The 72,089-nt window shown below is 39.7% G+C and overlaps 4 protein-coding genes and 2 pseudogenes across 4 annotated transcripts in view; all 6 read left to right on the forward strand.

Moving 5' to 3' along the window:
• Positions 1 to 1,552, forward strand: part of LOC134640592 (extracellular calcium-sensing receptor-like) — a 3,661-nt pseudogene extending 2,109 nt beyond the window's left edge.
• A 9,420-nt stretch (positions 1,553 to 10,972) lies between these two features.
• On the forward strand, positions 10,973 to 22,001 carry LOC134640593 (extracellular calcium-sensing receptor-like). The gene is made up of 7 exons (XM_063492502.1): positions 10,973 to 10,992; positions 11,844 to 11,975; positions 12,116 to 12,413; positions 12,496 to 13,290; positions 13,442 to 13,669; positions 13,846 to 13,969; positions 21,088 to 22,001. Exons 2-7 carry the CDS (start codon positions 11,899 to 11,901, stop codon positions 21,999 to 22,001), a joined length of 2,436 nt encoding a protein of 811 aa, XP_063348572.1. The 5' UTR covers positions 10,973 to 10,992; positions 11,844 to 11,898.
• Positions 22,002 to 23,428: 1,427 nt separating this feature from the next.
• Positions 23,429 to 30,541, forward strand: LOC134640594 (extracellular calcium-sensing receptor-like; annotated as a pseudogene).
• Positions 30,542 to 31,066: 525 nt separating this feature from the next.
• LOC134641115 (extracellular calcium-sensing receptor-like) lies at positions 31,067 to 35,014 on the forward strand. Its single transcript, XM_063493340.1, has 6 exons — positions 31,067 to 31,245; positions 31,478 to 31,775; positions 32,020 to 32,814; positions 32,966 to 33,193; positions 33,367 to 33,490; positions 34,101 to 35,014. Exons 1-6 carry the CDS (start codon positions 31,169 to 31,171, stop codon positions 35,012 to 35,014), a joined length of 2,436 nt encoding a protein of 811 aa, XP_063349410.1. The 5' UTR covers positions 31,067 to 31,168.
• Positions 35,015 to 41,493: 6,479 nt separating this feature from the next.
• LOC134640595 (extracellular calcium-sensing receptor-like) lies at positions 41,494 to 45,229 on the forward strand. The gene is made up of 6 exons (XM_063492503.1): positions 41,494 to 41,726; positions 41,959 to 42,256; positions 42,501 to 43,295; positions 43,445 to 43,672; positions 43,795 to 43,918; positions 44,325 to 45,229. Exons 1-6 carry the CDS (start codon positions 41,494 to 41,496, stop codon positions 45,227 to 45,229), a joined length of 2,583 nt encoding a protein of 860 aa, XP_063348573.1.
• A 26,320-nt stretch (positions 45,230 to 71,549) lies between these two features.
• The window catches only part of LOC134640596 (extracellular calcium-sensing receptor-like), a 3,264-nt gene continuing 2,724 nt past the window's right edge, over positions 71,550 to 72,089 (forward strand). Inside the window, exon 1 of the mRNA XM_063492504.1 lies at positions 71,550 to 71,813. Coding sequence (XP_063348574.1) covers positions 71,550 to 71,813 — 264 coding nt within the window. The remainder of the gene's footprint in view (positions 71,814 to 72,089) is intronic.

The raw sequence follows: 72,089 nt of genomic DNA on the forward strand, positions 1-72,089 counted from the left end.
TCCAGAAAGGAAGGCCTGTTTGCTGCTATGACTGTATAAGATGTGCAGATGGAGAGATCAGCAACATTACAGGTTTTGTGCTCTAAACTTTAGAAGTTAGTGAGGCAGGCTTTGCATTTTTGTTTAATTCACATATCCCCCAAACCCAGTAAAAAACACCTTATACCAGGCTGTCATTAAGACAGGAAAAACAAAAAAGAAACAGACAAAAAGACCTATGCCAGATCTCTTTTCACAGTTCAAGAGTCAACTCCAGGTGTCACCAAATCTTCAAAGTTAATAGAAATAAAAAACAAAACAGTCAACTCAACAGATAACATGGGTTTGTAGGTTGAACTCTTTTCATTTTTGCATGCTCTATATTTAGCTAGGTGCAGAGTAGAAACTGGAGCAATGTAAGAAATGCATCATCTACTATGTTGATGAGAAAGTGAAGAAATGTCAGGAAACATGTTGCTTCTTCTCTTTATAACTGTGTGACATCAGTAGCTTACTAGAGTAATTGTAGAAATGATATAGGATAATAGATTCTTACACTACACTCAAAAAGATAATAAAGTAGATGTAAACACAGAAAATTATGCACATGGGGAAAAGTGAAAAATCTACTCATGAAGTGTAACATCTGGTTCATTATCAATTTGCAGATTCTGTCAGCTGTGTGAGATGCCTCCCTGAGTTTTGGCCAAATGAGAAAAAAGATGCCTGTATTAAGAAAGAGGCAGTGTTTCTGTCATATGAAGAAATTATGGGGGCACTCCTCACTGCTGCATCTTTATTTGGAACATGCATGACTACTGGTGTGGCATTAATATTCTTCAAATACAGGAAAACTCCTATTGTGAGAGCAAACAATTCTGAGCTGAGCTTCCTGCTGCTCTTCTCTTTGACATTGTGTTTCCTGTGTTCTCTGACGTTCATCAGCCAGCCCTCTGAATGGTCTTGCATGCTGCGACATGTAGCATTTGGCATCACCTTTGTCCTTTGTATCTCTTGTGTTCTGGGGAAAACAATGGTTGTTTTAGTGGCTTTCAGGGCTACACGTCCAGGGAGCAATGTAATGAAATGGTTTGGACCTGCACAGCAGAGACTCTGTGTTACAGGTTTCACTCTTATACAAGTATTCATATGTGTCATCTGGCTAACAATTTCTCCTCCTTTTCCATTTAAGAATTTTAAGGAATTTAAAGATAAGATCACCTTAGAGTGTGCTTTGGGCTCTGTTGTAGGTTATTGGGCTGTGCTTGGCTACATAGGAATTTTGTCTCTCTTATGTTTTATTTTTGCTTTTCTGGCTCGGAAACTGCCTGATAATTTTAATGAAGCCAAGTTTATCACCTTTAGCATGCTGATATTCTGTGCAGTGTGGATCACATTTATCCCAGCATATGTCAGCTCTCCAGGGAAGTTCAGTGTTGCTGTAGAAATATTTGCTATTCTTGCCTCCAGTTTTGGACTGCTGATTTGCATTTTTTTCCCCAAATGTTATATCATCTTACTGAAACCAGAAAGGAACACAAAAAAGAACATAATGGGAAAGGGAGCTCCATAATCATCTTTCTGAAAAAAATAAATAAAATAATATGTAAGCAATGGTTTGGATATTCAAACAACAGTTCACTTCATCCTTCGGTTACAAAGATTGTATTTTTAAAATGCATATGAATATCCCAGTTACATTAATATGGTCATATTGCGAAAAGTATTCACACTCACTCATCGAAATTATTGAATTTAGGTGTTTCAATCACAGGTGTATATAACCATGCATGTAGGCATGCAGACTGCTTCTACCATCTACTATCATTTGTTAAAGAAATGGTTGTTCATGGAAGAGCAGCTACAACCAGACTTACGTCACTAAGCACAATGCAAAGTGTCAGATGCTGTGGTGTAAAGAATGCTGCCATTGAACTCTAGAGCAGTGGAAACATTCTCTGGAGTCATGAATCATGCTTCTCCATCTGGCAATGAGATGGACAAGTCTGTGTTTGGCAGGTACTAGGAGAACTGTACATGTCTGACTGCATTGTGCCAAGTGTAAAGTTTGATGGAGGGAGGGGGGCTTATGGTGTGGGGTTGTTTTTCAAGAGTTGTGCTCAGCCCCATAGTTCCAGTGAAAGGAAGTTTTTTAAATGCTTCAGCATATCCAGAAATTTTGAATAATTTTATGCCCCCAACTTTGTGGGAACAGTTTGCGGATGACTACACACCAGTGCACAAAGCAAGGTCCATAAAGACATGGATGAAGGTGGAAGAACTTGACTGACCTGCATAGAGTTCTGATCTCAACCCGATCAACCACCTTTGGGATGCCCCAAAAAGTTGATTCTGTTCATTGGACATAGTGTTTTCAGTAGGAGAAATGTTTTGTCACTCATCCAAGTGACTTCTTCACTCTCAGCTGACTTCAGGTTTCCCCAACCTTATATAAGGTTTATAAGGATGGTTTAAAATGCTATGTCCAGATGAACAGAATCAACCTGTTGGCATTTACTTACCTGAATTACTGAGCATGGATCAAGACACCTTTGGGATGAATTAGAGTGAAGGGCAGCCCTTCTCATCCAACATCAGTGTCTTATCTCTGAAATGTATGTCTAGAAGAATGGTCAAAAATTCCCATAAATACACTCCTAAACCTTGTTTAAAGCCTTCCTAGAAGAGTTAAAGCTGTTATAGCTGCAATGGATGGGTCAACATCATATTAAACTCTGTTGATTAAGACTGGGATGTGACGTTAATGTGAACGTGAAAAGAGTTGAGGACATACTTTTGGCAGTACGTCAGTCATGTACAGTTATGGGAATTGATTAGAATTTAGCAATTCCGATTCTATTATTAATATTGCTTATCAATATTTGGTTCCTTATCAATTCCTTATCATTGGGTTCTCATTGGCTCTACTTTAAGAGTCACCACCATCTTAAAGCAGGATATCAAAGACATAGCACAAGTTTGTGCACGTGGAGGTATTTCTCCTCTTTATTGTGAGTGGTATTAGAGTCAATGCTCAAAAAAGTTGTCATGGTGTGCGCTCTGTGACAGGCAGGAGGAAGGACCCAAATGCAGACCCAAAAATTAAACTCAAAGTGACAGCTTTATTTGCTAGAAAAACTCAAACATGAAATACAAGATAACTCAAACTAGAAACTCAAAGCACAAAGCTCTAATTAGAAAGCTGGGAAAACTAGAAAAGAAAACCAGGAACAGAGAACCAGAATGTTGCCATAAGCACAAAGGAGAAAACGCAGCACAATGAAGGTACAACACAACAACTAACAGAAAGAAACACAGGACTTAAATACACAAGCAGGACAACAAGAGGATGGGGAACAGGTGGTAACACAGCTGGGACAAGTCAGACCTAACGAGACAAGGGAAGCAAAACCAGACACACTGCACACAGGACAGGGACTATCAAAAGAAAACAGGAAACATATGACAGGCACAGAGGCATGGACTTGACACTGAACAGAGGGAACATGGAGCACAGGGACAGGACTAACTGGGGAACAAGAAAATAAACATGAAGACAAAACTACGCCTACGCTAAACATGAGGGGCACAGGAACAAAACCCAAGAACTAGAAATCACAAACAAAGAAGAACTAGATAGCTAGAAATACAATACCATAAACCAAAAAGACTATTAATAATAAACTATGATGAAATCAAATATTAATAATAACACAAAATACTGGGTCACCAACCCATGACCGTGACAAAAGTAATGTATTACACAAATTACACAAAACACTTTTCTTAAAGGCAGTGCAGTACATTACTTAATTACTCCCAGGAGAAAGTAATTCATTATAATACGCATTGCATTACGTTCAATTTTCCCCCCAAAATTGCCTGAAACAAATTATCTCATAGTCAGAGATGAGCAGTAACGCATTACAAGTAACGCGTTATTGTAATCTCATTACTTTTTTCAAGTAATGACTTGTGTAAGGGATTACTATTGCAAAAAAGTAATTAGATTACTGTTACTTTCCCGTAAGCACGCTGCAATACTAAACCATCGTGATTTTGTTTGTGAGACTATCTCATGACAATGACATAAGCACGTGTGACGCCGTGTGTAGATCAACAATGGATAATATGCAGTGCGGGACACAGTACGACCATGCAGCGTTTAAAGCATGGACGTACTTTACATTACTACATTACATTAAGTTTTTGTCCATAAAAAGTGACAAAAAACATTAGCGTCCGCTGTACACTCTGCGTGGGAAGAAAAAATCTTTTTCTACAACAAAAAAATTAAACTTCAAATCTGAGTGCCTAGCAAGCCGCCACGGGAATTTGACATTCACAGAGAAACCCCCGGATCCCCCCCGCTGACACGACTGCTGCGGCACCGGGCAAACCTTCACCGGTCCCACTCCTACTAAACAGGTGAAAATAGATTAGTGTTGCTGAATCTTTGATTTTATTTATTTTCTGCTGTGTTTTACTTGCATCTATTTGAAAGAGTGAGTGTATACACAAAACATTATTTTATTTTATATGCTGGAATATACAGAAAATAGGTTTAAATGTTAAAGAATTTCTTCAAGTCAAAGACTGTTGCATATAATTTAATTTTTGCTTAATACAAAGTGCATAAAATCAGATTAAGGTTAAAACTCATAAAACATTTTTTTAAAAGAGGCTTTCCATTTGATTAAATTTTATATGATGGCTTATGCATAAAAAAAATAGAAGCTGACCAGCCAGCACAGAAACTTAGAAGGTTCGCACAGCTCTTTAGCTCTCCCAGCTAAGCAGGACTCTTATCTACTTTTACCTCAAAGTCCTTTTGGGCAAAATCTGTCACAAGGTCTTGGGTTTATCGGGTGGTGGGGAGGGAACTCTACATGAAAAGAGATGGAGGGGAGTTGACCTTTTGAGAATGATATCTATATCTATATATATTTTCCGTTTTATGAGCGTGTGTTTTAACTTGTAACGAAATAACGAAATATTTCATTGATGTCCTTAAGTAGAATTTTCAGGTAAAAGTTATTTTTTTGACCACCTTTTACTTTTACTCTCTACGTTTTCAAACAAATATGTGTAATTTCTTTTTTAAAACATTTTCATTACATTTGGTTTAAGGCATATGATTTTAGGTCAGTGCAAGCCTGCAAACATCTAAGCAATTTGAGCCTAAACAGTCAAAGACAAAAGAGAGTCTTATTTTTGTATTAATCACCAGGGCTTGTCGAACAAATATAGATGAAAGAGGTAAAATCGTGTGGAATAGTCAGAGGTTAAAGTGGATTAGTGTTTTTTTGTTTGTTTTGTGTTTTTTGGGTGCAACACTGGAACTTTTGCAGACGTCCATAGGGTGCAGTTGCATCCAACTAGTGATGGGTCGTTCGCGAACGAAATGGCTCTTAGAGCCGAATCTTTGAAGTGAACGACGCGAGCCGACTCCTTATCGCGAGCCGTGGGTTTTTTTTTCTTTCTCTCTCTCTCTCTCTCTCTCTCTCTCTCTCGCACTTTTTTTTCCGCTTCACTCCGCACTCGAGCCTTGAGCTTTGCGCTGGGCACAGGGGGGAGGGGCGGTAGTTACAGTCGCAGTAGCAGAGGAACAGAGCGGGAGGGAGAGACAGAGATAGAGAGCCAGGGACAACAACGTCACATTAAAAAGGTATAGTAATCATCCACAACTATTTTCAGTTGCAGATGATAAAGGACTCAGAAAGTTTATTCATGCAGGCCCATATGACAGAGAATATGCATCTTCTTTTTCATATCTTAATTTATATTTAATTGTGCTGTGGTTTGCAGTGTTTTGTGTTGTCTCATTTTAAATTTGTTTAAAAGGAAAAGCTGAAAATTTAAGTAGTTAAAAGTTGAACTGTGACTAGTTGTTTTTTGTATTATATGATTTATTTATTACATTTTATGTGGAGTGACTAAATAAAAGTATATTTACGGTGGCCCCTAGAGACAAAGCAGCAAGTACATACTCCAAAACACGTAAAAACTCAGAAGCACGTAAAAACTCTAAAACACATAAAAACTCAGGCTACATCCACAGGTACCCGGGTATTTTTGAAAACGGAGATTTCTAAAAATGTCTATTTTCGAAAACTCCGTTTTTGCATTTACGCGTGGATGAGGAAAACGGAGAAAACGCAGCATCAAAGATGTGTGCCTTTTTTGACGTCACACCGTTTTGTTTCGGTGAAATGAATTTCTACAATACTGTTACTGTTAATTGTACTCTCTGCAGTGTTTAAATGCTTACATATACACACACAGTTACTGTCCCTCCACACATACGACTCGGTTCTGCTTCTATGCCCCATCTTTGTTTACTATTTCCCACCGAGGCTTCTAGACTTCTGATTGGCCAACATTTCTACACGTTTAGGAATATATCGGCACCTGTTGCTTTGGCATGCTCCTAGCAGCGTTTTCCTTCATTTCTGCATTTACATGTGGACGGGATTATTTTTTAAAACGAAAACGGAAAATCTCTGTTTTCAAAAATACCCGTGTACGTGTGGACATAGCCTCAGAAGCACGTAAAAACTCCAAAACATGTACAAAAGACAACAGAAGTGCTCCAGAATGCTAGGCACAGTGTTGAGCTTTTGTTACCTAGAGGCTACACAAGCCAGCAAGTACCAACGACAGGTGTGTGGTAGTAAGAGGTAAATTAATTTTTTTTTAAATTATTTGAATATATATGAGTGCTTGTGTATAAATACACAAACAATACACATATGCTTTCAATTGTGTAATTTAAGTGATAGGTAGCTCTGTTTTGGAAGTTCAGTTAACACTAGAAATGTGTTTTAGAGTTTGTACGTGCTTTTTGGAGTTTGTACGTGTCTCTAGGGGCCACTGTATATATTTATATATAAACATATATAAATAAAACCACTTTTTTTACATTAGTAATTCCTTTTGTGCATAATTTTATATTATTGTAATAATAAATTAATTAAAGCAATAAAACAACCTGAAGAGCCAGTTCGGAGCCGAAAGAGCCGACTCTTTTTAGTGAGCCGAGCCGAAAGAGCCGGTTCTCTAAAAAGAGCCGAAAATCCCATCACTACTTTTCATGGTTCATGATTTGTACTGAAGTATATTTTTTCCATTGATATATTGTTATTAGCCAATAAGAACTGTATGGTATGGTGATATGTGAAGACAAAAGATAACACTAGAGAAGTCTGATTTTATTTATGTATTTATTTTTTTTTCATTTCTACAAATGATTCAGGAACGATTTGTTGCTAGAGATATGTGCTTTATTTTACAAGTGAAGTGATTGCTCTGCACATTTGTGTTCGGGCTGTTTTTTTTTCTGTTTGGTAGAAATCTCCTGCTAAGGACTGAGCGGTGCCATATAAGGATTGGATGTCCCTGAAATGTCTACAAAGGAGCTTCCTTGGAGGGTGGTAGGATACAATGATTTGCAATTTCTTTTAAAAAGGATTCACATTTTACTGAGATCTCAGGACACTTTATGTTGCTCATTTTTGGGGGGGCTCAGATCCAATGACTGTAGAAAATATGGACGACAAAAATGAAACCAAAATATCCCGCTTCTGGAGGCTGCCATCTTGCATTTTTGGAGCCAGAGTCAGAGCCAGAGTCTGACTGTGAAGACTGTGAGTGTAATGCATCTAAAACTGTTTAAATCTTCAGACCACTCTACAGCCTAACATGGAAACTTCAAAAACAGCAGCAGAAAGTTTCAGTACTGTAGTGTAATTTGTTATTTTCATTTAATAATAGAGTCCATATTATATCAACAGCTACATTCACCTTGGGGAGACCATGAGGACCAAGCTGGGTTTCCTGGGTCCAGAGGTTTGGAGAAACTTCTTCCTATTCTTTCATCACAGCTGTCCTGTGCCAGAAGTTCTGTTGACCTACTGAGAGAGGCATCATTTCAGAAACATCAGAAAGACTGAAGCACATGGCATTGATCAAGGAGGACCTGATGATCTTCACCAGCAGCTTACTCACAGGGAAATCTTCAGAGCTCCACTGTAGACCCGCCCCAGAAGATGGATACACCCAGCATTTCATGAACACTGTGATGGAGACCTTTGCTTTGTGTAATGTTATAAATACTTGGATAATCCTCAGAGGCTCTGGATTTTTACATAACGATATTAGATTCAGTCCTGTAGAAAGTTATATATTTAACAATATATTATCCTCTCTGGTTACTCTGGTTTTTTCATTTTTTCAGTTCTACAGTTTAATCCATAGCTACTGATTAATGAGGAGTTACTGAAGTACAAGCTTTTTTTTTTTTTTAAATTGGTGTTACTGCCTTTACAGATGTGGCAAGAGACTGAAAACATCCTGCTGTTTGTCCATATTTAATAATCAGCTCTGTACAGGAGCTGAAGCCTGTTGCTTTTGCAGTATAATACTTGTAATAAAAGTACAGTAACAGTAATTAGTTAGTGACTGAGCAGCCCAGGGCATTTCTCTTGATTTCGTCAGTCAGGGTAAATTCATTCAACTGCATGGATTAGCTAAACAAACTTTACAAAAACAAGTTTCCCCGACATCTGAGTGCTCATCTTAGCCTACCATGGAAACTTTAAAAAGAGCAGCAGAAGGTTTTCTGCTTTTTTTTCTAATCCATAACTAACGTCCTTAGCTGAGACCCAGCTAAGGACGTTAGTTATGGATGAGCTTACAAACACGTTTAACTTACTGAAAAAGTTCCGCAGGGCCTCGGGTCCTTCTGTCGGCTAGTCCAGTTTACTGAAGAACACCTCAGTCTGTCAGGTTAAAACAGTCTGTCGTTGTTTTGTAACGTAAACGCTGGCCCTCCTCTCAGAGCCTATGCTCTATCTGCTATTCCTGAACAGAGATACGCAAGTTTCTCCGTGACTGCAGCTTCCACTCAAAGCTGTTATGATGACATTACACCCCAATTTGGCTTCATTTTTGGGGAGCTGTTGCGTCGTCCATGTTTTCTACAGTAATTGGTCAGATTTGATACCGCTTAACGAAAACTTATACATCAGAAAGCAGAACTGTGACTAAAGACAATCCAAATAACTTTGAGCACTTACCAAATAGTGAATATTAAGTGCACTCACCTGAAATGGACAGCGTACCTGAAATACTTATGGACACTTAAAGTGATGGTATTGAGCATCTTGAAAGTCAAATCACTGAGGTGAACTACATGTTTGAAATGATTTAAATGTTTTGTTCATGTCTATGTTTTTTGGGCAATTTAAATGTTTTAATGCACTCAAATCACTTTTTTCCTTTAAGTCGTTGTCAGTGTCTCATTTTAAGTGGAGGTTTTCTTCTCTAAGTTGCATTACCACTGCCAGTCTCCTTACAATCCTAACTGAACCCAACAATAGTAGATTCCAGATATTAATTTTTTTTATTTGACTTCAGATGACAGATTACTGTGGATTTGATTATTCTGACTACTCCGTTAAAAAGGGTGAGGATAGCATAAGATTCAGTTAGCTTTGTACAAAAATAGCTGGTAGAAACGTCCTCCAAAGGGAAACTTTTTACTTTCTTACTTTAAGTAAATTTTAGAGTGTGTACTTTTTCACTTTTACTTGAGTAAAGAAGTTGAATCAGTACTTCTGCTTTTACTTAGGTATTTTTCAAACTATCTGTACTTCTACTGAATTACAGAATGCCTGTACTTTTGCCACCCTAGCGGAGTTATCTACTGTATAAAAATGAAGAGGTAGAAACTGCCTATCACTACTTTTGTTACCTGTTAAAGTTCCAGGTCTGGGAGCTGGGCTGGGATTTCCATTCACTCAGCTTTATCGTCACTTGGTTCTTGGCAAGCTTAGCATTATGATGCTCACTGTGCAGGTGCTAGCAAAGAGTCAAAATCGTGTTGTTTTTTTTCTGAAACTGTTTGCACATTACTGTTGTCCTCTCATCTTTTTGCATGATAAAAATAAAAGTAATGTACATATCCATACTGTAGACTGTGCCGCTATTTTCCTTCTCTGGAGCACAAACTCAAATTAGCTCACTGTAGCACAAGTACAAGTGGAATCAATAAACGGGATTGAGAGACAAGCAGACTTAACAGTTCCAAGGAACTGGACTTCTGGGAATCTGTTCTTAAGTCCCGTCCCTAGACACTAATAATAATGCACCAACCTACTCAAGAGCTTTCTCAATTTGGTTAGATGTTGTGTTGTCTTGAGTTTTTCATTACCATGGAAATAATTCTGTCTTTAGTTGTCTTATGCACACTTTCAAGTCCTTTGATGCTTTTTTTTCTTTTAGTTTTTTTTTTTTTAAATGTAGCAGATTGTTGCTTTATGATTTATTCACATTCAAAACAGTATGTGTTAAAATTTTCTTTAGTAATGTGACTATGTTAACAATTTTCATTGTGTAACCAGTTGAATTAGAAATACTATAAAACATTATATTGTATATTATTATAATGTATTATATTATGCTAGTTATGCTAGTAGGTAGGTAGGTAGGTAGGTAGGTAGGTAGGTAGGTAGGGTAGGGTAGGGTAGGTGTAGGACCACAATTTTCCAAATGACCAAAAGAGGGTGCTAGGCATTGTTGGAAAAGAAAGAAGAAAAGAGAAAACAGAAAAATGGATGCAGCAGAATTTGGTGCTTTAGAAAGTTAGCCTGGATTAAACACAAGAATTATATTTTTTCTTTCTGGTTAAATGTCATTAACAGTGTTGTTTTATCATTATGTGTGAAATACAACTAAGATCTGGAATAAGGTACTATGCTGTTTTGTAATGATATAAAATATTGCAGTTGCTGTTACACTTTATAAACACAAGTAGATTAGAAAAAAAAAAGCAATCGTTAAAATTACATTTTTGTAATTTTTATTTTTAAGTGTTTCATTGCAACTAAGAGTGTGAATCTTTATTGCTAAATTTATACTCTTTCTCTTCTCAGTTTCATTGTGATTTTACTTCCTCACACAGACAAAAGACAGGTGAAGTGAAGAAAATCAAATTGGTAGCTAGTTGTTGCAGTTGGAGAGGGAACCACTGTAAACACAAATTACTATAAAGAAAAAGTGAAATTGTTGATACTGACAGCCTGAAATACCTCCAAACTGTCGATTTTTTAGTATTAGCTTCTCTCCTTCTAGCAACTGGTAGACTGCTGGTAATCTTTATTGTAGAAAACACAGAAAAACATCAAACTGAATCGATCTGACCCATCAGTTGCCCAACTGTGAGAAATACAGTTGTTTTAAGATTGATATATAATATTGCATTAGTGCATCACTAATATGAATGTGGGTGTGTGAATGGGTGAATGTGACTTACACAAAGCTCTCAGAGCAGCCTGAAAATACAATATAAAGTGAAGTAAATAAAGTAGGCAGCTCAATTATTTTAATTGAATTAATAAATAAGTAGGTGTTTTCTAAGAAAGTAATAATAACAACTTTTTTGTCACTTACTGTAGGAAGAAGCCACTATAATTTCATAATTTTTCAGTGCATATTTATTTATAGTGAATCACTTTTTGTATTAAAACTAGATATTACATACCTACACACCTAAACTGCATTTCCTTCTTTTACAAAAAGTAACCTCCATAAAATTGTATAATTGGACATGTTCCTCCTCTTCCTCAACCTAGACTTACTGAGAATGCATCATCTCTCTTCTGTTATTACATCTTAGGTTGCACCAGAAGGTATAAATATCAGTGCAAGTCTTTCATTTACATGAAGGCATTTATAATGGCATTAAGTGGTTTAGCTCTAGACTTGGCATCCTCACACAGGTGGCCAGAGCAGGGGTGGGCACTTCTCCAATTATTATTGATGGCTTCTTTTTCTCAAGCTGAGGACCCAATGTGCACGCAGAGAGGTGATCCTGGGAACCCAGTCCTATCAAAAGATGGGGATTTTATATTAGGGGGGATGTTCTCTTTTCACAGCAGCTGGGAAGACAGAATGGACAACTACACACACAAACCAATGCCACTACAATGTACCAGGTAAATGATAAGAAATGAATTTAATACAGTCATTTTTGAGAAATTCATCAATTCTTGGCTTTAAACATCGTTTGAAATGTTTTTTTCTAAGTTTTAAGGGAAAATGTGATGCAATTCCAATTATTCATGAATGTCTCAAGTTTAAATTTCAGAGATTTCCAATTTGCACAGGCTATGCTTTTTGCAATTGAGGAGATTAATAACAGTACAGACCTACTGCCAGGATTCTCTCTGGGCTATAAAATCTATGATACTTGTGGATCTGTGGCCAGAAGTGTAGGCGTCACACTGGCTTTGGCTAATGGTAATGAAATTGTGTCTGTACCCTCGAAGGCACCATGTACCAGACCTGCACATGTGCAGGCGATAATAGGAGAGACCTCTTCTTCTCCAACCATTGCAGTAGCTACTGTTATTGGACCATTTGTTTTGCCAGTGGTGGGTAGGCTTCTTTCTTTATACATTTTTTATATATATAAAGATATATATAACATTTAAAAAAATATTTTTATTCTCTTAGATCAGTCACTTTGCCACATGTGCTTGTCTCAGTGACAAAACCAAGTACCCATCCTTCCTCAGAACAATACCCAGTGACTACTACCAGAGCAGAGCCCTGGCACATTTGGTCAAGCATTTTGGATGGACTTGGGTTGGAGCTATTCGAACCAATAATGATTATGGAAATAATGGCATGGCCACCTTCACAGAAACTGCACAGCAGCTGGGCATCTGTCTGGAGTATTCTGTATCTTTTTTTAGGACAGATCCCTATGTGAAAATACAAAAGATAATTGACATTATAAAGGCCTCAACCTCCAAGGTGATTGTTGCATTCCTTTCCCATGCGGATCTGGATGTGCTGCTACATGAGTTTTCATACCATAACTTGTCTGGGTACCAGTGGGTAGGCACTGAGTCGTGGATATTTGATTCACAAACAGCAAAAATGGATATACATCACATACTGAATGGTGCCATAGGTCTTTCCATTCCTAAAGCACATGTCACAGGCCTGAGAGAGTTCATACTGGATGTTAAGCCACTGAATTCATCTAATAATGAACTCTTTATTGAGTTCTGGGAGACACTATTTAGTTGTAAGTTCAAGGAGTTGAAATCATCAGCAGAGATTTTGAGAGAGTGTACTGGACATGAAGACATGACTGGAGTTCAAAACAGCTACACTGATATGTCTCTCATGCCTATCTTTAACAATGTATATAAAGCAGTGTATGCAGTAGCCCATGCACTTCACAATATCCTCAGCTGTAATAAAACATGTAACAAAAATGTGCAGCTAGACCCATTCACGGTGAGCTTTACACCAACTTAAAAGATTAAATCACATTAGCAAGAACATTGTTGTCATAATTAAAAAAATATTTTGTCTTTCATAATCTTTGACCATTAGGTGTGCAAGATATCTCTATTGCAAGTAACTGAGTTTTGGCATGTTATCTTAGGTTTTGCAACACATACAAAAGATTCACATCACAACAAAGGAAAGAGATGAGGTTTACTTTAATGAGAATGGAGATCCAGCAGCAAAGTATGAAATTATAAACTGGCAGCCAAGAGAAAACGGCACCGTGGAGTTTGTCACAGTTGGTCTTTATGATACATCATTAGCTCCAGAAAAACAGCTAAATTTGCAAAACAAGTCTTTAATTTGGGCAAGAAACACAAAACAGGTACACATTCATACAATTTTGGGGTTTTTTGTTTTATTTTTTTCAATTTGTAAATATGTATTTAATTTGTTTTACATTATTTTGGTTTTGATCTTTCAAAATTAAGAAATTGTTTGACAGAGAACTTCATTTTTTTCTTAAAGTCCATATGCAGTTTAATTTTCTTGATCATGCAGGTGCCTGTGTCAGTTTGCAGTGAGAAATGTCCCCCAGGAACACGCAAGGTACTCCAGAAAGGAAGGCCTGTTTGCTGCTATGACTGTATAAGATGTGCAGAGGGAGAAATCAGCAATGTTACAGGTGTGGTGACATTTCATTTTAACTTTGGTGCATTACAAAGCAAAGTTAACCATGTAGGACGGTCATACGAGAACTATTTAATAATCGTGATGTTTGTTTTTATGCAGACATAATATGCATTTAGATTTCCTTCTCAAACTAAGTAAAACTATTTAACTAATAGTCACAGAATCATAACATTTCAACAGTAAGGAGACAGATTTAGGTTGGGCATTGTTTCAGTTGATGGTTTTGGATTTTTACAGAGCTACATAGAACTATATGTGCATTTTTTCACATATATACTCATAATTTAAAATACATGAAACTAGTAACCAATATGGTGAAGAAGAAATCATCCTTTCATTTTTTGCTGCTTATCCATGTCTCGGTCATGAAGTAGAATTGATAAAAAGAATTAGATAAAAGTTTACATGGAAAAAAAGAACAGGTTTATTCAAGACCTTGTATTTAGTCTTGTTGTTGCTAATAATAATAATAGAAATAATAATTTCATTTTACACACAGAGACCCACAATAACATGCACAACTTACAAATTAAAAATAGAAATATAAAGATATAGTCTGTGCCAAATTTCATCAGGTCTTTTTATTTATATTGTAGCGTCTCTCCAACAGAAGACAGAGACAGTCGGTTATTCTGTTTATGAGTTTATTTGTAACAGTAACACATGTTGTTCTACAGACTCTCTGTCATAGGTAGCTGATATAAATCACAGGCTTAACCCTCTCAGGCTCAAATTAAGTTTGCAGTTTTGTCTTGTTATACAATATTTGAAATTTAAAACAAACGAACAAAATAGAACATTTTAGGAAATATTAGTGGGTGTTTTCTGGTTTGTTTGGGTTTTTTGTACTACTTGAAAGTGGCCCTCCAATGAGATGGTGGTGCCAGCAGTGGCCCGTGGCTCATTTGAGTTTGAAACTCCTGTTTTAGACTATTACACCTTCAAGGATACTCAGTAAATTACTTCTTTGCAGGTGTGGAGCATATCTGCCAAAACTGTGTGGCAATTCTGAAAACAATAACAGTAATAACACAACAATCGGATTAACTTGTGATCCAGTCCATTACAATATATTTTAATGCCTTACAAAACCATGATTATACATAGTCTGCTTTTTTTCTGTAAAGTAACTCTTATATTAGCCTCTCAGTTATAGTCAGTGTTTAATATTTACCACAATCCTTTGTTCTAAACTTAGAGTTAATACAATTAATGGTGATTAATACTCAATAAATGTTTTTCTCTATCTGATAACACCACTGAGGCTAAATATTAAACACTAAATAATATTTGGAATAATATCCGGAAAGTATAGAAAATCTATTATAACTCCTTGTAAAATTTAAATGAAAAGTATGCCACAATCACAAATACTGATGGATGCTCAATTTAATTTAATTCAATTTTAGTCATACAGCTCTAAATCGCAACAACTGTTGCCTTGAGGCTGTTGTTGTTGTTGGAAGCTGGTTCAAAAGTAGAAAAAGAAGCCTGAAAACCAAAGGCTCTGGCTCCCATTCTACTTTTAAATACTCCAGAAACCACAAGTAAGCTTGCAGTCCAAGAGTGAAGTGCTCTAATAGGGTGATATGGTACTATAAGGTTATTAAGATAAGATGCGACCTGAGTATTCAAGAACTTAAAAGTGAGAAGCAGGATTTTAAATTCAATTCTGGATTTAACAGGGAAGGGAAGCCAATATTGGAGAAATATGCACTCTCTTTCTAGTTCCTGTCCATAATCTTGCTGCAGTATTTTGGATTAAGTGGAGGCTTTTCAGGGAGTTTTTAGGACATCCTAATGACAAACCAATTAAAAATACTCCAGCCTAGATGTAATAAATGCATGCGCTAGTTTTTTAGTGTCACTCTGAGATAGGATATTTCTAATTTTAGAGATATTGAGCAAATGGTAAAAAGCAGACCTACATATTTGTTTAATATTTGCATTAAAGGACCTATCCTGCTCAAAAATGACTTCAAGTTTCCTCACAGTGTTACTGGAGGCCAAGGTAATGCCATCCAGAGCAAGAATCTGGTTAGATACCATATGTCTTTGATTTTCAGGGCAGTGCAATAACCTCAGTTTTATTTGAATTTAGAAGTAGAAAATTAGAGGTCATCCAGGTCTTTGTCTTTAAGACATTCCTTCCGGTTAAACTAATTGGTATCTGGCTTCATGGATAGATAAAGTTGGGTGTCATCTGCATAGCGGTGAAAATGTATGCTATGCCTTCTGATGATACCTCCTAAGGGAAGCATGTGTAATGTAAACACAATTGGAACCATGTGGAACTCCATAATTGACCTTACTGTGTGAAGAGGACTCTCCGTTTACTTGATAGACATGATACAAACCACTGCAATGCAGTACCTGTAATGTCTACAGCACACTCTAATCGTTGTAATAGAATATTATGGTCTACATTATCAAACATTGCACTGAGGTCTAACCGGACAAGCACAGAGATGAATGCATTGTCCGAGGCCATAAGAAGATAATTTGTAACCTTCACTAAAGCTTTCTGTTTCTGTACTGTGATGAGCTCTGAATCCTGACTGAAACTCTTCAAATAAGCCATTCCTCTGTAGATGATCAGTTAGCTGTTTGATAACTACTCTTTCAAGAATTTTTGAAAAGAAACGAAGGTAGGAGATTGGCCTATAATTAGCTAAGACAGCAGGGTCAAGAGATGTCTTTCCAAGTAATGGTTTAACTATTGGCAGATTGAAGGCCTGTGGCACATAGCTGATTACTAGAGATAGGTTGATCATATTTAAGACTGATGCATTATTAATGGTAGGGCTTCTATGTGCAAATGGGAAGTAATTACTGAAGTTAACTCAGAAAGATCAATTGGAGAAAAATACTCGAAATAAGTATCAGTGGTACTGAAAGTAGCTGTAGATAATGTTACATTCTTTGAGATGATTATGAGTAATTTTTATTTCCAATGGTTACAATTTTATTTGTCGTGGTGGAGGGTTTGTGTGTCCCAGGGACCCCAGGGGCTATGTTGTCCGGGGGCTTGAATCCCCTAGTAGGGTCTCCCATGGCAAATTGGTCCTGGGTGAGGGACCAAAGAGTGATTCAGAAAACCCCTATGAGTAGAACATCAAGGGAACAGTTAACCCTGCCCGGGATAGGGTTACCCAGGAGCCCTCACCAGGCCTTGCTGCCCAGGAGCAAGGCCTGGTGAGGGTGCCCAAGGGTGTCTGGTTAATGGGCCTTAGCCCATGGGGCCTGCCAGGCACAGCCCGAAAAGGGGACATGGGCCCACCGTCCTGCAGGCCACCACCTGCAGGAGATGGGGTAGGGGTTGGGTGCATTGTGTGCTGGGTGGCGGCCAGGAGCGGAGGCTCTGGCGGACCTGGAGAGGGGCTGGACTCTTTCTCAGTCTGGAGTTGCCCCTGGTGAGAGGCGGCAGGCTGGGGTGGGTATCCATAGTATCACCTTGGCTTGCTGCCTGTACATTGGGGTTTCTCCCGGTGGACAAGAGGGTTTACTCCTGCGCCTTTGGGTCATGGAACGGGTCCTGACCATCATCTATGCTTATGTGCCAAGTGGCAGTTCAAAGTACCCAGCCCTTTGGAGTCCCTCTTGGGGGGGAATTTCAATGCTCATGTGGGCAATGACAGTGAGACTCGGGGGACATGACTGGGAGGAAAAGCTTCCCTAGACCTAACCGCGGACTTCTGTGCAATCCACAGTTTGACCATAACAAACACTATGTTCGAACATAAGTGTTCATAAGTGCACGTGGCACCAGAATGCTCTAGGCTGGAAGTCGATGATTGATTTTATAATCGTATTACCAGACCTGCGGCCATATGTTCTGGACACTCGGGTAAAGAGACGGGCTGAGCTGTCAACTGATCACCACCTGGTAGTGAGTTGGATCAGGTGGAGTGGGAGGATGCTGGACAGACCTAAACATATAGTGAGTGTGCACTGGGAACGCCTGGCAGAGGCCCCAGTCCACGAGATCTTCAATGCACACCTCCGGCAGAGCTTCAACAGCATTCTGAGGGAATCTGTGGACATTGAGTCCAAATAAACCATATTCAGCACCTCCATTACCAAAGTCACTGCACTGAGCTGCGGCTGCAAGGTGGTTGGTGAATGTCATGCTGGTAACCCCTGAACCAAATCGTGGACACCAGAGGTGAAGGAGCCACCAGGCTGAAGAAGGAGTCCTATCGGGCTTGGTTAGCCTGTGGGACTTCAGAGGCAGCTGATAGGTACGGACAGGCCAAGCAGAACATGGCTCGGGACTCGTCACTGCATGGAAAAAGACTTTTGGACTGCCTTGAAGAGATTTTGGCAATCCGTCAGGCGACTCAGAAGGGGAAAGTGGTACTCTACCTGCACTGTGCATAGTGCGGGTGAAGCGCTGCTAACTTCGACTGAGAAAATTCCCCTGAGTTCCTGAATGCTCTGGATTTTGTAAGGCTGTCTTGGCTGACACACCTCTTCAATGTTGTGCGGTACCTCTGGATTGGCAGACCGGATGGTGGTTCCCATCTTTAAGAAGGGGGACCGGAGGGTGTGTTCCAATTACAGGGGGATCACACTCCTCAGCCTCCCTGGGAAAGTCTATGCCAGGGTGCTGGAAAGGAGAGTCCATCCGTTAGCTGGACCTCAGATACAGGAGGAACAGTGCGGTTTTCGTCTTGTCATGGAACACTGGACCAACTCTTTATCCTCTCGAGGATACTTGAGGGTGCATGGGAGTTTGCCCAACCAGTCCACTGTTGTTTTGTGTATTTGGAGTAGGCATTCGACCGTGTCCCTCGGAGTGTCCTGTGGGAGGTGCTTAGGGAGTATGGGGTGTCTCTCCTATTGCTACATGCCATTCAATCCTTATTCAACCGTTGCAAGAGATTGGTCCGCATAGCCGGCAAAAAGTTGGTCTCATTTCAGATGGGTGATGGGCTCCGCCAGGGCTGCTTTTGTCAAAGATTCTGTTTGTAATTTTTATAGACAGAATTTCTAGGCGTAGCCAAGTGGCGGAAGGCTTTCATCTGAGTGGTCTCAGAATCTCATCTTTGCTTTTTGTGGATAATGTGGTTCTGTTGGCTTCATCGGGTGATGGCCTTCAGCTCGCACTGGAATGGTTTGCAGCCGAGTGTGAAGCGGTAGGAATGAAAATCAGCACCTCCAAATCTGAGGCCATGGTCCTGGAAAAGGCTGAAAAAGAGTTCCTGCCCCAAGTGGAGGAATTTAAGTATCTCGGGGTCTTCTTCATGAGTCACGGGAGAAGGAAGCAGAGAGAGCTGAGCGTAAAAGGGAAGCTCAATTTACCGGTCGATCTACGTCCCTACCCTCACCCTATGGTCATGAGCTTTGGGTAGCGACTGAAAGAACGAGATTGCTCTCCCTTGCCTCTCCCTTAGAGATAGGGTGAGAAGTTCAGCCATCTGGGAGGGGCTCAGAGTAAAGCCGCTGCTCCTCCACATTGAAAGGAGCCAGTTGAGATGGTTCATGCAACTGAACCCAGGACTCGCTGGAGAGATTATATCTCTCGGCTGGCCTGGGAACACCTTGGTGTTTTCCCGGACAAGCTGAAGGAGGTGGCTGAGGAGAGGGAGGGTTTCTTTGCTTAGCCTGGTGCCCCCTGGTGATTCTGCCTCGGATAAGCAGAAGAAGAGTTCATGAAGTCTTACTAGTTAACCCCAAAAGGTTGATTCTGTTCATCTGGACGTAGCATTTTCAGTGGGAGAAATGTTTTGTCACTCATCCAAGTGACTTCTTCAGTCTTAGCTGACTGCAGGTTTCTCCAACTTTATAAACAGTACATTGCATAATGGCTGAAACTAGCACCACTGAACTAGCACCTTTGGGCTTTGTGGGCTGTGATCAGTAGTTGTTAACCTGGCATTCGAGGGTAATTAGGATAATTTACATCTGGCTCTGCATTTAGATTATGTAATTATTTTATATTTTATATCTGTAATTTATATTTCATATTGTGATTATTACCTGTATCATGGTTTTACTGGAAAGCACTTTGGTGTACTTCATTCTTTAAATGTGCTATATAAATAAATTTGATTGATTGATCAATGGTCATGAGAATTTGCATATTAATGATCAAGGAACGGACCTCCCAGCCCATTGTTCATTCAGTGGTGCTAGTTTCAGTCATGTTGTGTTGAGTCTGTCATTTTTAGCATTTACATGGATGTTAAAATCACCAGCAATAATTATTTTATTTGATCTGACCAGTAAATCAGATAAAAAGTCTGAGATATCAGACAGAAACTCTGTGTAAGGCCCAGGTGGAAGATAATAACAAATATGCCTGGTTTTTGAGTTTTGAACAAGGCTAAGCATCAGGCTTTCAAATGAATTAAAAGTCTGTCTTGGTCTTTGGTTGATTAATAAGCTGGTGTGGAAAACTGCTGCCACACCAACCCCTCAGCCCTGATAGTTACTATGACTCAGGGGTGTTGATTCGTTTAAACTAATGTAATCATTCTAGTGTAACCAGGTTTCTGTAAGGCAGAGTAAATCAATTTGTTAATCAATTATTAATTAATGTACGAACAGACTAAAAGACTTGGAAGAGAGAGACCTAATATTTAATAATCCACATTTTACTGTTTTACTCTTTGGTGCAGAAGCGCATGATTGTATTGTCCCTTTTTTGTGATTTTTTTATGTTTAAGTTGTTTTTTGCCGGTTTTTAGTTTGTTTTTTGTCTGTTTGGGAGCTGACACAGTCTCTGAGGAGATGGGGTTTTGGGGGATAATGGGAGGAGAGAAGCTGCAAAGAGGCGTGTAAGACTGCAACTCTGCTTCCTGGTCCCAACTCTGGATAGTCAGGTGTTGGGGGGATTAATACATTTGGCAAGACTTCTAGAAATGAGAGCTGCTCCATCCAAAGTGGGATGCATGCCGTCTCCTCTCTAGACGTCACATCTGTTAATCCTTACTTGATCACAAACCAGTATACCCGTGTGCTTAGCTTAATAAACATATTGTTTATCATCTTGTAATTGTACAGCATCAGTAGGATATTTCATGGATGTTTTAAATGCAAACACATATGAAATTGTGCTCATTGAATTTAACAACTTGTAACATCTGCATCAATATTAATTTCCAGATTCTGTCACCTGTGTGAGATGTCTACCTGAGTTTTGGTCAAATGAAAGAAGAGATTCCTGTATCAAGAAGGAAGCAGTGTTTCTGTCATATGAAGATATTATGGGAGCACTCCTCACTGCAGCATCTTTATTTGGGGCATGCATGACAATTGGTGTGATACTTATTTTCTTCAAGTATAGGAAATCTCCTATAGTCAGGGCAAACAACTCTGAATTGAGCTTCCTGCTGCTTGTCTCATTAATTCTGTGCTTCCTGTGTTCTCTGACCTTCATTGGTCAGCCCTCTGATTGGTCCTGTATGCTCCGACATGTAGCATTTGGCATCACCTTTGTCCTCTGTATCTCTTGTCTTCTGGGAAAAACAATGGTTGTTTTAATGGCTTTCAGAGCTACACGTCCAGGTAGTAATGTTAAAAAATGGTTTGGGCAGACACAGCAGAGACTCTGTGTTACAGCATTCACTCTTATACAAGTTATCATTTGTATCATCTGGTTAACAACTTTTCCTCCTTTTCCATCTAAGAATTTTAAGGAATTCAAAGATAAAATCATCTTGGAGTGTGCTCTAGGCTCGGCTGTAGGCTTTTGGGCTGTGCTTGGTTATATAGGACTTCTGGCTATTTTATGTTTTATTTTTGCATTTTTAGCACGAAAACTACCCGATAATTTCAACGAAGCCAAGTTTATCACTTTCAGCATGTTGATATTCTGTGCAGTATGGATTACATTTATCCCAGCATATGTTAGCTCCCCTGGGAAGTTCAGTGTTGCTGTAGAAATATTTGCTATACTTGCATCTAGTTTTGGACTGCTAATTTGCATCTTTATACCCAAATGTTATATAATCTTAATGAAGCCAGAGAAAAATACAAAAAGGAATATGATGGGGAAGAAGGCACCAAATTCACTTTGAATCTTGCATTTGGTAAAATGGTATTTTACTCTTATTATTTTTACCAAATTAGTTTGTCACCATCCTGTCAGAATATGAATAAGCTCCTTTTCCTTCCTGATGCATTTTCATTACTTAGTTTGCAACTAGGTAAAAAAAAGAGCATACCAAGTCACTGATAGCTAGAGGTTATTGAGTCATTCATATATTCATCATGGCATGCCTTTATTTTGTCTTTATTTTATGTCAAACGTTGGAAGTTTGAAATTTGAATTACATGCCACTGCAGATAAAATCAGTAAGAGTACCTGTTCTTCTATAACCTGTTCATTCTCATTTTCAAGAGGTTTCCATTGCCATTATCAAATTTTTGTGCGCCCCACAGTGCAACTTCATCAATTGTTTTGCTTTGTGCATGTATGCGTTTAATGCATGGTTCTCAAAGAGCAGCTACACACATATATATGGCAAGTGAAATAAGGAAAGTAAAAAAAAAAATTCTCTTACTATATGAGTAATAGCAATAACAGTAAAGCTCTTCCTTTGTATAGGATCAAAACAAAATATAATATGTGGTACTTTAAAAGATGAGTTTTTAGTGTAAACACAAATTACAGTAAATAAACAAATAAATCTTTTGGTGTCACATGTTTGAAATATGTCTAAACTGCTGATTATTTGCTGTTGCCTTTGTTCTCTGTTACCTCTTCATCTGCAGCTGGCGCAAAGACGCACTTATCCATACAACTGTCATTTGCAAAGTGGGTCTACGAACCCAAGCATTAGGGCCACAGGTGGATTGCCCTATTTCAGTATGCCAAGCAAAAACTGTAACACCAACCAACCCAACCCAGTCATATCAAGTTCTGTACTGATACAAGATGGCGCTACACATGCTGTAAAATCTTTAAACACTTATTTCTTAAACCACACTTCAAAGACATTGTTAAGTCCATGACATGTTTTTAGAGTAGGGTTCAATGGTGTAAATCTTCCTTAGCATTTCCTGTTAACTTCAGACTGAATTAGTATCAGACTGATGACAGATCTTAATATCACATCTAAGTGTAAGTGAATGGATGACTGTAACTTGTATAAAGTTCTAAGAGTATAAAAGTACTGCATAGGAAAAAGATTTTTTTAGTACATTATTTGTAGTGAATTGTTCTTTCCATTGTTAATTCATATTTAAATGGGCCTTTGTATATCCTTATTTTCTGTATATGAACCAATATTAAATTGCTAATTTGGGCGTGTCCCTCCTTTTGCTTAACGTGTACATCGAATGGGAATGATCTGTCTCTATTCTATTTTTTCTTTTGCTGCACCAAAAGGTATAAATACCTTCATCTACATTGCAGTACTTTAATGCTACTAAGGGTTTAGCTCAAGAAATGACATCATCACAGAGATTGCCAGAGAAGGGATGGGCATTTCTGCAACTGTTGTTGGTGGCATCTGTTTCTCATGCTGAGGAGCCAGTGTGCAGACAGAGAGGAGATCCTGAGAACCCACTGCTATCTAAGAATGGGGATATTATATTGGGGGGTATCTTCTCTTTTCACACAAGCTGGAAAGACAGAAAGGATTCCTACATGAACCAACCTCTGCTGCTACAATGTACCAGGTAAATGACACAATACAAATTATTTACATTTAAGGAATCTTTTGGCAATCAAAAGAGGAGTAAAATGTATTTTGATTTTCTCAGTTATTTCATTTCCTTCCATTGAATGCTTTAATTTGAAATGTTTTTTATATTTTGAGATTTATCCAGATTATTTGTGTCTGTTTTAAGGAACACATTACAATGCAAATTAATCACAATTGTCTCAATTAAGTTTAAATTTCAGAGATTTGCAGTTTGCCCAGGCTATGCTTTTTGCCATTGAGGAGATTAATAACAGTACAGACCTACTTCCACGAATCTCTCTGGGCTATAAAATCTATGATAATTGTGGATCTGTTGCCAGAAGTGTAGGAGTTACACTAGCTTTGGCTAATGGTAATGAAATTGTGTCTGTACCCTCCAAGACATGTACCAGACCTGCACATGTGCAGGCCATAATAGGAACAACATCTTCTTCTACAACCGTAGCAGTAGCTACTGTCATTGGACCTTTTTTTATTCCAGTGGTGGGTATTATATATATATATATATATACATATATATATATATATATATTAGGGGTGCAACGATACTCGTATCGATATTGAACCGTTCGATACAGTGCTTTCGGTTCGGTACGCATGTGTATCGAACAATACAAAATTTTTAATTTATTTTATCAACTTTTCTTCTGACGATGCTGTCTGTGTTGAGAGCTCAGTGGATCTGCGTTCGACTACTCCGCCTAGGCTGCACTGTCGAGCGCAGATCCACTGAGCGCAGCGCAAGCTAGCAAGACAGAAGCTTAGCTCGTTGCAAACATGGCAAATTGAACCTCCCCCACCCTCATTCAGATCTGGCCTTTGGAACTGTTTTGGTCTTCATGTGAAGTATGACCCTGAAGGTAAGCGCATCATGGACAAAAGTAAAACAGTATGTCGGATGTGCCACGCAATGCTCAATTACATGGGTGGGAACTAGTGCTTAGCGCAGTTTGCTCGTTAACGTGTTGACGCTGTCCAGCCCCACGCACGGGGCGATCCTCGGTAGCTCGTTAACGGAGATTTGCCGTGTTGTGGCATTAATGTCATTTCAGATTAACGCTGGCAGCACTAGTGGGAACACAACGAATATGACTGCACATTTACTCCGACATCATCCTAGTGCAAAGACAAGTGGAAGCAGACAAAAACAACAAGCACGCATGCTACAAACTTTACCCGAGTCATTTAGACAGCCGTTAGCACATGATTCTCCTTATGGGGACCTGATATGTTTAATATGCTGCTGAGAATATACCCCAGAAGAAGCGTATAGTATAGCTTTTATTTTGGAAAGAGCCATTTCTCTGTAATAAACTCTCTTTTCCAAAGATGAGGGATTTCTCCATGAGATATTTATGTTTTTATTACTTTGTCGTTTCAGCAACATTAAATTTAAAAACTGTACTTTTGAGTTAAAATATATATTTATAATTTTAATAAATGACAAATTAAAAAAGCATGAACATTTTTTGTATCGAAAAAATATCGAACCGTGACACCAAAGTATCGAACCGAACCGAACCGTGAATTTTGTGTATCGTTGCACCCCTAATATATATATATATATATATATACATATACATGTCTAGATATTATAGATATTCATGTTAGATCGCCACTTTGCCTGGTACATTTTATGTACAAGTACCGAGTAGAATTGTTCTTTTTGTAATTTTACATTAAATTTGAATGTTTTATTTTTAACAGTTTCATTTTTTCTCATTCTGTGTCTTTTTCATTTATAAGTTTTTATTTTTAATTCTAGATCAGCCACTTTGCAACATGTGCTTGTCTCAGTGACAAAACCAAGTACCCATCCTTCCTCAGAACAATACCCAGTGACTACTACCAGAGCAGAGCCCTGGCCCATTTGGTCAAGTATTTTGGATGGACCTGGGTTGGAGCTATCAGATCCAATAATGATTATGGAAATAATGGCATGGCCACATTCACAGAAACTGCACAGCAGCTGGGCATCTGTTTGGAGTATTCTGTATCTTTTTTTAGAACAGATCCATATGTGAAAATACAAAAGATAATTGAAATTATAAAGGCTTCAACCTCCAAGGTGATTGTTGCATTCCTTGCCCGCGCAGATTTTAATGTGCTGCTACCTGAGTTTTCATACCATAACTTGTCTGGGTACCAGTGGGTAGGCAGTGAGTCTTGGATATTTGATTCACAAACAGCAGAAATGGATATGCATCACATACTGGATGGTGCCATTGGTGTTTCTATTCCCAAAGCACATGTCACAGGCCTGAGAGAGTTCATACTGAATAAGAACCCAATTAATCCATCTAATAATGAATTGTTTACTGAGTTCTGGGAGACAACATTTAGTTGTAAGTTCAAGGAGTTGAAGTCATCAGCAGATATTCAGAGAGAGTGTACTGGACATGAAGATATGACTGGAGTTCAAAATAACTTCATTGACATGTCTCTCATGCCTATCTTTAACAATGTCTATAAAGGAGTGTATGCAGTGGCCCATGCACTTCACAATATCCTCAGTTGTAATAAAACATGTAACAAAACTGTGCAGCTAGATCCATTCATGGTGAGCTTTTTGCTAATTTACATGACAGTGTTCAAATTAAGATTTTTAATTTAAAATTGATTCTTGTATATTTTTCAGTCAGTAAGTATATCTTTGTCATGCTATGAATTGAATTATGACATATTTCTTAGGTTCTGCAACACATACGAAAGATCCATTTCACAACTAAGGAAGGAGATGAGGTTTACTTTAATGAGAATGGAGATCCAGCAGCAAAGTATGACATTATAAACTGGCAGCCAAGAGAAAACGGCGTTGTGGAGTTTGTCATAGTTGGTCTTTATGATATATCATTAACTACAGAGAAACAGCTAAAACTGCAAAACAAGTCTTTAATTTGGGCAAGAAACTCAAAGCAGGTAAGCTATCATACAATTTCATTTTTGATGCTTTAATTCCTTTTTTATTGTATGTATATGTACTTAAATTGTTTATTTTGGTTTTGATGCTTCAAAATTAAGAAATCGTTTGACATAGAACACCATAGAGACATTTTTTTCTCAGTGTCTATACACGGTTAAATGTTCTTGATCATGCAGGTTCCTGTGTCAGTTTGCAGTGAGAAATGTCCCCCAGGAACACGCAAGGTACTCCAGAAAGGAAGGCCTGTTTGCTGCTATGACTGTGTAAGATGTGCAGAGGGAGAAATCAGCAACGTTACAGGTGTGGTGATATTTCATTTTAACTTTGGTGTGCTGCAAAGCAATGCTACATATGTAGGAAGGCCATACGAGAACTATTTAATCATTTTGATGAATGTTTTTATGCAGAGATAATCTCCATCTTGATTGCCTGATTAAAATATTTAAAAATATTTAACACAGAATAGTATATATGTTTGCATTTGTTATTACAGCTCACTTATAAAGTGATAACCACTTAATGGTGATTCGAAACGCAAGATTTTCTTGTAAAACAAAGGGGTGCCTAGCAAAAAAAACCTTTGGGAACCACTGTTGTAATAGGACACATATTTGGCCTATGTAAAATTGTGTATCTTTTTGCCTTTGTGCTCGCTATTAAATATTTAGAATTATTTGCACATTGCTTCTAAAATGCAAAGGACAAGTATACCACATTCATAAACTGATGAATGCTCTAGATGTTATATCTTTAAATCGTCATTTGATCACAAAACAGTGTGGCAGTCATTCAATAATAATGTTGTTTATGCACTTCTAATTCGACACCAGTAGAATATATCATAGCAGAGGCATAAACAATTGTATTCATTAAGTGTAACATCTGTTTCAATATTAATTTCCAGATTCTATCACCTGTGTGAGATGTCTACCTGAGTTTTGGTCAAATGAAAGAAGAGATGCCTGTATAAAGAAGGAAGCAGTGTTTCTGTCATATGAAGATATTATGGGAGCACTGCTTACTGCAGCATCTTTATTTGGGGCATGCATGACAATTGCCGTGATACTCATTTTCTTCAAGTATAGGAAAACTCCTATTGTCAGGGCAAACAACTCTGAACTGAGCTTCCTGCTGCTCTTCTCCTTAATTCTGTGCTTCCTGTGTTCTCTGACCTTCATTGGTCAGCCCTCTGATTGGTCCTGTATGCTCCGACATGTAGCATTTGGCATCACCTTTGTCCTCTGTATCTCTTGTCTTCTGGGAAAAACTATGGTTGTTTTAATGGCCTTCAGAGCTACACGTCCAGGTAGTAATGTTAAAAAATGGTTTGGGCAGACACAGCAGAGACTCTGTGTTACAGCATTCACTCTTATACAAGTTAATATTTGTATCATCTGGTTAACAACTTCTCCTCCTTTTCCGTTTAAGAATTTTAAGGAAATCAAAGATAAAATCACCTTAGAGTGTGCTCTAGGCTCAGCTATAGGCTTTTGGGCTGTGCTTGGTTATATAGGACTTCTGGCTATTTTATGTTTTATTTTTGCATTTTTAGCTCGAAAACTACCCGATAATTTCAATGAGGCCAAGTTTATCACTTTTAGCATGTTGATATTCTGTGCAGTGTGGATCACGTTTATCCCAGCATATATCAGCTCCCCTGGAAAGTTCAGTGTTGCTGTAGAAATATTTGCTATACTTGCTTCCAGTTTTGGACTGCTAATTTGCATCTTTATACCCAAATGTTATATCATCTTACTGAAACCAGAAAAGAATACAAAAAAACATATTATGGGGAAGAAGGCACCATAGTCACTTTCAAAACTGAATGCAGTAAAATGGAATTTTAATGTTATTATTATTTTTACATAATTGGGTCATCATCCTGTCAGAATAGAAATAAGCTGCCACCAGGATATACTCCAATTGATACTGGCTTTATAGAAACTACTTCTCCTTTCTGATGCATTTCCATTACTTACTTTGTAATTTACTCAAACAAAAAAAACATACCAAGTGACTGATAGCTAAAGGTTATTGAGTCATTCACACATTCATCATGACGTGCTTTTATTTTGTTCTGTCAAACTCTGGAAGTTTGTTAGTAGAATGACATGCCACTGCAGATAAAATTAGTAAGAGTATGTATTATTCTGTAACCTGTTCATTCTCCTTTTCAAGAGGCCTCCATGTATAACCACTGTTGAATTTTAGTGTGCAGCACAGTCTTGATTACAGTAGTTGCTTTGCTTTGTCCATGTATGCGTTTTATGCATGATTCTCAAAGAGCAGCTACACATAGATACATGGCAAATGAAATCCGAAAAGTTTAACTTTTTTCTCTTAATTTAATGATAATAGCAATAACAGTTAAGCTCTTCCTTGATATGAGATCAGAACAAAATACAGTGGAACCCCGACTTACGAATACCCCATTTAACGAAAAATTCAAGTTACAAAGGCACTTAACGGCAATATTTCTGCCGGTGTTACGGCAAAATACCCACGTAACGAAATCTGCTGGCTCTGACTGGCTCAGCCCAGAATGCCCACAATGCCTTCTGAATCATGTGACAACCCCTTGGCTTTCGTACTTGCGCTTTGCTGTTCCACTTGAACGACGTATTGTTGTTGCAGTTAGCAATTAGCCTGTAGCCTATCGTTCACTCAAAAGGCGCGATGGGTGCTTCGACTTACGAAAATTTTCGACTTACGAAAGACCCTCGGGAACGAATTAATTTCTTAAGTCAGGGCTCCACTGTATAATATATGGTACTCTGTACGATGAGGTTTTAGAGTAAATACAAAAACAGTAAATATACTAAAAGGTCTGTTGGTGTAAAATGTGTAAAATACCTCTAAACTGCTAAACATTTACTGTTGCCTTTCTGCTGGCAACGGAATCTGTCTCCCAAGTAGACTGGGAGTCTGAGTCTAGCTAATTAAGGTGGACATTAAACTGTAAAAAGCTGTCATACTGCCCCTAGTAGCAGCAATAGATTTAATTTTAAGAACAAAAACACGAGGATATGCAGTTCACTTTCAACTTCTGTCTATTAAGCAACAGGTGTTTTTAATTATTTATTTATTGTTGGCTAACTGAACTGAAATGGAATCCACTTGTTAGCCGTAATGTGTAGTTTTGAAGAGTCAATTATAAATGAAGACTTTGTGGAGGAGAGCCTGTTTGCGTGGGTGCACCAGTGGTTCACCGGACCAACAGGCTAAAGTCAGATTAGATTTTTCCTCACTAGATCAGTATACAGACCAAGCTGGCAGAGCAGATGTCTGTAAGATGCGACCAACAATATTTTATGCGATAAAATGCTGCTCATCAAAAAACAGGATAACTGGTCATTTTACAGAGTAAGCAGAAAGTATCGAGTAGTGTAACAAATGGCTTTATCCTAGGAGTAAGTAACATACTGTGCTACTTCAAAGTAACACGTAATGTCTAATACATTACTGTTCTTGAGTAATGACCGCAACACTGGTTGCAAACTGGTTGTAAATTGATTTGATGTGCTTGGGTACTCATCGCACATCTGCACTGCCAGCTGATTGTGCTGCTTGGTCTTTCCACGCGGCTTGACGAGGAAAAATCAAATACAGAGGGGACAGTGTCAACTTCAGCTTGTGGGTCTGGTGAACCACCGATGCAACTGACTTAAACACACACTTATCCACCTAGCTGTCATTTGCAAAGTGATCTACAATCCCAAGCATTATGGCCCACAGGTGGATTACCTTATTTCAGTGTGAATCTATTTAACAATTAAAAACCAACCAACCTAGTGACATCAGGTTCTGTACGGGCACAAGATGGCGCTACACCTGTTGTAGAAACTTAAAACACTTATTTCCTAAACTACACTTCAAATGTCAAATCCTCCCTGCTGTAAATTTCCCTTAGCATTTCATGTCAACTTTAATTTAGTATCAGGCTGTTGACAGATCTTAATGTCACATCTATGCGTCACAGATGTGAAAGTGGAAGTTAATGGATTACTGTAACTTGTTGTATAAAGCTCTAAGAAGAGTGTATGAGAGTAATGTATAAAAAAGTAAAGTCTCCAGTGCATCCACTTCTTTCCTTATTAAGCAGGTGCTTTCTAAGAAAGTAATTTTATGACCTTTGTTACCACTTCGGAAAAGGATACTGCATGTTTAACATTTGAATACATTTTAATGCATATTTATTTCTAATAAATAGTTTTTTGCACTGTTACTTCTTATTTAAGCCCTGTGTGATGTGTATGTCCTTGTTTTACATACGTAAACTTACATTTAAATGCAAATTTGGGCATGATCCTCCTTTTGCCGGACCTGTACATCTACTGGGAATATACTGCCACTATTCAATTATTTCTTATGCTGCACCAGAAGGTATAAATACCAGAATAAGTATTTCATCTTCATTATAGTACTTTTAATGCCACTAAGTGGTTTAGCTCAAGAAATGACATCAACACAGAGATGGCCAGAGCAGGGATGGGCATTTCTGCAACTGTTGTTGGTGGCATCTGTTTCTCATGCTGAGGAGCCAGTGTGCAGGCATAGAGGAGATCCTGAGAACCCACTGCTATCTAAGAATGGAGATATTATACTGGGTGGGATGTTCTCTTTTCACACAAGCTGGAAAGACAGAAAGGATTCCTACATGAACCAACCTCTGCCACTACAATGTATCAGGTAAATGACACATTACAAATCAATTTACATTTAAGGAATCTTTTGGGAATCATTACAGACAAAAAGGAGGAGTAAAAAGGTATTTTCATTTGTTTTAGTTATTTAAATTCCTTTCATTAAATGTTTTAATTTGAAATGTTTTTGTTTTGAATTTTGAGATTTATCCAGATTATTTCTCTCTGTTTTAAGGAACACAATGCAATGCAAATTATTAATAATTGTCTCAATTAAGTTTAAATTTCAGAGATTTGCAGTTTGCCCAGGCTATGCTTTTTGCCATTGAGGAGATTAATAACAGTACAGACCTACTGCCAGGAATCTCTGTGGGCTATAAAATCTATGATACTTGTGGATCTGTTGCCAGAAGTGTAGGAGTTACACTAGCTTTGGCTAATGGTAATGAAATTGTGTCTGTACCATCCAAGACATCATGTACAAAACCTGCATATGTGCAGGCCATAATAGGAGAGACCTCTTCTTCTCCAACCATAGCAGTAGCTACTGTTATTGGACCTTTTTTTGTACCCGTGGTTGGTATTTTATACATAGAACCTTTTTTATCATCTTTGAATACTTTAAAAAAAATATATATTTTTTTTAGATCAGTTGCTTTGCCTGGTACATTTTATGTACTCAGTATAAGTATTGAGTAGAACTGTAATTTTAATATTTTACTATATTTTTTCCATTAAATTTAAATGTTTTATTTTTAACACTTTCATCTTTTTTCATTCTGTGTCTTTTTCATTTATAAGTTTTTATTTTTAATTCCAGATCAGCCACTTTGCCACATGTGCTTGTCTCAGTGACAAAACCAAGTACCCATCCTTCCTCAGAACAATACCCAGTGACTACTACCAGAGCAGAGCCCTGGCACATTTGGTCAAGTATTTTGGATGGACTTGGGTTGGAGCTATCAGAACCAACAGTGATTATGGAAATAATGGCATGGCCACATTCACAGAAACTGCACAGCAGCTGGGCATCTGTCTGGAGTATTCTGTATCTTTCTTTAGAACAGATCCATATGCCAAAATACAAAGGATAATTGAAATCATAAAGGCTTCAACCTCCAGGGTGATTGTTGCATTCCTTTCCCGTGCAGATTTGAATGTCCTGCTACCTGAGTTTTCATACCATAACTTGTCTGGATATCAGTGGGTAGGCAGTGAGTCTTGGATATTTGATTCACAAACAGCAGAAATGGACATACATCACATACTGAATGGTGCCGTAGGTCTTTCCATTCCTAAAGCACATGTCACAGGCCTGAGAGAGTTCATACTGGATGAGAAGCCATTGAAATCATCAAATAATGAACTGTTCACTGAGGTCTGGGAGAGACTTTTTAGTTGTAAGTTCAAGGAGTTGAAGTCATCAGCAGACATTCGGAGAGAGTGTACTGGACATGAAGATGTGACTGGAGTTCAAAATAGCTTTATTGACATGTCTCTCATGCCTATCTTTAACAATGTCTATAAAGGAGTGTATGCCGTGGCCCATGCACTTCACAATATCCTCAGCTGTAACAACACATGTAACAAAACTGTGCAGCTAGATCCATTCATGGTGAGCTTTTTGATAGCTTAAAATACAGTTTTCACATTAAGTTATTAAGAAAAATGTTATCTAAAAAAATGGATGCTTACATATGTTTTTTAACCAGTCGGTATATACAATCTTTGTCATGCAATGAATTGAGTTATGACATACTTCTTAGGTTCTGCAACACATACAGAAGATCCATTTCACAACTAAGGAAGGAGATGAGGTTCACTTTAATGAGAATGGAGATCCAGCAGCAAAGTATGACATTATAAACTGGCAGCGAAGAGAAAATGGTACTGTGGAGTTTGTCACAGTTGGCCTTTATGATACATCATTAACTACAGAGAAACAGCTAAATCTGCAAAACAAGTCTTTAACTTGGGCAAGAAACTCAAAGCAGGTAAGCTATCGTACAATTTCCTTTTTATGTTCTTGTTTCTGTGTTCAAAATATGTAATTAATTATGTTTCACAATATTTTGATGCTTCAAAATACATTGTTCTATAGAGAACATCATATGGACATTTTTCTTTGTCAATGTCCATATACGGTTAAATATTCTTGATCATGCAGGTGCCTGTGTCAGTTTGCAGTGAGAAATGTCCCCCAGGAACACGCAAGGTTCTCCAGAAAGGAAGGCCTTTTTGCTGCTATGACTGCATAACATGTGCAGAGGGAGAGATCAGCAACATTACAGGTGTGGTGATATTTCATTTTAACTTTGGTGCGTTGCAAAGCAAAGTTAAGTACGTAGGAAGGCCATACAGTAACCATATAATAAGTTTGGTGTCTGTTTTTGTGCAGACATAATATCATTTAGATTTCCTTGTTGAACTATGTGAAAATAATTAACTGCTTATCACAGAATCGTGAGTAAGGAGATAAAATTAATTTGGACATTATATTTTATAATTGATAGCACTGGATTTCTGCAAAATCCAATGCTATCTTATAACAGGACTTACATGTGGTCTTCGTAAAATTGTGTATGCACTCTGGAAAATATTCAGAATTGCATGCTCATTCATTTAAAGTGCAAAGGAAACGTATGCAACAATCAAAAACAGCAGGTGAATGCACTAGATAGCTACACTGTGCAAACTCACTTAACCACATAACAGTGAAGCACTGTTTTTTTTTGTTTTTTGTTTTTTGTTTTTTTGTTGTTTTTTTGGGGGGGGGGGGGTGTTTGCTCAATAAACATTTTGTTTTTCATCTTGTAACTGTAAGTCATCAGTAGAATATTACATGGATGTTTTTGTTGCAAATGCAGGCATATGACAATTGTACTAAATATTAATTTCCAGATTCTGTCACCTGTGTGAGATGTCTACCTGAGTTTTGGTCAAATGAAAGAAGAAATGCCTGTATAAAGAAGGAAGCAGTGTTTCTGTCATATGAAGAAATAATGGGAGCACTGCTCACTGCAGTATCTTTATTTGGGGCATACATCACGATTGGTGTGATACTTATTTTCTTCAAATATAGGAAAACTCCTATTGTCAGGGCAAACAACTCTGAACTGAGCTTCCTGCTGCTCTTCTCCTTAATTCTGTGCTTCCTGTGTTCTCTGACCTTCATTGGTCAGCCCTCTGATTGGTCCTGCATGTTCCGCCATGTAGCATTTGGCATCACCTTTGTCATCTGTATCTCTTGTGTTCTGGGGAAAACAATGGTTGTTTTAATGGCCTTCAGAGCTACACGTCCAGGTAGTAATGTTAAAAAATGGTTTGGGCAGACACAGCAGAGAATCTGTGTTACAGGATTCACTCTTATACAAGTTGTCATTTGTATCATCTGGTTAACAACTTCTCCTCCTTTTCCATTTAAGAATTTTAAGGAAATTAAAGATAAGATCACTCTGGAGTGTGCCCTCGGCTCAGAAGTAGGTTTTTGGGCTGTGCTTGGTTATATAGGACTTCTGGCTATTTTATGTTTTATTTTTGCATTTTTAGCTCGAAAACTACCCGATAATTTCAATGAGGCCAAGTTTATCACTTTTAGCATGCTGATATTCTGTGCAGTGTGGATCACGTTTATTCCAGCATATATCAGCTCCCCTGGAAAGTTCAGTGTTGCTGTAGAAATATTTGCTATACTTGCTTCCAGTTTTGGACTGCTAATTTGCATCTTCATACCCAAATGTTATATAATCTTACTGAAACCAGAGAATAATACAAAAAGGAATATGATGGTGAAGAAGGCACCAAATTCACTTTGAAAATTGAATGCAGTAAAATGCGATTTACCAAGTGACTGAAGGCTAAAAGTTACTGATGTATATATATTTATTATGGTTTTTCTTTATTTATTTTGTTATGATAAACTCTGGATTTTTTAATTTAAATTTGAATGACATGGGACTCCAGATAAATTCAGAAAGCATATGTCATCTGCTCAATTCTCCCTTCTTTTTTAAGAGGCTGCCATGTAGTTGAATTGTAGTATTAATTGCAATGTAACTTGTTTAGTATGTTTTGCTTTCAGAAATGCTGGCAAATGAAATGAGGAAAGTTAACCCTTTCTTCCTTGTATTATATATGGGAAAAAACAATAAAAGCCATGCCTTTTCTTGGTATTGGATCAGAAAACAAATGCTATATGGTACCTTACATGATGATAACTAGCTGTTCTCATCACATTATTTAACCATTTTAAACACAAATTAGTGTAAACAAAAAAATAAATACAATTTATTGATTTACTGTTAACCTCTTTTTTTTCTATGTTAATGCCTCATTAAGACACATCATTGCTGCTCTTGCTGAACAAGAAAAAATTTAATTTTATGCAAGCCAGAATTCTCTTTTTTTCACTCTCACATACTTTCTTCTTTTAGATACACGTATTTTTACTCTTACATAATTTTATGTTAATTTTTATATTTGCACATTTTCTTTCTCATATGTATACATTTTAACATGGATGTACACTGTATGTACTGTATAGGACAGCAGAGAGAGAACCTGGGGGATGCCCATATTGTTGCTGGGGACTTTAATAAGGTATGTTTTAAATCTGTACTCTCCAAAATCATGCGTTAATTGTCCTACCAGGGGGGATATAACACTGGACCATGTGTGTACTAACATGAAGCATGCCTACAGAGCAACACCCCTCTCCCACCTGAGACAACCTGACCACCTCTCTCTGCTCCTCATCCCTGCCTACATCCCCCAAAGGGAACATAGTTCTCTAAGCACCCAGGTCATTAAGACATGGCCAGATGATGCTGTCCTCTAGCTACAGGACTGTTTTGATCTGACAGACTGGTCCATCTTTGAACAGCAGGACATGGAGACCTTCACTAAGTCTGTCAATGGAAGATGCCATCACCCTTCACAGAGCACTGAGCCCTTTGGAGAACAGGAAGAGCTACATGAAGATGCTCTTCGTGGACTACAGCTCAGCATTCCACACCACAATCCCAGACATCCTCACCACCAGACTGTACCACCTTCAGAAGACTTTCTAATCTGCTGGCCTCAATCAGTCTGACTCCTCGCCCACTGTTACTCAGCACCGGATCTCCATATTGCTGTATTCACAGCCCCCTACTTTATGCCCTGTACACATTTGACTGTACACCAACCCACGTAGCCAGGGTCATTGTCAAGTATGCCCACAGTGGTTGGGTTCATCTCTCAGAGAGATGAGACAGCGTACAGGTCGGAGGTAGAAAATCGGTCCTGCTGGTGTTTAGAAAATAATTTGAAGCCAGATGCCCTTAAAACAAAAGAACTCATAATGGAGTTCAGGAGGCACAGACAGTCCACTCCTCTCATACTTAATGGAGAACGGGTGAAATCTGTCTCCTTCTTCAGGTTTCTGGGCAACCACATCTCTGCTGATCTCACCTGGACCCACAACATAAACGCCCTTGTAATGAAGACCCAACAGTGGTTGCACTTCCTCGGAGTCCGGAGGAAGAATAACCTGAACCAGAAGCTGCTGCTTGATTGTATATCTCCTGTTTGTTATTTATTTCTGCTGTCTTGCAATTTATATTTTATTCTTGCATATTTGGCATGGAACACACATAATTTCACTGTAAATGTACAATGACAATAAAGGGCTATTCTCTATTCTATTCTACAATAAAATTTAAAACCCTTCTCCTCATTTACAAGGGCTTGAATAATCATGCCCCATCTTATCTTAGAGAACTCATACTGCTGTATCACCCCAATTGAGAATTTCAGTCTTAAACCGAAGGCTACTTGTGGTTCCTAGGATATTTCACTAGCTGGGCCCACATCCTCATTTTAGCTTTGACAGCGCTTTTAGTAAAATGGTAAATGACCTGTATTTGTATAGCGCTTTACTTAGTCACTATGGACCCCAAAGCGCTTTACACTACATTCAGTCATTCACACACACATTCACACACTGGTGATGACAAGCTACATTGTAGCCACAGCTGCCCTGGGGCGCACTGACAGAGGCGAGGCTGCCGGACACTGGCGCCACCGGGCCCTCTGACCACCACCAATAGGCAACGGATGAAGTGTCTTGCCCAAGGATACAACGACCGAGACTGTTGGAGCCGGGGCTCTAACCGGCAACCTTCCAATTACAAGACGAACTGCTTGTCATTTTTCAATGATAAATGCAGAGAAACTGCCAAATCGGTGGTAGAAAAGCTTGATGCTGTGTTTGTGAATGAGGGCTAGAGAAAGATCCTGGCATCCCAGTGCCAGAAGGGTTTACAGCTGCTTTTTGCAAAAAGAAATGCAGAAAAACTGGCAACTTGGTGGCAGGAAGTTTGCTGCATTTTGTGAATGACAGATAGAGAAAGAACCTGGCATCACAATGCCAAAGTTTGCTTCTGCACTTTGCGCAAGGAGGGATGGAAAACATCAAAGCTGACATCCTATGCTTAGCAGAGATAAACGGCATGGAGGAGCAGCAGAGCATGGAACTAGCGACTGATTTCCAGCTGTGGTGTGGTGGTGGTGTGCAGGTGCACAGTAACGTGAGTGGAGCTGCGAGCTTTGCTGGTGAGTGATCTTCCTGAATTTCGTGGAGGTGGCCAGTGGCCGGACTTACTTAATAACTGAATTTACTGGAGAGAAGATGACTGAATAGATCAACCTAACAGAAAATTGCTAAAAAGTTTCCCAGGATGGCAGAGGGCATTCGGTCTCTCTGAACTGCTGCCGTGACATTCAGAGTGTTTGGGTTTCCTTCTTAAATGGTATTCACACGAAAACGAAAACCAACAAGAACGAACCTTGTTCGCACGGAAAAGAGAACGAACAGCTTGTAGAACGGAGGGTCATATAAAGATAAGAAACAGAAGGGGCGTGTTTGGGGGAGTGGTTCCACTCCTGAAATTCAGATAATTTATCTCCAATTAAAAGTAGTATGGGAGGAGCTTTAAGGCACTGTTTTTAATTTTGTTGTTCTGTTGTTTATGAATCTTTTTTGTCTTTCAAGTAGTACATGTTTTATATGTGAAAATGTTTTTTGTTAAAAAGTTTTTCTGACCCCTGGAAGAGTAGCTATTGCAGAAGCTAATGGAACCGGATGTGTCATGAGATGTATTCTAAAGACACTTCTTCAGCTGAGAGTCAGAGAGTAGAAACACACACGCTACAGTTTTTATTTGCAGGGGCAGTCACAGAGCGCTCGCACCTGAGAGTGGGGGCTCAGGGACTCGCACTCTATTCTTGCTCTTGTCTTTATTTATATACAAGGGTAATACAATAGTGAATACGTCTGTTCACACAGAGGAATGTTGATGCGTGAGCATGTACGTATGTGGGTGTATGTGTGTGTGTAAGTTTCTGTGGGAAGCGGCTCCTCTTCCTGGTAGGGAGTGAAACTGCTTGTTCAGCTCTTATTATCGCTGTGGGAAGAAACTGATAAAAGAGAACAGAACAAGTCTTGTAGTGAACAACAGTCTAAGTCATCAAAAGGTCAACATGCAGTATTCTATCATATGCAAACTTATATCATTAAAAGTTTATACTGACTACTAAGTACAATTCTCCATTGACAGGATGCTTGTTCATCTCTAGCATCATCTAAAACCCTCTCTCCTTGAAACCTCTTCTGTGGAAAAAGCTCCTAGCTTGGACCTGTGGACAGACACCCTCTCTACTTTTCAGATAAGGCTTAAGGCTTTCTTTTTTGACACAGCTTATAGTTAGGACTGGATCAGGGGACTCTGAATCCACCCTGTCCTCAATGGGACATTTGAGTTTTAAAAGAATAACAAGATGGAACAGTCGACCGACTGAAGTATTATGCACATTGTGCAAGAAGGAAATTTCTTTGCACAGAAGCACTTCCACCTTAAAATATCACATTGGAGCGAAGCATACGTTAGTCGGGGGTGCTGCTCGGACTTTGGCTAACACGTCACCCAGCTTGCAACAAACCACTCAGGGAGCATCGGGGACTCAGTAAGTCTACCTCCGACATATTGACTGACACAACTGCCAAGTGGATTGCAACAAACTGCAGACCTATTAATATCGTTGAGAACACGCGCTTTACATAGCTTTGGTTCCTCGTTTCAAGGACTTGAAGTGCCTTCCCAAGAGTGACAGAGAGAGAGTGGATAAATGTTTACAGTTTTTTTGTTAACATGAACGTGCAAGATGTTCAATAAACATGTTAAGTGCGTATATTTTCCCCTTTTTTTCTCGAGTCTGTTTGCTCATGCAAAATGAAATGTGATTAATATAGAATAAAAATGAATGATATTTAATCGTGATTAATCAAAATTAATCCACAGTAACCCTGTGATGAATCAGATTAAAGATTTTAATTGCTTGACAGCACTAATATAGTTATACATTAGTGTATACTTACCTATTAGTATATAGGTTTGTTTTTTTTTAAAGTTGTATTTCACTGGAGAGAACCTGTGCTAAAAGACTGAAGAAAACTATTCAAATTCCCTTTGAATTTAAGCATACATTCTTTGTGTTTATTCTACATTTACTTAATTATATTACATAAATGTCAGTTACAAGCCTAAATTTAAAGTTGAAAAAAAGTAATTGCAACCAGGCTATTGATCAAGTAATTGCGATTAATTGTGATTAATTACAGAAAATTGTGAGATTAATTATTTTTTTAGTCTACTGACAGCACTAATTATAAGTTATTATTAATCTCTGGCAGCAAAAAAAGACGTGGTAGCATATCTCATCACACACCACACTCAGCTGAACTCTGGGACCTTCACCTCCCTCTGCGCGCTTCAAAACTCTGCCTGCCAAATAAACCATGGATATCCCACTAACCTTCATTTTCTCCTGGATACATTTTGTGTCCCTGCTAATTCCCATCTCCTCTGTCCACAATTTACCAGCGCTAGACCACCATGCCACGAGTCTCCCCCAATGTTTACCTTTGGAGCCTTTACCCCTTCACTTCATCACACCATGCACTTTTTCTTGTTGTTCATGATCTTAAATAAAACTTGTGTGAAACTAACTCAACCTTCTCCATATCTGGTTCTGCAGGCACAGGCCCTCTTGACAATCATGCCCAATACAATATCCCCAATACAATATCCTCTTCGTTAGATAGCACTGGGTTTTTAGGATCTCCTCTCTGCCTACACACCGGCTCCTCAGCATGAGAGACAGATGCCACCAACAACAGTTCGGAAATCGGAAAGGTAACAGTGGTCACCATGGTAACCGGAACACTCGGTGCAGTGACCCGCAGGCTAGACGAGTGGCTCCAGCAGATACCAGGAACAATATCTGAGATCTCTGTCCAGAAGAGCACAGTCCTAGGAACAGGAAAGATACTGCACAGGACCTACAACCTCCCAGGCCTCTCGCAAGAGGGGAATTAGATGTAATTTTTTTTTTATTTAAAAAAATGTTTTACTCTGTTAGATCAGCCACTTTGCCACATGCGCTTGTCTCTACTACCAGAGCAGTAGTCTTGTTTTTTTTTCTCTTAATATATTGGTAATAGCAATAACAGTCAAGCTCTTCCTTGGAATAGGATCAAAACAAAATATAATATATGGTACTTTACAAGATAAGTTTTTAGTGAAAGAAATTACAGTAAAAACAAAGATATCTGTTGGTGTCAAATGTCTAAAATACCTCTAAAATGCTGATCATGTACAGTTGCATTTGTGCTGTGTTAGCTTTTCGTCTAGCATTTGGTGCATTGCTGCTGATGCTGAATGGAGTCTGCCTTCCAAGTAGATTGGAATGGATCTTAAACCACACTTCAAAGACAGCGGTAAATCTATGACAGCTTTTAAAGTAGGGGTCAATGCTGTAAATTTCCATTAGCATTTCATGTCAACTTTAATTTAATATCAGACTGATGACAGATCTTAACACATCAATGAATCACAGATGTGAATGTGGAATAGATTACTGTAACTTGTGGAATATGAGCTCTAAGACTTCGGTATAGAAATATGATATCTGAAAAATATTGTTTAGTTTATATTTATTTCTAATGAATTGTTTTTTGCACTGTTGCTTCATATTTAAATGACCCTGTGTAATATATCCTTGTTTTACATATATTAACCTACATTTAAATGCAAATTTGGGCATGATTCGCCTTTTGCCGGACCTGTACATCTACTGGGAATATACTGCCACTATTCGATAACTTCTTATGCTGCACCAGAAGGTATAAATACCAGCTTAAGTATTTCATCTTCATTGCAGTACTCTCATGCCACTAAGTGGTTTAGCTCAAGAAATGACATCAACACAGAGATGGCCAGAGCAGGGATGGGCATTTCTGCAACTGTTGTTGGTGGCATCTGTTTCTCATGCTGAGGAGCCAGTGTGCAGGCGTAGAGGAGATCCTGAGAACCCACTGCTATCTAAGAATGGGGATATTATACTGGGTGGGATGTTCTCTTTTCACACAAGCTGGAAAGACAGAAAGGATTCCTACATGAACCAACCTCTGCCACTACAATGTATCAGGTAAATGACACACTACAAATCCATTTATGTTTAAGGAATCTGTTGGGATTCATTACGAATACAAATGAGGGGTAAAAGGTATTTTCATTTGTTTTAGTTACTTAATTTCCTTTCATTAAATGTTTTAATTTGAAATGCTTTTGCTTTGTATTTCAAGATTTATCCATGATTATTTGTGTCTGTTTTAAGGAACATGATGCAATGGAAATTATCAATAATTGTCTCAATTAAGTTTAAATTTCAGAGATTTGCAGTTTGCCCAGGCTATGCTTTTTGCCATTGAGGAGATTAATAACAGTACAGACCTGCTGCCAGGAATCTCTCTGGGTTATAAAATATATGATAATTGTGGATCTGTTGCCAGAAGCGCAGGAGTTACACTAGCTTTGGCTAATGGTAATGAAATTGTGTCCATACCCTCCAAGACATCATGTACCAGACCTGCATATGTGCAGGCCATAATAGGAGCGACTTCTTCTCCTACAGCCATTGCAGTTGCTGCTGTCATTGGACCTTTTTTTGTACCAGTGGTGGGTATTTTATATATAATTTTATATTTTTATATATAATTGTCATCTTTTAATATTTTTTGAATATGTTTTATTCTCTTAGATTAGCTGCTTTTGTTTGTTTGTACTAGTACTGAGTGAAATTTTTATTTTCATATTTTTACAATATAGTTTTGCAGTAAATTTGAATGTTTTATTTTTAACAGCTTTATCTTTTCTCATTCTCTGACTTTCACATATATATGTTTTTCATTTTTAATTCTAGATCAGCCACTTTGCCACATGTGCTTGTCTCAGTGACAAAACCAAGTACCCATCCTTCCTCAGAACAATACCCAGTGACTACTACCAGAGCAGAGCCCTGGCACATTTGGTCAAGTATTTTGGGTGGACTTGGGTTGGAGCTATCAGATCCAATAATGATTATGGAAATAATGGCATGGCCACATTCACAGAAACTGCACAGCAGCTGGGCATCTGTCTGGAGTATTCTGTATCTTTCTTTAGAACAGATCTGTCTGACAAAATACAAAAGATAATTGACATTATAAAGGCTTCAACCTCCAAGGTGATTGTTGCATTCCTTTCCCGTGCGGATTTGAATGTCCTGCTACCTGAGTTTTCATACCATAACTTGTCTGGATATCAGTGGGTAGGCAGTGAGTCTTGGATATTTGATTCACAAACAGCAGAAATGGACATACATCACATACTGAATGGTGCCGTAGGTCTTTCCATTCCTAAAGCACATGTGACTGGCCTGAGAGAGTTCATACTGAATGAGAAGCCACTGAATTCATCTAATAATGGTCTGTTTACTGAGTTCTGGGAGACATTATTTAACTGTAAATTTAGGCAGTCATTGTCATCATCAGACATTCAGAAAGAGTGTACTGGACATGAAGATGTGACTGGAGTTCAAAATAGCTTCATTGACATGTCTCTCATGCCTATCTTTAACAATGTCTATAAAGGAGTGTATGCCGTGGCCCATGCACTTCACAATATACTCAGTTGTAATAAAACATGTAACAAAACTGTGCAGCTAGATCCGTTCATGGTGAGCTTTTTAGTAGCTTAAAATACAGTTTTCAGATTAAGTTAAATTATTAAGAAGATTTTTAATAAAAATGATTCTTAAAATTTTTTAAGCAAGAGGTGTGCAAAATCTTTATCATGTAATGAATTGAGCAATGTCATATTCCTTAGATTTTACAACAGATACGAAAGAGTCACTTCACAACAAAGGAAGGAGATGAGGTTTACTTTAATGAGAATGGAGATCCAGTAGCGAAGTATGAAATTATAAACTGGCAGCCAAGAGAAAATGGTATTGTAGAGTTTGTTACAGTTGGTCTTTATGATCCATCATTAGCTCAAGAAAAACAACTAAATCTGCAAAACAAGTCTTTAATTTGGGCAAGAAACTCAAAGCAGGTAAAATTCCTTTTCTATGTTTTATGTTTTCATTTCTTTTTTCATTTTAGAAATATACAGAAGATCATATACAATTTTTTTTGTCAAATTCCTTATACAATTAAATGTTCTTGATCACACAGGTGCCTGTGTCAGTTTGCAATGAAAAATGTCCCCCAGGAACATGCAAGGTTCTCCAGAAAGGAAGGCCTGTTTGCTGCTATGATTGTATAAGATGTGCAGAAGGAGAGACCAGCAACATTACAGGTGTGGTTATATTTCATTTCAATCTTTGCACAAACCAGCACACGCATACCTCATACATTTGACACCACTTTTGTTGGATTTGAAGAAGGTGGGGGGGGGGGGGGGGGGCAACTTCACTCACTCCTTTCTGACTCTGTGCACTCTGGAAAATATTTACAATCGTATGCAAATTACTCTAAAATGTAAAGGAAAGTATGCCACAATCACAAATATTGATGGACACTCTAGATCTCACATCTGTCAATCCTCACTTGATCACAAAACAGAATGCAAGTGTTATTCACTCAATAAACATGTTGTACAGCATCAGTAGGATATTGCATGGAAGTTGTAGATGCAAACACAGGCATATGGAATTGTACTGAGTGTAACTACTTGTAACATCTGCTTCAATATTCATTTCCAGATTCTGTCACCTGTGTGAGATGTCTACCTGAGTTTTGGTCAAATGAAAGAAGAGATGTTTGTATAAAAAAGGAAGCACTGTTTCTATCATATGAAGACATTATGGGAGCACTGCTCACTGCAGTATCTGTATTTGGGGCATACATGACGATTGGTGTGATACTCATTTTCTTCAAATATAGGAAAACTCCTATAGTCAGGGCAAACAACTCTGAACTGAGCTTCCTGCTGCTCTTCTCTCTAATTCTGTGTTTTCTGTGTTCTCTGACCTTCATTGGTCAGCCCTCCGATTGGTCCTGTATGTTCCGCCATGTAGCATTTGGCATCACCTTTGTCCTCTGTATCTCTTGTCTTCTGGGAAAAACAATAGTTGTTTTAATGGCTTTCAGAGCTACACGTCCAGGTAGTAATGTTCAGAAATGGTTTGGGCAGACACAGCAGAGACTCTGTGTTACAGCATTCACTCTTATACAAGTTGTCATTTGTATCACCTGGTTAACAACTTCTCCTCCTTTTCCATTTAAGAATTTTAAGGAAATCAAAGACAAGATCACATTGGAGTGTGCCCTCGGCTCAGCTGTAGGCTTTTGGGCTGTGCTTGGTTATATAGGACTTCTGGCTATTTTATGTTTTATTTTTGCATTTTTAGCTCGAAAGCTACCTGATAATTTTAATGAGGCCAAGTTTATCACTTTCAGCATGCTGATATTCTGTGCAGTATGGATTACATTTATCCCAGCATATATCAGCTCCCCTGGGAAGTTCAGTGTTGCTGTAGAAATATTTGCTATACTTGCATCAAGTTTTGGACTGCTAATTTGCATCTTCATACCCAAATGTTATATAATCTTACTGAAACCAGAAAAGAATACAAAAAAACATATCATGGTGAAGAAGGCACCATAGTCACTTTGAAAACTGTATGTAGGAAAATGGGATTTTACTTACTTACTTACCAAAAAAAAAAAAAAAAAGACACACAGTAATAATTATATGTATGGCTCAATAACCTTTAGCCTTGAGTCACTTGGTATGGTTTCTTGATTATGTCAAAAGTTATAAGTCTTTTTATTTATATTTACTTGACTTGTTCTGCAGATAAATTCAGAAAACATATGTAACCCGCTCAATTCTCCCTTCTTTGGCTGCCATTTAGAGCCATAGTTGAATTCTACTATTAAGTGCAATGCAACTTGATTAGTATGTTTTGCTTTCAGAAATGCTGGCAAATGAAATGAGGAAAGTTAACCCTTTCTTCCTTGTATTATATATGGGAAAAAACAATAAAAGCCATGCCTTTTCTTGGTATTGGATCAGAAAACAAATGCTATATGGTACCTTACATGATGATAACTTACCATTGACATCTCCTTACTAAACCATCAATCAATCAATTTTCCTGTCGACTCCTGGGGGAGCATAGGTCCGCAACAACACCACGCCAATGGACTCTGTTCTGGGCTGCTCTCTTCAGCTGGGTCCACGTCATTCCAGCGGCCTTCACTTCGCTTTCGACAGATCTTCTCCACGTCTGTTTGGGTCTCCCCACTTTCCTTTTCCCTTGTGGGTTCCAGTCCAGTGCTTGCCTTGCGACGTTGTCGAGTGGTTTTCGAAGTGTGTGGCCTATCCAGCCCCATTTTCTCTTCTTGATGTCTTGGCCGACCGGGTTCTGGCTGGTTCTCTTCCACAGGTCTGTGTTTGAGATCTTCTCAGGCCATCTGACCTTACTAAACCATTGTAAACTCAAATTACTGTAAACAAAATAAAAATAAAATGTATTGGTGTTAATGTCTGAAATATATCTAAACTTCTGATCATTTAGTGTTACTTCAATTTTGATTCTATTTTTCTATGTTAGTGCCTCATTTAGACATATCATTGCTGCTGTTGCTGAACAAGAAAAAATATAATTTTACCCGTACCAGAATTCTTTTTTTTTTCACTCTCACATACTTTCTTCTATTAGATACACATGTTTGTTTGTTTTTTTGGTAGCAAAGAGGAAGTGACGGAAGTGACGGGAAAAGGTAAGTGACTGAAAAAAAGTGAATGGTAGCGTAGAATTTAACAAACGTTTCTTTAGGCTTCAAGTATACTAAATATACTAATCAATATACTAATCATTTGTCATATAACTAACCATATCTGTATTATCATCTCCAACACCCTGGAGGCCAATGGGGAGAGTTTAGATGCTCTCCAAGATTTCATTGATCGGTGCTTCCAGGACATAGTGATGAAGAAGGCCCAGATTGCATCTTCCTCGGCCAAAATTGAGACGCCGTCATCGAAAAGATGTCGCCTGGCACAACATTGCCTGCCAGCAATGACATTGCAGACATCCTGGAGTCAATTGACAAGCGATTGTCCAGTTTCAATTCGAGGCTGTCCCTGGTGGAGATTTTACACTGGGAATTTAAATCTCTGGGAGAATCCCTGGAGTTCAGCCAGGAGCAGGTGGAAACACGTGCTGCTGAAAATGCCATGCTACGGGAGTTGGTCAAGTCTCTTACCGAAAATGTGACCCAGCTAAACATAGAAAATAAAAAAATAAAAGAGACTGTTAGCATGAGAGATAACCTTGTGTTTTCTGGTATTCCAGAATCTGCTGGAGAGGATGTGGAAATAATGGTGAAAAGCTTCATTAAAACACACCTGAAATGCCGGAGGACACCGTAAAGAACATCGCATCGCTTGAAAGAGTGCATTGCATCGGGGTCATGAGGTCAGCGACCGGGGTACCACATCCAATTGTGGCCAGATTCGGCCACATCAAACAGAAGGAACAGGTGAAGAGTCATAGCAGGGAGCTGAAAGGAACGGACTTCAGCGTGAATGATCATTTTCCCAAAGAGATCTTGGAACGACGTAAGGTTCTGTTCCCAGTCCGATGTAGCTTCATCCAGAAAGGCTCCCGCGCTGTCATCGCTGTGGACCAACTCTACGTGGACGGACAGCTCTACCGCGACCCCGGCATCCCTCTGTGGTTGTATTGACTTCACTCCAGATAAGAATCTGCTTCACTCTTTTCTTATCCAGTCACACTCTTCTGCATTAACATGTGTTTAACCTAGCAATATCAGTATGATGTCATACAGATATAACACCGTCACCCTCCGTCATTGCGTTAATTGGAATGTTTCTGGGGGGTTTTTTTCCTCTCTTTTTTTTCCTAATTATTAAACTATCAATACTTAACAAAAAGCTATGTATTGTAAGTATATATGGTCCAAATATTGATGACCACTCATTCTTTTACAGATTTTTAGTGCACTCTCAGTACACCTAGATGTGCACTTGTTCTTGGGGGCGACCTCAACCTGGGACAAAATGAAGAAATGGATAGGCTCAACACAGCAGGAACTCAGCGCAACTGGCAGTCCACAAATATAATCAAACAGTATATGAGCGACTTTGGTCTTTGCGATGCATGGTGCTCCCTTCACCCCAACAGTAAGGAATACTCTTTCTTCTCACATGTCCATCACTCCTACTCTTGTCTGGATTATTTCCTAGTCAGCAACTCAATGTTGAGTGACATTTCAGACACTGAGATACACCCTACAGCTGTCAGCGATTATGCTCCTGTATCTTCAACACTAATACATAAGAAGAACATTCCACCAAATAAAAACTGGAGATTTAATACATCATTGCTCAAAGATGAAGAAATATTAAATATATTAAAAAAATTTAAAAACAGTGGACTTTATATTTAGACTGTAATGACACTCCTGGACCATCAGCATCTGTCCTCTGGGAAGCAGGGAAAGCTGTGATGAGAGGTAAAATAATTTCTTTCTCATCACATAAAAAGAAAGAAGAAAACAAAAATATTCAGGAACTAGATAAAACCATCAAATCCTTAAAAGAAGCCTCCGACCAAGATCAGGAAATACTGAACAAAATACGCAAAACAAAACTGGAATTAAATGAAATCATTAATAGAAAAACTCAATTCCTAGTACAAAGACTTTGCTTGCAGAATTTTGAACACAGTAACAAATCCGGTTGATTTCTAGCCAACCAGTTAAAAGTAAATAAAGAAAAAACAACTATATCTGCTGTTAAAGACTTATCTGGAAACACAATATATGACCCTGAAAGAATAAACAACATTTTTAGGGATTTCTATGAGATTTTATATTCACCACAAATAAACCTGTCTAAAAATGAAATCGATCAGTTTCTTGACAACGTAACTCTTCCAAAATTACTAGACAGTCAAGCAATGGCACTGGATTCGCCACTGACACCAGGAGAACTCCAGGAAGCCCTGATAAGTATGCCCAATAATAAGGCTCCAGGTCCAGATGGCTTTCCAGCAGAATTCTACAAATAATTCTGGACAATTCTGGCATCAGTATTTCACAGAATGTTGCAGGAAATCAAGGAAAATGGCAGACTACCACCAAATATGAATCCTGCTAATATTAGTCTCCTCCTAAAACCAGGCAAAGACCCTGTATTTCCCTCAAGTTATCGTCTAATATCCCTTATTAATGTAGACCTCAAAATAATCTGCAAAGCCCTCTCAAAGAGATTAGAGAAGATAACCCCCCTGACCAAACCGGCTTCATAAAAGGTAGGCACTCATCAACTCTCTCTTGCAGTAAAAACACTGAATCCACAATATTATCTCTAGATGCAGAAAAAAGCATTTGACAGAGTTAACTGGAAAGTTTTATTTGCAACTTTACACAGATTTGGTTTTGGAAACTCTTTCCAAAACTGGCTAAAAATATTATATAATTCCCAACAGCCTGTGTCAGAAAAAATGACCAAACATCCTCCAGCTTCTGTCTCCTGAGGGGTACCAGGCAGGGATGCCCACTCTCCCCGTCACTGTTTGCAATTTTTATTGAACCAATATGTAACCCAGAGTAAAATCTGTTTTACTAGCATTTAGTAAATTCCTGCACTTATTTCCTGCCATTGAACGCATCACAAATACATGGCTTCAACCACATGACTTTGCTCAGCCAATCGGATGGCATGTAGGTCATAGTAAGCCTGTCCCGGCTTCCTCCCGTGAGATGCGTGGAGGCAAGCCAGGTGACAGAGCTGTTGCAGATGCTGATTACTGTGAGCCAGAGCCATAGTGTTGTTGTGCACTGACCAGAACGGAATTGGCCAGGTGACCCTTTTTGGGTATGAAAAAGGATGGCGAGCCAATGAACGGCTAGGAGCAGGACTCATTCTGCATTTTAGCTTCCACTGGACTGGTAGGAAGCTATCAAAGACGACGCTCTGTCCCCATTTCCCAAACACACTGATTTCCACAATCATACACACCATTCCCCCCGTTTATGGACAATAGCGCTTGGACATCTCTCATGGACATTCAGATAAAACTCATGGACTTCAGTGTGGATCAGTGGTTTGGATGTTAACATGTGTTACTTATGGGGAACTGTTTTTTGTTTTTGAGAATCTATATTGCTTGGTATAAGCCATAAGCCTGAAGAATTTGCTTAGTTGTCTTTGCATCCCCACTGGGTTTTTGATTTATTGAATAGCTGCAGCAGGAATGATTATTTAAGTTTTCCTTATCTTTTCTTGTTATTTTCGGTTAAATACATGGTACCTGCAAAAGCATTTTGCGTTGTGTGTATTTATTAATTACTGCCCATCAGCTCCAGTAGCATTCCTAAATCTTCTGATTAATAATAACCATAACATTTCACTTAATACCTAGTCTGTATTAATTCATTAGCGCTTCATCAGTGTTACATTTCTTGGCGAGCCAGCCAGGAGCTGATTTGGTTAGTAATTAATATATATTCAAACTCACCAATTTATTTTTCCCCATAATGGAAGTTTTTGAGACGCTTGCCATTAAGATCCCAAATGCGGTTTTAATTGACGGAGTAACTGAGCATTCGGTTGATGAAGTTATACATTTCCTTGAACAGTATGGTGACATAGGCCGCAAGGTTACTATAGATTCACCAGAATCTGAATTTAATAACATGCTTGTCGCTGAGTACGCTTCAGGGTTATCTTTAACGCGTTTGTCTCAGTTGTTACCGCACACATCTATTTCAGATTCAGGTGACAAACTCCACATTGAAAGTCTATCCGAGATTTATGCATCAAAAGTTAGTGGTTCCAAGACAAATACTTACTTGGCAGACTTAAAAAGAATAGCCAAATTATCTGGGAGGGATTATGCAGAAGTCCTCAGTGAGGGGATGACGCAGATACGCCGGTCCCTTGCAGAGTTCAACCCAGAGACTCCAGTGGTTGCAAAACCAGAACCAGAAGATTCAAAACCCCCCGATTCAGTCTTTCCTCCTTCACTACCAGCCTCTCTTCCATCTAAGTCCCCTTCTGTTGCCAGTGGTGCTGAAGCACAAGGTGGAGAGAGGCATTCCGCCTCCATTCCAGCGGCTGATCTCAACCCCCCTGAAGTACAACGCTATGTTGTGGAACACGTTGTTCGGAGTAGGGACGGCTCGCTGCATGCATTCCATCGACTGAGAGCGTTTTCTGGTAAAGTGCCCAGGCCAATTCAAGAGACAGATTATGATACATGGCGGTCAGGTGTTGAATTAGCCCTGAAAGATCCATCGATATCTGATCTGCAGCGCACCAGACTGATTCGCGACAGTCTACTGCCTCCTGCCTGTAATATGGTAAAACATCTCAGCCTTGACACACCACCAGAAGTTTATATGAAACAACTTGACTCAGCCTATGGCACTGTGCAAGACGGGGAAGAGTTATATGCCAAGTTCATGGACACCTTCCAGGACAGTGGCGAAAAGCCTTCGGCCTATTTGCAACGTCTGCAGGTGGCATTACAGCATGCAGCAAAAAGAGGAGGTGTTTTAGAGAAAGACATGGACAACCGACTGTTGAATCAATTCTGCAGGGGATGTTGGGATAACAATTTAATATCGGAACTCCAACTTAAACAAAAGAAACACAAACCCCCCAAATTTACTGAACTTTTATTGCTCCTGCGAACTGAAGAGGACAGAGAGGCAGCAAAGACATTAAGGATGAAACAGCATTTGGGAACGACAAAACAGAAAGCCACCACTAATGCCCAGTTTGCCAATACGGTGGAAGAAACTAACCTCTGTACTGCGCTAACCACTATGACTAAACAGCTCTCACAACAGATGGCAGCTATACAACAGCAGCTTGCAGCTTTGACAGCACAACAGTGTAATGTCAAACCACCGTTTGCTGCCTGCCCAGCTCCAAAGCCCTATGGGCCGAAGAAGGTTAGCAAGAATCCAAAACCTAGCGTCTCCAGCCCTAAACCAGGGTTTTGTTTCCGCTGTGGAGAAGATGGTCACATTAAGCCACAATGTGAAAATGCACCCAATTCAGCATTGGTAAGTGCTAAGCGGAAACAATTTGACAACAAACAAATGTGGCAGAAGCAAAAGTCCTCTACTTCTGGGGATTTAAACTAGTTCCAGTTCCTGTTGAGGGGCAAACAGGAGCTGAGCTGGACCAACCTTGTCCCGCTGAGAACAAAAAGCATGCCAAATGTGCAAAATTGCAGACAAAGACAAAGATCCACACTAGATTACCACCAGGATTAGTTGGATCCAGATGTACAGCAGAAGTCAACATTGCAGGTTGCAACTGTCCGTGTCTACTGGATACTGGTTCCCAGGTTACCACAATTCCAGTTTCATTTTATAATGAGCATCTCTCTGATCAGCCAGTCCACCCATTGAATGAGCTTCTTCATGTGGAGGGGGCTGCTGGTCAGTGTGTTCCATACCTTGGGTATGTTGAAGTTGCCATGACATTTCCAAAAGACTTTCTTGGAAGTGACTTTCCAGTTCAAACGCTTGCACTTGTTGTTCCTGATGTGAGACCTGATTTTCCAACCTCAGTACTTATTGGCATGAATACGCTTGAAATTCTTTATGAACAATTCTTTTCTAGTAACTGTTCATCATTCCAGCCTATCTCTTATGGGTACAGAGCAGTTCTGCAAACTCTCCAAGTGACGTACCAACAGAACTGTAATGATCATCTTGGTGTTGTGACCACCCTTAGTAAATCTCCTGTGCTAGTTCCAGCTGGCTGCACAGTTGTGGTCGAGGGTTCTGCCAAGCTTCTCAGCCCAGCTAGTCAATGTGTTGTCATTCAGCACCCGGGTTCAGGCCTGCCGGGTGGTTTGTGTGTCAGTAATTGTCTAGTCGCTCTTAAAGCTGGTACACACACTCAGGTTCCAGTTGTTGTATCAAACGGAACAGAGCAAGACATCTACATACCAGCTTTGAGTGTCATTGCAGAGCTGGGAGCCTATGACTGCATAGTCTCTGAGCACAGTGTGACCAACCCCACAGATCGGGAGATGTTGTCAACACCCCTCACTTTCAATTTTGGTGAGTCACCAATACCAGCAGAATGGGAAGAACGGATCACAACAAAACTAAATGCCCTGTCTGAAGTTTTTTCACATCATGACTTGGATTTTGGTTGCACTAAAGAAGTGAAGCATCACATCAAGCTCCATGACAATACCCCTTTTAAACAGAAAGCAAGACCTATTCATCCCCAGGACATAGAAGCTGTTCGTAAACATCTTCGAGAGCTTCTAGATGCTGGTGTTATCAGGGAGTCGGAGTCATCATTTTCATCACCCATAGTGGTTGTCAAGAAGAAAAATGGAGACATTCGACTATGTATTGACTACCGCAAACTCAACTTGCAAACGATTAAGGATGCGTATGCATTGCCCAACTTGGAGGAATCGTTTACAGCACTCACTGGATCGAAATGGTTCTCCGTGCTTGATCTCAAATCTGGTTATTACCAGATCGAGATGGATGAAGCCGATAAAGCCAAAACCGCTTTTGTAACGCCAATCGGGTTTTGGGAGTTCAATCGAATGCCTCAAGGAGTTACTAATGCACCTTCAACGTTCCAAAGACTCATGGAGAAGTGCATGGGAGACTTGCACTTGAAAGAGGTCCTGGTGTTTTTGGATGATTTGATCATATTCTCCAACACCCCTGAGGAGCACGAAGACCGTTTGCTGAGAGTGTTGAATCGCTTGAAAGAATTTGGGTTAAAACTTTCTCCAGAAAAATGCAAATTCTTCCAGACATCAGTCAGATACTTGGGCCACATTGTTTCAGAAAATGGTGTTGAGACAGACCCAGAAAAGGTTGCCACCTTGAAATCCTGGCCAATTCCAACCAACTTGAAGACCTTGAAATCTTTTCTGGGATTCGCTGGCTACTATAGGCGTTTTATTAAGGGATATGCCATGATCGCCAAGCCACTCAACAACCTCACACGTGGGTACCCATCCACACACAAAAGCTCCAAAAATGTGACTTCTAAGAGCTCACAGTTTGATCCCAAGCAATCCTTTGGTTCCAGGTGGAGTCTTGAATGTCAGTTGGCTTTTGATACTCTCATTGACAAACTTACCACTGCACCAGTTCTAGGTTTTGCTGATCCGGCACTGCCTTACATCCTCCACACAGATGCCAGCACCACCGGATTGGGCGCCGCCCTGTACCAAGAGCAAGAGGGGAGACTTAGGGTGATAGCCTATGCCAGTAGGGGTTTGTCATCCAGTGAAAGTCGTTACCCAGCTCACAAGCTTGAATTCTTGGCACTGAAGTGGAGCGTGACAGAAAAATTTCATGATTACTTGTATGGAGCAAATTTTACAGTGGTCACGGATAACAACCCACTTACCTATATCTTGACATCAGCAAAGTTGGATGCTACCAGCCATCGTTGGCTGGCTGCTCTTTCTACATTCTCGTTCAAGTTACAGTATCGAGCTGGCAAGCAAAATCTGGATGCAGATGCACTCTCCCGTCGGCCCCATGATGGTACTTCCTCTAGTGAACCTGCTCAAAAAGATGAGGAGCTAATTAATCAGTTTACTCAACAACATCTGTCAAGCAGCAGTGACAGTGAAATATCAGCTGAAGTCGTCGATGCGATTTGCCAAAGCTGTCTTGTCAGGACCCAAGCTGAGAATAGTTTGGTCGAATCCCTTTCCATCAACACAGCAGTGCTTCCTGAGAATTACTCAGAAGATTCCCATGGACTTCCTGTTATTTCCACCATATCCCATTCTGAGCTTTATGAAAAACAGAGAACTGAGCCAACTCTCCGGGAGGTTATTCACCAGTTGGAGTCAGGAGAAAAAGTCCCTCTGACAGCCAGGAAAGAGCTTCCTGAAATTCCTCTTCTCCTTCGAGAACTGAATAAATTGGAGCTGATTGATGGTATTCTCTATAGGAAGAGATATGAAAATGAACAACCATCATACCAACTGGTCCTTCCGACAGAACTGCGGCAAACCGTTCTCCACAACCTCCACAATGATATGGGCCACCTGGGAGTGGAACGGACCCTTGACCTTGCCAGGACTCGGTTCTATTGGCCAAGAATGGCAGTGGATGTGGAAAATAAAATAAAAACCTGTGGCCGTTGCATTCGCCGGAAAAGCTTGCCAGAGAGAGCTGCTCCTCTTGTTAACATTCGGACATCACGTCCACTTGAACTCATTTGTATGGATTTCCTCAGTCTCGAGCCCGATACCAGCAACACCAAAGACATCCTGGTACTGACAGATCATTTCACCAAATATGCCCTTGCCATTCCAACACCAAACCAAAAGGCAAAAACTGTGGCTAAATGTCTTTGGGAAAACTTCATTGTTTATTATGGAATTCCAGAAAGACTCCATACAGATCAAGGGCCAGACTTTGAGTCGAAATTGATAAAGGAATTATGTGCCCTGTTGGGAGTCCAAAAGTGTCACACAACACCGTACCATCCAAGAGGAAACCCAGTAGAGAGGTTTAATCGCACTCTACTGGCCATGTTGGGAACTCTTGAACCCAAACAGAAATCCCAATGGAAACAGTTTGTAAAACCACTCGTCCATGCATACAACTGTACCAAAAATGAAGTCACTGGCTACACCCCATACGAACTAATGTTTGGACGTTGTCCTCGTCTCCCTATTGACCTCGCTTTTAATCTTCCTGTACGTGAGAAAGAACATCAGCCACATTCACAGTATGTCCAAGACTTAAAAGCTAGGTTGAAAGAAAGTTATCTGCTATCTTCAAAGAATGCTGCAAAGAACGCTGAGAGGAACAAGACTCGATTTGACCAACGTATTATGCCATCCAAGCTGGAAGTTGGAAGCAGAGTTTTGGTGCGGAACCTGAGGCTGAGAGGTAAACATAAACTTGCTGACAAATGGGAACCAGATGTCTTTGTAGTGCTGAAATGTGCCAAAGATCTCCCCGTCTACACCGTAAAACCAGAATGCAAAGACGGCCCAATTCGCACATTGCACAGAGATCTCCTTCTTCCGTGTGGGTTTCTTCCTGCAACAGAGTCAGGAACATCGGATGAGACTGTTCCAATCACACCCTCTTTAACTCGTCAACAGACCAAGAAACAACAGGAATCTCCTGAGTACTTTGTTGAAGAGAATGACTTGGAACTGACCTTTGTCCATCTTGCCCCGCTCCCAATGGAGTTTAGGGTGGAGAAGTCTCTCAACCCCCTACAGTCTTTTCCTAGCGGTGAGGAGGAAAAACTTACTCCAACACCTACACCTGAAATGGGATCAGCTGGGGAAGCTCTGTTAGGATCTCAGAGTGAAAAACCATTGGAGTTTGATGCTGATGAGACATCTGAGGAAGATTTGCTTGAAATCTTACCCGAACCCATTCTTGAAACCGTATCTACAGACTTGTCCGATCCTGAAGTCTCTGACAACTTAACGGCCGAGCCTAGTCCTGTGACGTTACCAACTCTTAATAGCTCAGATTCGGTTACTGACCCCCCTCTGAGGCGGTCAACGCGTCACAGATCACCACCTAGGCGACTTCAGTATGCCCACTTAGGCAATCCATTGATATCAGTTGTTCAGTCTCTGTTACATAGTCTGTCAGATGCTTTAACCACCACAACCACCAATTCTAATTCTTCAGTCGTACATATTGTGTAGTGTTAACATGCAACGGGTCATGCATGTATTCAAGGGGGGAGGGTGTAACCCAGAGTAAAATCTGTTTTACTAGCATTTACTAAATTCCTGCACTTATTTCCTGCCATTGAACGCATCACAAATACATGGCTTCAACCACATGACTTTGCTCAGCCAATCGGATGGCATGTAGGTCATAGTAAGCCTGTCCCGGCTTCCTCCCGTGAGATGCGTGGAGGCAAGCCAGGTGACAGAGCTGTTGCAGATGCTGATTACTGTGAGCCAGAGCCATAGTGTTGTTGTGCACTGACCAGAACGGAATTGGCCAGGTGACCCTTTTTGGGTATGAAAAAGGATGGCGAGCCAATGAACGGCTAGGAGCAGGACTCATTCTGCATTTTAGCTTCCACTGGACTGGTAGGAAGCTATCAAAGACGACGCTCTGTCCCCATTTCCCAAACACACTGATTTCCACAATCATACACACCATTCCCCCCGTTTATGGACAATAGCGCTTGGACATCTCTCATGGACATTCAGATAAAACTCATGGACTTCAGTGTGGATCAGTGGTTTGGATGTTAACATGTGTTACTTATGGGGAACTGTTTTTTGTTTTTGAGAATCTATATTGCTTGGTATAAGCCATAAGCCTGAAGAATTTGCTTAGTTGTCTTTGCATCCCCACTGGGTTTTTGATTTATTGAATAGCTGCAGCAGGAATGATTATTTAAGTTTTCCTTATCTTTTCTTGTTATTTTCGGTTAAATACATGGTACCTGCAAAAGCATTTTGCGTTGTGTGTATTTATTAATTACTGCCCATCAGCTCCAGTAGCATTCCTAAATCTTCTGATTAATAATAACCATAACATTTCACTTAATACCTAGTCTGTATTAATTCATTAGCGCTTCATCAGTGTTACAAATAGCAGCAGCAATTAGACAGGCTACAGTAATTAAGGGCATAAAATGCAAAAATGTAGAACATAAAATTAGTCTTTATGCGGGTGATGTGTTGCTCTCCCCCACCTCCCGGAACTCACAAACCAACCTTTCTGAGGTAATTACACTAATAAACTCTTTTTCAAGAGTTTCAGATTACTCAATTAACTGGGCAAAATCTACAGTTCTTCCAATTAATTGCTCCCTCTAATCTTTCTTCTACCCCACTGCAATCTGGAAATATTAAATATTTAGGTATTAATGTCTCTCCTTAACTTGCAGATTTAACTAAATTAAACCAAATCCCACTTTTAAAGAAAGTAGAAGGCGATCTGGCTAGATGGAAATCTCTACCCACATCACTCATAGGAAGGGTCGCAGCTAAAAAAAAAAGGTGGTATTGCCAAAAATAATGATTCTGAACAAATCATCACAAGACTGGTTCAGATCTTTGGATTTGTATATTTCTAAATTCCTTTGGAAAGATAAACTCCCGTGTTTCAGCTTAAAAAAGGCTACAAAGGACCAAAGATAAAGGAGGACTAGATTTGCCTAACTTTCAACACTACTTCTTAGCCAGCAGGCTTCAGTTCATCTCAGGATGGTTAAAACATACCTCCTCAGATGAGCCTTGGCTAGATGTAGAACAGGCACTATGCAATAATCTAGAGCAGGGGCCCACGTCACCTCTACTTGTGGCCCGCATATTGATGTGAAGAAATATTTTTAAAAAACTATTATACGAAAAATGATTTAATACGACGACAGAGTGTTACAGGCATGGCCCTTTAAGACTGTAGCCTCGTGGGCGGTGTAGTCCTTGCAGCAGGGAGAACGTGTGGGACCGCCCCTCCCGCTGTGTGTGTGTGAGCGTGAGGGAGGGAGAAAAAGGAGATAAGCACGAGCTGTCACCGAGCAGAAACGGGAGCTGGAAGCATGTAAATATAATAATAACCACTGCAGCCAAGAAGAGTGCCTGACGAGCCCAGTTGTAAGTAAGCTATTAAGACTCGACTGTACACCGTGTTCGTGTTTTCCTCCGAAACATTAAAGTTCTGCTGGAGCAGCCTTTCAACGCCTCTTTCTGTCTCTCGCTAGCAAGGTTGACCCAGACAGTGAAGCTAGTTCCCGGCTACGAGCCCGACACGGAACCCACAGTATTAGCCAGAGGTCTCCTTACCATCGTTCGGAGCCGCGGACCTGGCCGAGGTAACAAGAGAGTGCAAACGTGTTGAGGGATTGGCTGTGTTAGTTCAGTGAGAGATTTATTTGGAAAGAAAACAATTTTCACTTGCAGTCAAAAACTAATGTGTACGCTTATGCCTGCTGTTTATTTGGTAGTTCAATGAAACTACTGTACTATACTGTACTATACTGCTGAGTGACCGTCTTCTGCTCATCAAATACATTTCACTGCAATGTTGACCCTGTGCTAACTTGCATATGACAAATGAAATTGAAAGGCTTCAGATAGTTAAGAGTGAGAAAAAAAATTGCGTTCATGTTTGCAATTTTGTCTTGTTACACAATATTTGGAATTAAATAAAACAAACAACACACTACATTTTAGGAAATATTAGTGAGTGCTTTTGTTTTTTTGTACTACTTGGACACTAAAGTGGCCCTCCAATGAGATGACGGTGCCAGAAGTGGCCCGCGGCTCATTTGAGTTTGAGACCCCTGATCTAGAGATTTCAGACCTACCATTTATCAGCTCAAACATCAATGTCAGGGTTCCTGGGTCATTGACCCAGTGTTTTTGGTTTTGTCAGATTCAGTTTATTTCTCACTCATTCATGTTGCCTGTGTGTTGTGTTCTAGTTATTTCCATGTATCATTAGTTAGATTATGTTCAGCTGTGTACTCACCGGTCTCTCATCATTACCATCAGCCTGTGTATTTAAGTTCTCAGTTCCCTCCTGTTCGTGGTCGTGTCATTGTTGATGTCGTCTTTCCCGCATGTGTATGTTCTCAGTTCAATCAGCCAGCCAGTAGTGAATGTAAATTTGATTCTTTTTACTGAATCGAGTTTTAATGAGTCACTCACCAAAGTGAATCGGGTTTTTTGAGTCATTTGATTCACTAAGTCAGTTGACCAGAGAGTGCAAAAAATGTACATTTTCACTCAAACTTAATTTGTTTCTCTTTTCATGTATATCCTACTGCTAAGATGAGTGATTCTAAAAGAAAACAACTATTTTATAGAGCAAAAAAGAGCAAAAAAATTTCTAAAGGGAACATTTATTTTGTTTATTTTTATTTTATTAGTATTTTCCTTAAATGTGTCAAATATATATTTTCTCATCTAAATGTCCACTGAGCTGTGAGCCAGGGGGCGGTAATGCGCCTTAACATTGGTTGCCAACCAAGAAGAAGAAGAAGCTGTGAGCCAGGAGGGAGGGGGTGAGTGAGTGATTCGTTCGCTCTATGATTCAGCACAGGAGGGAGGGGGTGAGCGAGTCCTGAGTGATTCGCTTACGATTCAGCGCAGGAGGGAGGGGGTTAGTGAGTCCTGAGTAGGGATGGGTATCGTTTAGGTTTTATCCGATACCGGTGCCAAATCGGTACTTTTGAAACGGTGCCGGTGCTTAAACGGTGCTCGAACCGGTGCTTAAAGAATGGAGAACACAAACTTCGTCCAAAAACCTCTCGTGTTTTTATTTTTAGCAGTCTCTTTTTTTCTGCAAAATGATAAGAACTGTAACAACATATAAACATCATCTGTGCAAAGATTTATGTTTTTAAAGTGAAACAGTGAAAAATTACAGCGCTGTCAATACATGAATATCCAGACGTTGTACAAAAATGTCCAATTTTGGCACACAATTGGACACCATGCCAGTTGATTTTTTTAGGTATTTAAGAGCAGAAATTAATTAATTTTATTAACATGCCTAAAAATGGTTTTTTTTAAAATACGTTTTTGAAGAATTAACCACACATTTACATGGTAATGGGCCTTTTCTGCCATGGAGCGCTTAATTGGCCTCTGGCCCTTTAAACTCTGAGGGGCTGTAACTTTGGTTTCTTTTGGTCAATTTGCATGATTGACACATCTTTTTAATTGTTTGAGCCAATAGAGTTACAGTAACGATGCCACGTTCACGTTACTTCAACCAATCAGACGTTCCAAGGCCAAAACCCACATGGGCCCAAATTTACTGCATGTGACGTCTGTCCAGTCACGTGTCTATAGGTGGGTCTAAAATGGAGGTTGTTGACGGAAAACGACTCTGATGCGGCTAGGTAGGCGTGGTAACTGCTGATAATCACATGGCTACCGGCGAAAATAACGGAGGAAATCTGGACGGTAAGCCAATTTCTGTCTTAGCGCATTTGCACCGCTGTGTGTTTTTGTGGTCTTCTTTTGCAGCTCATTCAGTGAATTTTGGTCAGAGTGTGGTGAAAATTGGTGTTTGGAATTGGTGATAGCTCTGGAAGATAACCAGCTTTTCTTTAGCCGGTTACATGAAGTCTGGAGAATTTCTGGTTCGCCTTGTTTGTTTAGCGGACTTGTGCGCATTTACATAACTGCTCGTTTAATCATGGCTTGTTTTCGTTGAGTTTGGTGGTTGTAGAAATGGTTTATATGACATTTTAGCTGAGATTCAGAGGTTTCTGTGGATACCACACATGTCTGGACTTATATTTCTCACCCCGTGTTATAACCGATTAAACGTGATCTCCTCCTTTTTGCTCGCGGTACCGGGGGCGTGGGGCTTAAAGCACTTGTTGCAGGCTGCTGAGTTTGCATCTTTTGCTGTGAAGTACAGCAAGATCCTCAATTCTAGGGAGTGGGTAAGAGTCAGGGACAATAACGGTGTTTACTTTACGGAAGTCAGTGATAAAACGAGGTGAACCATCTGGCTTCGCTTCTAGCAAGCATGGTGAGCTCCAGGGGCTCTGACTGGGCTCTGCCAAACCGTGTTGTAGCAGGTACTCAGTTTCCTGCTTCATCAACAAACGTTTGGTGAGATTTACGCGATAAGGGTGTTGTTTGATGGGCTTTGCATTTTGAACATCTATGTCATGTTTTAGCACTGTAGTCCGTGTTGGCACATCGCCAAATAAACAGGGGTACTCATGGACCAAACTAGCTACGTCTTCTTGTTGCTCGGAAGACAGGTGATCAAGCTGACTCCGGAATGATTTTAACACTTCAGAGTTAGGCAAGCGGGGCCTAGAACAACAGGAGTAGTTCAGTTTTAAACCATCAGCCTCGTCTGTGCTTTCTATCTCTGAGTGACTGGAGACGGCCACAGGAGCACAGCTCCCAGTGGGTTTTGGTTGGGGTTGGGAGTGGTATAACTTTAACATGTTTATATGGCAAACACGGGTTTTGCGTCTTCGATTCGGCGTGCCGTAGTGCTGGGCGATATGACGATATATATCGTGCGGACGATAGAAAAGTGTCTATCGTGCCATTTGTCTTCTATCGTTTCTATCGTTTCTAACCCTAATTTTATAAATTATTACATAAAATATATCATTAACCCTTTAAAACCGGTCGGAGCAGGCACACTCCGTTTTACCTAACTATTTTTAAATCCCTGTAGAACTGGAACCACGTAAGGTAGCGCAATAATTTTTTTTTTTTTTTTTGCATATGAAACCGTAGGAGTTGTAATTACATCTTATTCCATTAGCTTGCCCTAGGTCACGGTTTCCTTCCACATATAGCTTTGCAAAAATTGCATAAAAAGCACTTCCAGCAACAAAAACATAATATTCCAGACTTGCAGCAACAAAAACATAATATTCCAGAAACAGGCTTTGCCGATCCGACCAGCTGTTCATAACACTTCCTACTTCGAAGTGGAAGCGCAAACTATCGCATGTCCGCCATTACCTGCCCGAAACCGGAAGTGACGTCATTTTCGTGGAAAATGTAGTTTTTTAGCTTCAAAGCCTATGTTGGTGTTTTTAAAAGTCATGTTTGACTTTATGCTTTTCTGTATCGTTTCTGGGATGCTTAGAAGTCAAATTAAACTGTTGGAAATAGTTTATTTTGATGCACATGCTGTGTTCTTGCAAATTTGCATTTATTTATTTTCATTTTTCCTGTAGTATATAAAAATTAGTGTATCTCAAAAATAAAACTATGAAGACACTCAAAATAAATTTCTCGTGGTTGGAAACTATTTTGTGCAACTTTTTTGTATTTACAGTTTTGAGGGATAAACCTCTTAAATTTCTCTAACTAGAAATATATGTAAAAAACAAAACAAAAACGATTTTCAATTTTTTTGTAGTTTATTGCACTTTTTTGCAATTTATGTAGTTTCTATGGACGTAATGCATACATATTATTAAAATTTGGGCTATAACGGTTGTATTGATGTATAGCAACTTGAAATGCTCCCACAAATGGCACTACAGCATGTAAAATGTAAAGATAAGCTCTGGCGGACTTGGTTCTATCGTAGGTCTTAAAGGGTTAAATAGCCTATGGCAAATATATTAGTGTGGTCTTCTCACTATACATACTCTTAACTTTATGCAAGAGAAAATAAAGTATAAAAAATGATATTTTTTGCAAAGAAACTCCGTCTTGTGGTTTTGCGACATGGTGCTGCTTTATGTGCACCCGGATTTGCGACATGCTTTACGGTAACTCAAAACAAAGACTGCACCCTCTCCACTCGCTGTTTACAGACTGCATACTTTCCAGATGACCACAGGTCAGGTGGTATATCGTGATATATATCGTTATCGTGATATAAAAGAATTCATATCGTGATAAATATTTTTTCCATATCGCCCAGCACTAGCGTGCTGATTATGTAATCAGTTTCTCCTACTCTTTCGCGTACCTCATAAGGACCCTCATACTTAGCAGAAAGAGATGATCCGGGGACAGGCAAGAGAACAAGTACTTCATCCCCTACCTGGAATTGTCGTTTGACAGCAGCCTTATCATAAGTGCGTTTCATTTTTCCTTGTGAAACAGTGAGGTGCTGCTTAGCCAGAGCATTAGCCTGACTCAAACGCTCACGGAAATCTTGCACATACTTTGTCACTCCCACTCTAGGGCTCCCTTCCTGGATCAAAAGTTCCTCTTTTATTGCTTTAAGTGGGCCACGAGGCGTGTGGCCAAACACTAGTTCAGAGGGACTGAACCCGAGTGACTCTTGGACGGCTTCGCGAGCAGCAAACAACACAAAAGGAATCCCTTCATCCCAATCCACTTTGGCCTCTAAGCAATACTTGCGGAGCATGGCTTTTAAGGTTTGATGCCACCGCTCTAAAGCTCCTTGGGATTCTGGGTGATAGGCAGAGGACACAGCCTGTTTGATATGTAGCCTTTTAGCAACTTGCTTGAACAATTTAGACTGAAAGTTAGAACCTTGATCTGTTTGGGTGACTTTAGGCAGGCCGAATGTAGAAAAAAAAAAAAACTTAGTAAGGGCTCTCACAACAGACCTTGCCGTAATTTTGTGTAGTGGAATAGCCTCAGGGAAACGTGTAGCTGCACACATAATGGTGAGTAAATATTGGTTTCCCGAATTTGTTCTTGGTAGTGGACCTACGCAGTCTACTATGACGTGGTCGAATGGTTGGTCGACTACTGGGATGGGACATAATGGTGCAGGGGGTATAACCTGATTTGGTTACCCGCAAGTTGACACACATGGCAACTACGGCAGAAAGCTGCCACATCACGTTTCATGCCAGGCCAGAAGAAGTGTTTTAATAGTAGTTGATATGTTTTTGTGATGCCTAAATGTCCTGACCACTGGCTTTCATGAGCAAGCGCCAGGATCTTGGACCGATACAGCGTGGGTATGACAATCTGCTTAACCTTACTCCAGTCCACACTCCTAGCACCCAATGGAAGCCATTGATGCATTAGCACATCATGTTCTATGAAATAGGCTTGTTGCTCATTCTTAGCTTGCTCAGCACTTACCACATGCTTAAAACATCGCTGCAACGATTCATCAGCTAACTGGGCCGCCGACAGATTTTCTCTGGTTAAAGGCAGTGGTATATCTTTTACAGATGGACCAGGCTCCTCAGGGTTTACCAAGTCTGGGGAAGACAAAACATTGTTTTTGTCAGGTAACGCAGCACCCTCCTCAGAAAATGAGGTCATCAACACAGAATCAGCGAGGGTAACGTCGCCATCTTTACGGGCCTGGGCACGAGTAACCACACAGGCTGGGTACAGCTTTGGGATCACGGAAATATCTGGGGCATCACAACTGAGGGGCTTATCCAGCACCTCCAGACTAGGACGCACTAATCCACCTGCAACATCATTTCCTAGCAACATGGCCACCCCCTCTATGGGTAAGGTCGGGCATACTGCAACGGGGAAAAATCCCGTAACGAGTTCTGATTTGATATAGACCTGGTGAACTGGTGTGGGAGCATAACCCATCTCTATTCCACGCAGCACAACATTAAATCCGCATGCACTGTCTGCTGAGAAAGGTAAAACACTAGAAAGGATTAAGGTCTGAGACCCTCCGGTGTCTCTCAGTATGCGCACCGATTTTAGAACAGTGGATTTATCAGTTAGTGATACAAAACCATCAAAGATAAACGGGTCAAAACAAGGGTCTGGCACCTTACCACCACAATCAATTACCTCAGGATGGGACGCTGCTTTCACAAAGGCAACACCTTTGGGTTGCTGAGAATTCACCGTTTTGCGTTTCAGGGCCAAACAGTCCGCAATGACATGTCCCAGTTTATGACAGTAGAAACACTCACGACTCTCTAGAGCCTAAGGGTTTAACAGTGCGAGCCTGCTGCTCGGCGTTAAGCTGTGACTTCTCGCTAATCAAAAATGAGGACTTATGAGTAAGCACATACTCATCTGCAAGAACACTTGCAGTCGCTAAAGTGGTTACCTTCTGCTCATTCAAGTATAGCACTATACTCCCTGGAAGGCACTTTTTAAAGTCCTCCAGCAACATCAATTCACGCAGTGAAGTGTAATCATGGGCTTTTGACGCAGCACACCACTTGTCAAATAGGATGCCTTTTTCCCTGGCAAGCTCCACATACGTTTGGGAGGGAAGTTTCCTCTGTAGCCGAAATTTCTGCCTGTATGCTTCTGGAACCAATTCATATGCTTGCAACACAGCCGATTTAACACAGGAATACAAACTGTCCTTTAAAGGAAGCGCAGCCACCACCTCTTGGGCTTTTCCAGACAGTTTACACTGTAATAAAAGGGGCCAGATCTCACTAGGCCACTGCAAAGCACCAGTAATGCGCTCAAATGTTGCAAAATAAGAATCCACCTCAGCCTCTTTAAAAGCAGGCACTAAAGAAATGCACTTACTAATGTCATAAGGAGTAGTAGACACGGGGGCGGTACCTGGACAATCAGCGGAGACAGATGAGGCTCGTGGCTGAGTCTCCAGCTCCAGCTTACGCAGCCTCACTGTTTTATCTGCCTCTATTTCCAGCCTTCTGATCTCAAGCTCTAATTGAGCTCGCCTGACTTGAGCCTTCTCCTCGGCCTCCAACTGGAGCCGTGCCAGTCGCACCTTTAGCCGGGCCCCGTCCCGTGCTTCTGAGCTTCCCGAAGAGAGAGGATCGTAGCGAGGGAGCATGCGCGGTGTCTTCCCCTGCTCATCTCCCACACTGTCATGACCCGTATCATCTTTATGGTCCCCCTCAAATGAGGAAGTTTGACTAGGGTCACCAGAGACCACAGGCATTTCAGGCAGATCAGGGACTTGCATTAGACCAGCCTCCACCAACTTGTCTACTACACGCTTCTTCAGGTCACTCTTACGGAGTGTTTTAGAGACCTGTAGCTTAAGGTGTTCTGCAATTTGCAGCAATTTGCATTTGCGGCAGCTCTCAAGAAGCACAACAGATGGAGCTTTTAAGAAATCCTCTAAACAAAATGCAGCCGACATGGTGCTCAAAACAGGGAAGAGGGCAGAAGAAGGAAAAAAACCCAAAATGGAGCAAAACACACGTACGAACGGGAATTCTCCTTATGGGAAAAAGGAGTATCCTGGACGAGCCCCCACTTATGTTACGACCCCCTCTGCTAGGCGACAGGTGGGGGGGGACATACACAAGCCCTCTCACGAAATCAGAGTAAATAAGGGGTTTTATTGCAAACATTAAACTGAAAACCGACGGGGCTGTTCAACAGACCACCACGCAAATAATTAATACACAAAGAAAAGAACAGGCAAGAATAAAAGCTAAGGGTTAACTAAGGTGAGCCAGCAAACACAAGACTCTAATACAACTAAGGTCAGCTGTATATCAGAGTTTACAAGCACAGTTCAAATCAAACACAAGACTCTAATAAAACTAAAGTCAGCTGTATATCAGAGTTTACAAACACAGTTCAAATGCAAGGCAGATGAGGAGGACACTGCATGTTCACTTCAGAGCAGCAGTTCCCCACAGTGTGAAGAATCTTCAGCCCTTTTATACTCCCAGGTGCAGACAATCAGCCAGTCAATTGGTCTTGGAGTGTCATGGGATCTCCAGGCAGCCAATCGTCTGCGCGGTCTGGCACACTTTGATCTGCATAAAAGAAGGCTGGCACAGGACTCCCAGCAGCCAGTCATCCACGAGTCCTAGCACACTTGGATTTGCATAAACAAAAGGGCAGTCTCACTTCCTCCAAAGCCCAGGGCCGTAACAAGTTGGAACATATATTTGAGAAGGAACAGACTTTATTCCGTTTGACAGACTAGTTATACAACTGTCCACACTGTCAAGGCAATACACCGGACAATTACATCCACGATCTTTGGTTCTGTCCATATGTGAAGACTTATCAAAGTGTCTTAAATGTAAAATCCCAACCTCCCCTTTAGTGTGCTTGTTGGGCAAATTGGATGATGTCACTACAGAAATGAATACAGCCCACATGGTTTTCACTGCCCTATGCATTGCCAAGAAAATGGTCCTCATGAACTGGAAAAATAAAAATAATCTTAATTCTAGCCAATATAGAGACCATCTAATAGATCACATTAGTCAGCCTCTGCCACCATCAATCCCTCTGGGCTCCTTTAATTGATTAAGTGTTAAGTGTCCTACCAGGGGGGACATGATACTGGAACATGTGTAAAGTATATAGTATAAAGGAGTAGGTAGGTTGTAAGTTAAGGTTACATTTCAGAAGTATACAAAAAGGCCACTTTCAGGGAACGCAAAATGGGTTAACACTAAAGCTGTTCTGCAGCAATGGAGTTTGATCAAGCCTTGAATGCTGTTGCTATTAATTCCTACAGGTGTTCCAACTTTTTTTGGATTACTTACAACCCCCTCGTCTGCATAAAAGTGAAACATATTGTGGTACCATACCCTCGTGAGTATCAGTCGAACAATACTGTACTGCAGAAAGTAGTGTGTTGCTACAAAGATGGCAAGAAAAAGGCAGTTAATAATGGAAGAGAGACAGACCATCATAACACTTAAAATGTAGGTCTTTCCTACAGAGAAATTGCAAAGAAAGTCAAGATGCCAGTGAGTACAGTTTCCTTCACATAAAAAAAGGCACGCAGAAACTGGGGCAAACTGACAGGAAGAGGTCTGGCAGATCCAAAGCCACAACTGAATCAGAGGACAAGTTTCTGAGTCTTAGCAGCTTGCGTGACAGGTGGCTCACAGGAAAACAGCTTCCAGCACAGCTTAATAGTGGTCATAGTAAGCAAGTCTTAGGCTAAACTGTTAAGAGAAGACTTGAAGCTGCAGGTTTGACAGGACGGGTTGCAGCAAGAAAGCCATTGCTAAGATGTCAGAATAAGATAAAGAGGCTTGCCTGAGACATGAAACACTGCCACTGGACTACTGAAGACTGGACTACTGAAGCAGAGGCGGAGGGGGGGGGTTAGAAATGACTGAAAGATTTATTAGGCTGTGTTTTGAGTTTTGTTCAAAAAAGAATGACTTCATATAGGAAAAAAATATGTATATATTATGCAGGACACCTTGAACTAGTTTTTTAATTAAGCAGCAAGGCAGAACAAAATCAGGGCTGTATCAAGACACGAGGACTAAACCCCAATTCAACCAGACCCAGAACTGATCCGGAATTAAAACAGGACTACAACAGTTCAAAATCAGGACTACTTAGGACTTAACCAAGACAGAACCAGAATCAAAACTAGATGATAGTAGCACTAAAAATCATCATAGACCTTCACTACACTTATTTTTTAATTCTACCAAAGTACACTATTTAGATTCAGAAAAGTTCATATAATTATTTAGCCTTGTTGTGCAAACAAGCCAGCATAACTAAATAAATATAGAACATGAAAAGCAACAAATGGTATCTAAAAAGATACACTAGGTACTAGTGATGTTCTGATGAGTATTTGACTAACATGTCTGTCTCACCTGGCTCTTGTTCCATCTCTATTCTGTCCTCATTCTCCTCTCCATCTCCCTCTCTGTTCCTCTCTCTCCCTCTTTGTGCTGCCAATCAAGCCAAACAACATCATGAAATATACAGTTGAAACCAGATATTTACATACTATTCAGATAAAAACACAAACACTTTTTTAATTGTAACATCAAATAAGACTAAATGTTTAATTTTTTTAGATTGATAAATATAAAAAACATATTTGTTAAATTTAAGAGTAAAGAGAGAAATTGTCTGTATTTCTTAAGTGCAAATGGCACCCAAATTGTATTTAAAATTGAGCCACACTTATGGAGGTCCACAATTCTTTTCCTGGTGTTTTGGTTGATATCTCTTGATTTTCCCATGTCAAAGAAACAGACTCTGTGTTTTGGGGGTGCCTTATATGCATCCACAGGTGTGCCACCAATTTACTCACTGAAATTTTCTTATTAATTAACAATAAACTTAGTGTATATGTACTCCTAAATGTGATGAAAGTGATAAAAAATAGACAGCTCTCTCTCTCTTTATTCTGACATTTAACTAATTCAAAAGATATTTCAATATTTATTTATTTATATTTTGTGATACACCATCATATTTACATTATTTGTACAGTACGAATGATTTGCTTTGGTACCTGGTCAAACTTAAGTTCTCCTCTGTCTGCCTGTCTGCACTTCTCCTACAGCAAACTCGCAGGCAGCAGCTTCTCCCCCCTCGCTCACATGCGTAAGTGCTGTGCTCAGTCGCCTAGTGCAGCGGTCCCCAACCCCCGGGCCTCGGACCGGTACCGGTCCGTGAGTCGTTTGGTACCGGGCCGCGACAGTTGAGGCTCAGGTGTGAAATGTATGGTTTTCAGGGTTTTTATCGGTTTTCAGCGTTATTTTGTTATCGTTTTTATCGTTAACTCGGTTTTCCTGGGTCTTTTCACGTGTGTTATGAATAAATCTTCTTTTTTTCGGTACCGGTACTAGTTTTATTTTGTTGTATTTATCCGCGACACCTTAAAGGCCGGTCCGTGAAAATATTGTCGGGCATAAACCGGTCCGTGGCGCAAAAAAGGTTGGGGACCGCTGGCCTAGTGCCTGAGCTCGGATCATACCAAAATTAGGGGGAATTTATGACTGTGCGCTTTGTGCTTTAAATATTGTGTGTAGTTTTTATTTTATACAGTTGTCAGTCAGGCCTCTAACTATGAAACAAATTACACTCCAAAAGACCCCGGGCTTCTGAAAAAATGACCCAGGCTTAAGCCCAGTAAGCCACCCCCCCGCTCCGCCGATGTACTGAAGTAGGGACTACTGAAGACTGGACTGATGAATCAAAATCTGAAATCTTCGGTCCATCACGCAGGATCTTTGTACAGCGTTGAGTAGGCCAAAGGATGGCTCCACAGTGTGTGGCATCAGCTGTCAAACATGGAGGAGGAAGTGTGACTTTTACAGAGTGAGAGGCACCCTCAACCAAAACGGCGACCACAGCATTCTGCAGCACCATGCAACACCCTCAGAGTGTTGCTGTAGAAGTTGCTCAGTCGTTCATCCTATAGCAAGATAATAACCCAAAACATAAGTCCAATCTATGCCAGAACTACCTCAGGAAAAAAGAAAAAGATGGTAAGCTTGAAAACATCGAGTGGCCAGCACAGTCTACAGACTTAAACCCAATCGAGCTGGTTTGGGATGAACCGGACAGAAGAGTGAAAACAAACCAACCTACAAGTGCCCCACATTTATGGGAACTTCTCCAACAGATATGGGAAGAACGTTCTGAGGAATATTTGATTTCTTTGATTTCTAAAACTTTTGACCAGTAGTGTACGTATGTGAAAGAAGAAGCTATGTATGTAAAAGTGAAAGAATGAATTTGGACTTTGAATACTCCTCCTAGAATTAGTTTGCCCAGTGTATTTGACTGACTTTCAGTAATGTGCAGTCTGACTACTTAAATTATTATATCAGACTGGTATTAGATTGATGATAGTTTCAAATATTACTTTTTCAATGCGAATATAGACATGAGTAGGTGACTGTGACTTGTTGTGTAAATCTCTAAGAGTAGCCCAAAACTACTTTATGAAATAAAGTAAATAATGTTTCCAATGCATCCACTTGTTTAATAACATACTGACTTACCAAGAAAGTAAATATATGACCTTTATTGCCATATAAGAAGAGGTCATTACACATTTCACATTGGAAAAATAATTTTTTAGTGGATATGTATTTGTAAGAGGTTCTATTTGAATTGTTACTTCATATTTAAATGGGCATATGTGTGTATACCATTATATTACATACATGAAACTATATTAAATTGCAAATTTGGGCATGTCTCTACTTTTGACTAACCTTGTAGGTCTATAGAGAATACACTGTTACTATTATATTATTTCTTATGTTGCACTGAAAGGTATAAATACCAGTACACTTTCATTTTCATCAAGATACTTTTAATGCCACTAAGTGGTTTAGCTCAAGAAATGACATCAACACAGAAATGGCCAGAGCAGGGATGGGCATTTCTGCAACTGTTGTTGGTGGCATCTGTTTCTCATGCTGAGGAGCCAGTGTGCAGACAGAGAGGAGATCCTGAGAACCCACTGCTATCTAAGAATGGGGATATTATACTGGGTGGGATGTTCTCTTTTCACACAAGCTGGAAAGACAGAAAGGATTCCTACATGAACAAACCTCTGCCACTGCAATGTATCAGGTAAATGACACAATACAAATCAATTTGCATTTAAGGAATCTTTTGGGAATCATTAAAGATACAAATGAGGAGTAAAGGGTATTTTGATTTTCTTAGTTATTTAAATTCCTTTCAATATATGTTTTAATTTGAAATGCTTTGTTTTATATTTCAAGATTTATTCATGATTATTTGTGTCTGTTTTAAGGAACATGATGCAATGCAAATTTTTAAAAATTGTGTCAATTAAGTTTAAATTTCAGAGATTTGCAGTTTGCCCAGGCTATGCTTTTTGCCATTGAGGAGATTAATAACAGTACAAACATACTGCCAGGAATCTCTCTGGGCTATAAAATCTATGATGATTGCGGATCTGTTGCCAGAAGCATTGGAGTTACATTGGCTTTGGCTAATGGTAGTGAAATTGTGTTTGCACCCTCCAAGACAACATGCACTAGACCTGCATATGTACAGGCCATAATAGGAGCAACATCTTCTTCTACAACCATAGCAGTAGCTACTGTCATTGGACCTTTTTTTGTACCAGTGGTTGGTATTATAATCTTTTTTTTTCCAGTTTTGAATACTTATTAAACCATATTTTACTCTATTAGATCTGTTGCTTTACCTGTCACATTTTATGTAACAGTACTGAGCAGAACTGTTATTTTCATATTTTTACAGTATGTTTGAATGTTTTATTTTTAACAGTTACAGCTTTTCTCATTCTGTGTCTTATACATATATACATTTTTCATTTTTAATTCTAGATCAGCCACTTTGCAACATGTGCTTGTCTCAGTGACAAAACCAAGTACCCATCCT

The sequence above is a fragment of the Pelmatolapia mariae genome, linkage group LG14 (genome assembly GCF_036321145.2).
Source record: "Pelmatolapia mariae isolate MD_Pm_ZW linkage group LG14, Pm_UMD_F_2, whole genome shotgun sequence".
Taxonomy (NCBI): domain Eukaryota; kingdom Metazoa; phylum Chordata; class Actinopteri; order Cichliformes; family Cichlidae; genus Pelmatolapia; species Pelmatolapia mariae.

What these genes read in the sequence shown, in the direction of transcription:
- LOC134640593 (XM_063492502.1), top strand. Translation starts at nt 11,899, where the DNA reads ATGTTCTCTTTTCACAGCAGCTGGGAAGACAGAATGGACAACTACACA. An exon ending in GACCATTTGTTTTGCCAGTG is followed by an intron (nt 12,414 to 12,495) that starts GTGGGTAGGCTT and finishes TTATTCTCTTAG; the next exon opens with ATCAGTCACTTTGCCACATG. An exon ending in AGAAATCAGCAATGTTACAG is followed by an intron (nt 13,970 to 21,087) that starts GTGTGGTGACAT and finishes ATTAATTTCCAG; the next exon opens with ATTCTGTCACCTGTGTGAGA.
- LOC134641115 (XM_063493340.1), top strand. Translation starts at nt 31,169, where the DNA reads ATGTTCTCTTTTCACACAAGCTGGAAAGACAGAAAGGATTCCTACATG. An exon ending in GACCTTTTTTTGTACCCGTG is followed by an intron (nt 31,776 to 32,019) that starts GTTGGTATTTTA and finishes TTTTAATTCCAG; the next exon opens with ATCAGCCACTTTGCCACATG. An exon ending in TGCAGCTAGATCCATTCATG is followed by an intron (nt 32,815 to 32,965) that starts GTGAGCTTTTTG and finishes CATACTTCTTAG; the next exon opens with GTTCTGCAACACATACAGAA.
- LOC134640595 (XM_063492503.1), top strand. Translation starts at nt 41,494, where the DNA reads ATGACATCAACACAGAGATGGCCAGAGCAGGGATGGGCATTTCTGCAA. An exon ending in TGCAGCTAGATCCGTTCATG is followed by an intron (nt 43,296 to 43,444) that starts GTGAGCTTTTTA and finishes CATATTCCTTAG; the next exon opens with ATTTTACAACAGATACGAAA. An exon ending in GGGCAAGAAACTCAAAGCAG is followed by an intron (nt 43,673 to 43,794) that starts GTAAAATTCCTT and finishes TTGATCACACAG; the next exon opens with GTGCCTGTGTCAGTTTGCAA.